The sequence below is a fragment of the Camellia sinensis genome, chromosome 4, assembly GCF_055761805.1.
Source record: "Camellia sinensis isolate YWXY chromosome 4, ASM5576180v1, whole genome shotgun sequence".
Taxonomy (NCBI): Eukaryota; Viridiplantae; Streptophyta; class Magnoliopsida; order Ericales; family Theaceae; genus Camellia; species Camellia sinensis.
Genome location: NC_138964.1, coordinates 168,961,177 through 169,033,265, shown reverse-complemented (window position 1 = coordinate 169,033,265; position 72,089 = coordinate 168,961,177). Strand labels below are relative to the sequence as shown.

Here is a 72,089-nt window from a genome sequence, read left to right as displayed (position 1 = left end):
TTTGGACGGAAAGTTTATTTCTAATCAAACAATCTCAATCTTTCAATCTTTAATCAAATCAATCTTTAGTTTATTTCGAATCAAACAAATCTAATCAATATATTTTGATAAAACCGCTAAAATTGCGATTAAACCAACAAATCAATCAAATCAAAAATGATTTAGCCTAATCAGCTAGGTCATAATTAATTAATAAAAACTTTTAAAATTTAAACTGTACTGAATTTAAATATGTACAACACTACAATATTAAATAGAATGGGAGTATAAGATTCACTTTATATATGTAAAATAACCCATTTTTTTCATTCTTTTCCTGATGTGGGATTATCAAATAAGAATTAACTAATGGAGATTTTCTTAATTGTTTAAAATTAAGAAAATCAAAAAAATTAGTATGAGAAATTGAAACTCTCGCAAGGCTTATCACTAAATGGGATGGGAGTATAAGATTCCCTTTATATGAGTAAAATAACTCTCTCTTTTTTCCCTTGTGGGATTATCAAATAAAAACTAACCAATGGAGATTTTCTTAATTATTTAAAATTAAGAAAATCAAGAAAATTAGTATGAGATATTGGAGCTCTCACAAGTCTTCTCACTAGAAACCCCATTTTTCTTATATAATAGATAGATAGATAGATAGACTAGCATATCACCCATGCTATGCACGGGATAAAATAATATATTATTTATTAAAAATACGATAATTATATTTAATTTTTTTAAATTTTGTCTCTCGTAAATAAAAATTTAAATATAAATTTAAGAGTTTTGTTTCAAATGTCCTTTTACTATAATATATAGTGGAGATAGATTAAAATTGTTATATCGACAATTAATAATTAAAATTATGCCTTGCTATAAAAAAATGACGTAGTTCTAATATTTCACAATTTTATAATAAAAATATATGAATTTTAAAAAAATTATCATATTGGTTTTTGAAAAGGAAATATTTAAAGAAATTTTAAAAACTTAATGAGTAAGAAAGAATCATCGTAACATGTAAAACCACTAAAATCATGGTTAAACCAACAAATCATTCAAACCAAAAATTGTTTAGCTTAATCAATTAGGTCAAAAGACCAATCAGTTTACACAAAAATTAATTAATTAAAACTTTTAAATTTTATTTTATTAAAATTTAAAATCTTACTAAATATGAAAAACAACCTATTAATTTAAATTTAAAATCGACACAATATAAATTTAAAATTATAATAATCTATCTCATCATTTATAAGTTTTAAATACAAATATAAAATTATCATAATTATCTCATAATTTTTGTATTAAGGAGCAGTAAGAGTGACATTGAAACATATTGAATTGAAACATGTACAATATTATAATTATCATAATTAAAAATTTAGCAATTAATTACTTTAAAATTATCATTTTTATTACTTAATTAATTATAATTATTTGATAATTAATTAATTAAAACTTTTATAATTTAAACTATATTGAATTGAAACATGCATAACACTACAATATTAAATGGGATAGAAGTATAAGATTCACTATATATGAGTAAAACAACTTGTTTTTTTTCTTATTTTTCTGATATGGAATTATCAAATAAAAGCTAGCCAATGGAGATTTTCTTAATTGTTTAAAATTAAGAAAATCAAGAAAATTAATATGAGATATTGAAACTCTCACAAGATTCCTCACTAAATAGGATAGGAGTATAAAATTTACTTTGTATGATTAAAACAACTCTTTTTTTTTTTTCCTTTTTTTTCTCGATGTGGCATTATCAAATAAAAGTATAAAATCGCTAAAATCGCGGTTAAACTAACGAATCAATCAAATCAAAAATGATTTAGCCTAATCAGTTAGGTTGTGATTAATTAATTAAAACTTTTAAAATTTAAACTATATTTAATTGAAATATACACAACACTATAATATTAAATGAGATGGGACTATAAGATTCACTTTATATGAGTAAAACAACTAATTTTTTTCCTTATTTTCCCGATGTACAATTATCAAATAAACGCTAGCCAATGGAGATTTTTTAATTGTTTAAAATTAAAAAAATCAAACAAATTAATATGAGATATTGAAACTCTCACAAGGCTCCTCACTAAATGGGGCGTGAGTATAAGATTTACTTTGTATGAGTAAAACAACTTTTTTTTTTTCTTTCTTTTCTTGATGTGGGATTATCAACTAAAAGTATAAAATCGCGGTTAAACCAACGAATCAATCAAATCAAAAATGATTTAGCTTAATCGGTTAGGTCATAATTAATTAATTAAATTTTTAAAAATTTATACTATATTGAATTGAAGCATGTACAACACTATAATATTAATTAGGATGGGACTATAAGATTCACTTTATATGAGTAAAACAACTAATTTTTTTCCCTTATTTTCCCCGATTTGAAATTATCAAATAAACGCTAGCCAATGGAGATTTTTTTAATTGTTTAAAATTAATAAAATCAAGAAAATTAATATGAGATATTGAAACTCTCACAAGACTACTCACTAAATGGGATGAGAGTATAAGATTTATTTTATATAAGTAAAGCAACTCATTTTTTTTTCTTATTTTTCCGATGTGGAATTATCAAATAAAAGTTAGCCAATAGAGATTTTTTTAATTATTTAAAATTAAGAAAATCAAGAAAATTAGAATGAGGATTTGAAACTCCAAAAAGGCTTAATTATTTTAAAATTATCATTTTTATTAATTAATTAATTAATTGTAGTTATCTCATAATTAATTAATTAAAACTTCTAAAATTTAAACTATATTGAATTGAAACATGAATAACATTACAATATTAAATGGGATGGGAGTATAAAATTCACTTTATATAAGTAAAACAACTCATTTTTTTCTTATTTTTTCCAATGTGGAATTATCAAATAAAAGGTAGGCAATGGAGATTTTCTTAATTGTTTAAAATTAAGAAAATTAAGAAAATTAATATGAGATATTGAAATTCTAACAAGGCTTCTCACTAAATGAAATGAAAGTATAAGATTTACTTTACATGAGTAAAACAACACATTTTTTTCCTTCTTTTGTCGATGTGGGATTATCAAATAAAAATATAAAATCGCTAAAATCGCGATTAAACCAACGAATCAATCAAATTAAAAATGATTTAGCCTAATCGGCTAGGTTATAATTAATTAATTAAAAATTTTGAAATTTAAACTATATTGAATTGAAACATGCACAATACTATAATATTAAATAGGGTGGAAATATAAGATTCACTTTATATATGTAAAACAACTCATTTTTTTTCCTTATTTTCCCGATGTAAGATTATCAAATAAAAACTTTAAAATTAAGAAAATCAAAAAAATTAATATGAGATATTGAAACTCTCACAAGGCTCATCACTAAATAGGATGGGAGTATAAGATTTATTTTATATGGGTAAAGCAACTCATTTTTTCCTTTCTTTTCCCAATGTGAGATTATCAAATAAAAGTTAGCCAATAGAAATTTTCTTAATTGTTTAAAATTAAGAAAATCAAAAAAATTAGAATGAGGATTTGGAACTCCTCGATGGCTTCTCACTGAAAAGTCTCGGGATGAGAGTATAAGATTTACTTTATATGAGAAAAACAACTCATTTTTTTAATTTTTTTCCCAATGTGGGATTGTCAAATAAAAGTTAGTCAATAGAAATTTTTTTAATTGTTTAAAATTAATAAAATTAGAATGAGGATTTGGAGCTGTTAGAAGATTTCTCGCTAAAAAATCTCTTTTCCTTATATAATATACTAGCATAATTACCCGTGCTATGCACCGGTATAAATAAATAATCAAAAATTAATTTTTTAAATTAAATAATAATCTATAATATTTAGCAAAAATAATTTAGAATCAATTAAATTTTATTCATTTTTATCACAGTTACATATAAGAGAATTTTTTTTTATTCTTATGTCATTAATTGTGTGCTCTAAGTTCTTAGTAATAAATATATGTTATAATTTAAGTGGTAAAAATTAAAAAATAAATCACAAAAATTATATTTATGATAAAATATAAATACATTTCATCTTATGAGTTTCATAAATTTAATTTATCATGTGATAGTGGTAATTTACATTTGTCAATATAGTACTTTTTTCATGTTTTGTCGAGTCAAAAAATTATAATTTGTCTTATGTTATAAGATTTACGTAAAAATGAATTAGGATTCACTTATGATATTAAATTTGGGCTTAACATTAAATTTACGCCAACTTGTCCTTCACCTGATCATTAAAAATTGTCTTGTTTTGTTCCCAACTTATATGAATCATTTGACCTATCTATTTATTAAATTAGTAAATAAATATTTGTAAATATTTTGTTTATAATAAAAATAAGAAATATGGACTTATTTTATGCATACTTATTAAAAAGTTTGAACTATAGTTTAAAATATATATATATATATATACATATATATATTTATGTTTAAAACAATTAAATGAATAGTTATATATATTTATGTATAAAAAAATTATTTAAGATAAAGCCACCCTAAATTGTAGGTCATATTCTAGTCCTAATAAATTTAAATTATATAATAGTTTATCAGTTCGTGACTGATATGAGCTAATTTGAGGATTCTTGCCACACTCCGAAATTTAGACAATTAAATATTAAATTATGACTAACCCCAATAATATTCCAACATCCAAATCTTTGGGTGAAACAAAAAAAAAAAAAAAACTAAACGCCAACCAAACCATCCATCATAAATTCATAACTGACCAATACCTCAACATCAAGGTAACAATAAATAGTCAAAACAACTTCAATAAAGTACGGTTATAAACCATGCCAAATTATTCAAATACTAAAGTCATTAAAAAAATAATAAATACATAAATTAGTATCAACCCTAAGCTCAAGAAAAACAAAAAAAAAGTCCAAACGACATTCCGCAAAGGAAACTCAGCTGCGCTCAAACAGAACGCACCTGAGTTGCCAAGAGACAAAACGGGTCAGTATATAGGTATACTGGTATGAGTACAAGATCTAACACGCACGTGTCCACCAAACACAGACAAAAATACATTTAATTCTTATTACAGGACAAGACAAGTAGTTCCAACCCCACCGAGACGAATGGGTAGTTTCCCAAGATACGGTGGCATTTAGTTTCTTGTCCGTATACAACGAAATATAAATTTATTATAAAATAAACAAAATAGAAATAGAAATAGAAATATGGTGGGCCAACCCTGCATAAAAAGTTAGTAAGGCCCACCATCCTGCAAAAAAAAATAATGTTAGTATAAATTAATCATAAGTAACTTACTGAATACATATAAAAATGCACCGTTTCCTGCTTAAATTATTTGAATTGACCAAAACTCAAAGAACAAAAGTTGTACAAAATCAAATTTCCTAAAAGACAGCGTGAATGAATTTAACAGAAACTGAACAGGTTAAGAGAAAAACTTGATATAAAAATCTAGACGGAATTCAATAGAAAAATCTGAAGCTGAAAACGAACAAAAACTGCCCTAAGATGATTTTTTTCGAAAAAGTTCAAAACACGAAAAGTGTGCAGAATAATGTTTTACTTCAGTTTTCGCAAAACCAATAAAAATGAGCTCGTTTCGCAGGTTAAAACAGCCTCTAAAATCTGCCTTGCTAAAATGAATCAAACTGACAATAATAAAGATCATCCGATTATAAGTTCTAATCGATTTTTTTAATAAAAAGCTAAAACAAAAAAGTTGTCTAGAATCACGTATACATGCCTCTGCTCAAATTTCATAATTTATCAAGATCGTTTACTATTTTTTTATCATGTACATATCAGTACTATTCATACTATACTAATAAATTCATAATTAAATTTTTTATACCTTAACTCCACCACTTCGGCTCTCCCCTTCCGGCCTACACATATATCTCATATGCCTCCCGTATACCTAACACCGCTCCGAAGCCAAATTTGCACGGGGATATCGTCCCGAGTTTGACTCACACTCCCCGGATGGTTAGCATATACGTACGCGCTCAAATCAAAACACTCGTCTACTCATGAGAACGAGGCAACAATATATATATACACAACATCTCACACATGAGAATAAACATAACAATACCGAGCCTAAGGCATTCAAATAAATCTCATAATCCTCACTTTTTTTTGTGCACTCTTTCTCACCATCACTCAAATCAAACAACAATCCATGAAGTCATGGTGGAGTATAAAGAATTTATCTATGGACTCCTAATTAATTTTAAATTTTATAAAACCATGAATGTGATTACAACAATAAATAAAATCCATATAAAAACCCTAAATTTGACATACCCAACTAATTAAAATAATCAAAATCAATCAATCAACTAAAAACCCTAAACCTTACATACACAACTAAACAAAATAATTAAAATCAATCAATCATCTTTATATAAACACAAATTCGAACTAACATCAAATAAATAAAATAAAAATAAAAACAATGAATTAAACATAAATCAAGGAAAGTGGGTTTTGTACTCACAATATTATTTTGAAGATCTATGAATTATTTGAAAAACTAATGGAGCCACCAAAACAAAACCTTAACCCTAATTTTTTTTTTTCCTCTCCCCTTTCTCTCCTTTCAGCCGTGTCTCTATTCTCTCTCAATTCGTCTCCCGATTTTGATCTCTCTCTCTCTCTCTTCTTTTTCTTTCTTTTTTTTTTTATCCCGTGGCTGCTTCTCTCTTTTTGATCCTATTTGTTTTGTTATAACCTAATTATATAATACAACATAATTATAATATATATAAATATAAATATAAGATTAAATATATATATATAACACATCTTTTTTTTATATATATATAACAAATATAAATATTTAAATATAATTAAATAACACATTAAATTAATTAATTACCACATTAAATTCATTAAATATCACATTAAATTCTCATGTGACCCACACAATTAATAGAGCCAAAAATAAAATAAGATAATAATAATCATAATAATAAATAAATAACTTAAGAAAATTAGGGTCGCTACAGTTCTAATATTGGATTAAACACTAGAAAGTAGTCAAGAAAATTTAGTTCAAGTCATTTTTTTTGTCAATAATTCTTGATTTAAGCCTAGTACTTAGAAAATCGTCTAGTTCATGTCCAATCCATGAGTTAGCAGACCTACCTATTTATTTAATTTTTAATTTGTAAATATATATTTTTTTAAAAATTTATAACAAAAATAGGAAATATGTACATATTTGTTTGGTATATTTATTAGCAGTTTCAAAATTAATTAAGAAATTATGTACTTATTCTTTAAAGGATAAATTACATTGGTAATCCTTATATTTTAACTCTTATGTTATTCTTGTTCTTGCAATTTCAATTTGCTCAATTTTGACCATAAATTTATAATTTTGGCTCAATTTGGTCCAATTGTTATAATTGCTAGTGTTTTTTTTATTGAAAATACACACATGAGTAGCATTTGTTATACTTTTATAGACAAAATTATAAACTTGTTCACCTCAATAAGTTAATCTCAACCAACTTAATAACTAGTTTCTTTCAAAAATCTTAACTGGCATTATCAATTGGACTAAATTAATACAAAATTTAAAATTAGAGGTAAAAATCAAACTAATTAAAATTACAGAGACCAAATTGACACAAGAGACAAAATGCAGGGACTATTGAAATAATTTACCCTTCTTAAAATATGTTTATCAATATTAAGATATATTTATATCTGAAAAACTATTTAAGACCAGATCAGGTTAGAACCTGAATAAAAAATTAATGGCTTATTAAAAATATTTAATAATTATAAATTCAAATTTGATCAATTTTTCATTTAAATTTTTTCATAGAGTTAGGTTGTTTGACAATTTTAATTTATAGTTCCAATTTTTCCTTGTATTTTTTAAAAAATATTTTAAAATTATATATGATTATAATTTTTTTGAAATTTTCTTTTCAATCTCAAATTATTTATAACTTGAATTTGGTTAAAATTTATTTTTGACTTCTCATCTACAAAAACAAACAATAAGCATAAATTAATTTTTTGAACATTGTAAAAAGGTAAATAAAGAAATATATTATCAATAATAATATTCACAAAACATATTTTTATTTATCATGTGACATCTCACCATTGCATTGATAATAGACATCAACAATAAAATTCATTACAATAATACAATAATAATATATCAACTGATAAGTAACACATGATCACAATAATTTTTGGGGAAATTTTTTTTAAGGTCCCTAATAATAGTAATTTAGAGGATAAAGGAAACAAAAAAAAAGTGATGCATCATGTCCCTGAACAACATGGCGCGCATTTTTAATTATTTCGTAGACCAAAATGCACTTCACACAATCAACACACAGACGAAACTGATTCCGACGACTGAGTTCCATTCCAAGCATCCAACCATCTTCACGGACAAGAGAACATCAGAACTAGGGCTTCAATATCATCTTCACCATCGACATTAGACCTTCGTTATCTTCTGCAAAAATCATTCCATTCCTTCCTCACAAATTTCTTTGACCCCGTTTTCACTGTTCATCGTCATCTCAGTTCATCTTCGTCACGTCGCATCTTCATCTGAGGACATCAGCTCGTCATTAAAGTTTCATCCTAACTCTGGTAAGTTTTTCTAAAATACAACTAGATTTTCTTTGGAAACACACTTAATTGCATTTTATGTTAACCTTCCATAAATTAGGGTTTCAATTTCGTAATAGAAAGCTACATAAATTTGAAAAAAGTTATTTTTGTGTGTTTTATAAACTTCTTCTTGAACATGTTTGTGTCATTTTATCTGTAAATTTCTCTGGCATTTGAATTTCTCTAGTTTTTGCTTCATGTATGTTTCTTCTTTCAATTTTCTCTGGCATGTTTATTTTGAAAAATGCTATTTCTCTGTGTTTTCATCTTATTCTTGAACATGTTTCTGTGATTTTGTCCATATATTTCTCTACTCTGTAAATTTCTCTGTAATATGTATTTTTAATTTGAATGTCTATCTTTCTCTGGAATGTCTATTACTCTCTTGTCTCTGTCTAAGTTTCTCTGGTATTTATAATTTTCTCTGACCACATCACTTTCCTCCCTTGTGTGTTTCTATCATGTTTAATTTTCTCTGGTTGTTTATGTAAATTTCTCTGGCATTTTAATATTATGGACTGGAATGTATGTTTCTTCTTTGAATTTTCTCTGACATGTTTATTTTGAAAAAAAGTTGTTTCTCTATGTTTTGATCTTATTCTTGAACATGTTTCTGTGATTTTGTCTATAAATTTCTCTGCTTTGTAAATTTCTCTAGAATATGTATTTTTCTCTAGAATGTCTAAGTTATAATTTTCTCTGGACACATCACTTTTCTCCCTTGTATGTCTCTATCATGTTTAATTTTCCCTGGTTGTGTATGTAAATTTCTCTAGCATTTTAATATTATGGACTTGAAATTTTCTCTGGAATGGAAATTTTCTCATGAATGTGTAATTTTCTCCGGAATATGTAATTTTCTCTGGTATGTTTATTTTGTTCAATTCTTGGTTTCAATGTGGAATAATTTTCAGTGGCATGTTTACATTACTTTGTTTATTTTATCTTACTAATTATGGAATGGAAATTTTCTTTGGCTTGCCATGTTTACTTTTCTCTGTCATTCATTTTCTGTGCTTGCTAGATATATGGTTCTTTTTTCAATTTTCTCTGGCTATATTTTACTTCTATATGTAATTTTAACAATTGTTGAAAACTTCTCTACCATGTTTATGATGCTTTGTTGATTTTCTCTACCAATGGAAATTTTCTGTAGCTAGATGTATTCCACAGGAAAACAATTAGTACTCTGACATTTAATTTTTAGTGTCTGATTTTGTTTGACAGTTATAATTTTCCCTGGCCACCTTAGTTTTCTCCCTTATGTGTAATTTTCTCTAACATGTCTAATTTTCTCTGGCATGTTCAATTTTCTCTAGGATTTAATGCTGACATCTTTATGTTTTCATCATTGTCTAGAAAATGGCAAAACGTAAAAGCAGCAAAACCCCAGAAACACCAAGCAAGAAACAAAAACTCTCTCAGTCTTCTTATCATCTAAGATCAAAAACCAACAGCAAAACACCGGAAACACCAAGCAAAAAACAAAAACTCTCTCAATCTTCTTATGATCTAAGATCAAAAACCAGCAGCAAAACACCACAAACTCCTTGTAAAAACACACAAGTCCAAGGTGATGAAGCAACTAGCATCAAGATGAGTACCTCAACTTTAACATACTCAAGCTCAAGGGGGAAAAAACTTGTTAAACTCCAAAGAAATAGAGCTCACTACAGCATTCAATACCGATCCAACCTCTCATCTGTTGTCTCCTTTTTTCAAACACTTAAATTCAATTCAAACCAACTTGTAGAGCTTCAAAAGACCCCATTCTGGTATTTGATCCAAGCTCTAACCACTGGAAGAATGGATCCAAGGAAATCTAGGAAATCTGATGACGATGTAGCTGTAATAATCCAATGTTACAATGAAAAAACAAAAGCATTCACAGTTGGTAAAAAGAACTTGACCTTTACAACCAATGACATGACCTTGATTTTTGGTTTGCAAGGAGGTAAAGCAGCCATGTCATTAAGATACTCTAAAAAGCCAAAATCTGCATTCCTAAGGAGAAGATTCCAAAAGGACACAAGGCTCACTGGTCCTGTTCTTAAAAATGCCTTGGTCAAAGCAATGAAATGCGAGCAACCAACTGACTTTAAAGATGTAGCAATCATTGTTACATTGTACTTGTGTCTCACCCTATTTTTTGCAACAAGTGAGAATTCAATATGGTGGGTTTTTATAAAGTATATGGAACATCTTGAATCAATGAAACAGTATGATTGGCTAGAAGCAATCACATCAACATTGATTGATTCTATCATAGCATTGCACAAAATTTCAGAAAAAGTTACGGGGTGTGTCATTGCGTTGCTGGTAAGTATAATGTCCATTCAAATTTACAGTTATCATACTTACAAATTTGTGTGTTTAGCAAAATTTAATTACTTTAACTTTCATCACAGTATTGGCTATGTGAATATGCAAATATCATTGACTCGAAAGACAGTAACAAAACTGACTTCCCAAGATGTGCCAAGTGGAACCTGCAAACCTTGACGAAACAACTGCAGAAGACACCTGTCCACTCTCTTGCACCTCGACAGGTTAGATTTCTATAGCTACTGAAATCTCAGTGAAATTCCAAAATTTCTCTGACCATTGGTTTGTTTCCCTCCTTGTGCCTTGATTGATTGAGATCAATTTTCTCTGAACTATCAATTTAGGTTTCTTCTTTGGTTACCATTGGTTTATTTCTGCCATTGTAATCAATTTTCTCTGCAATCCAAATTTCTCTGACCACAATTATAACAAATTAACTTATATGCCCTGATTGATTTTCTCTAATATCTGAATTATGTTGGTTGTTTCATAATTTTCTCTGGCCCATAAAATTGTTTCTCCTTGTGTGTAATTTTCTCTGGCCCATAACTTATGTGCCTTGCATCTTTGATTAACACTGTTTATTTCTACCCTTCTAATGAACTTTCTCTGGAATCCAAATTTCTCTGACATAATTATAGTAAAACATTAACTTATATGCCTTGATTGATTTTCTCTGATATCTAAATTATGCTGCTTGTTTCATAATTTTCTTTACCTCATAAAATTAACTCATTGTCTGTAATTTTCTCTGGCCCATACAATTTTCTCTGAAGTTTGTTTCCCATTAGTATCATTTAGATGAATTTTATTTTCCTTATTTGAATTTTTTCTCTCAGTGAATTTTGTAACATTTCTCTATTAAAAGAGCCTCCTGTTACAGATACATAACAAGGAGCTAGTCAAAAACCTATCAGAGGAGTTCTGTTTTGGTAAAAAGACGAAGAAAGAATCAAAAAAGGCAATTGTCAAATTCAAGGAGACATTACAAGATTCATCTAAAGAATTAGGGAATGAAGAAACAGAACGCAACATAGAAGAACATGAAGCCAGCAATGGACAAAAAGATCAAGCAAGCAGTGGAGAAGCAGAAGCCAGAGAAGAAAGTGAAGAAATAGAAGCAGAAGACAAAGAAGAAAATGAACAGTAAGAAGAAGATAGTGAAGAAGAAGATGAAGGCACTCAATCTAAATAGCAAGAAGAAAACAATGAGGAAAGTGATGAAGAAGAACATAATGAGCCGATGGACCAACATCGTGATAGCATTTGTGGCTCAACAATGCATCAGCCTCAAGAATCTAAGGAATCAAAGGATGCCCAAATTGCTGATCTACGTCAAAGACTAAAAGCACTTTCTAAATTTAAAATAGAAGAAGAGAGAAATTGGATTGAATTACTTGCAGAAAAGGATATTGCAATAAGAACCTTGACGTCACTTAACTCAGAATTGCAAGAAAGAGACAGCACAATCCAAATGAAACTAAGGATGTTGGAGGTTAAAAAAGAAGATGATACAAAAACAATTCAACTGTTGAGGTATTCAATTTCGGAGCTTGAAAATGAAAATGCTAAATTGCATGAACAAGTTCAAGAACTATCCGTCCAACTAGCAACACAACCATACCGAACACCAACACAAGTTCAACCACAAGGTCAATGAAAATCTTGAGCCACAAAAACTTATGTCCTTGTGTCAACATAACTCAGAGAAATTTTTATTTATTATAATTTTCTCTGTCAATGGTAATTTTCTCTGGAAGTTAAATTTCTCTGAACACATTAGTTTATGCTGCTTATTTATATTGATTTCTACTGCTTATTTGATTTTCTCTGTCTATTTTCTTATTCGATTTTTGGGGCTTGTTTGAATTTCACTGTGTATAGTTGGAATGCAAGTGGAACAACAACTAACAACCCAACAAGAATAAACGGCACACAAAGAACAACTAAAACAAAAGAGAAAAGTCTATGGTAACTAGAAAATATTGAATCAAATAAATTTACATATTGAATTATCATCTGTTACTTCAGAGAAATTTCACTTTTACTGATATTTTCACTGTCTACAGTCAAAAAATATCCTACCTCAATGATAAAAAATTTAAAGGCAAAAGAAAGGAAAGAAAAGTAGCACGATCCAGAATTTCAATATCCCAAAGTTGCGAAAGTGACTAGAGGTTCGAAGCAAGCTGCAAAGCAAACCGAGCAAACCACGAAAGACAAAGAAGTACTTGATGCTGATGCGTACGTTTTACCTCAACCAATAAACATCAGAAAATCTTGGGTTTTTCCACAAACTCTACCGGTTTCAAGATTGATAAAAAAATCATGTAAAAGACATCTTGCAGCACATATCAAATGTGTTTGGACTTGAGTAAGTACAACAAATAAAATAGAAGATAACAAACAACAATTTACTAACTTATATTGCATTAACAACTATTAAATCCCTTCTTTGTCATCTTGTAGGGTTTTAATTTAGACAAGTGAGTTGAATCTCATTACCTTCAAAGACATTGGAAACCTAATAAAGCAAAAAGAAATTGCCAACAATGTAAGTCTTTCATCAAAATTTCTCTACAATGTTCCATCAGCCTTTATAAACCAATATTACAATTATAAATGATATTTTTCAGGTCATTGATGGTTATAGAGGGATCCTTTTTGCTGACCAAAAAAGAGAAAGACAACAACCAACTTTATTTTTTTTTACATCCATGAGCTTAGTATGTTACTACTCTTTTATTTGATTTTCTCTGGAATTTACTTACTACTTTTTCTTGTTAAAATACTTCTTGAAGCCAGTTGTGTCACTAGTCTAATTTTCTCTGCCTAGTTGTGTGCATTTAAAATTTCTCTGTGTGTATATTTCTTAAATTCCTGTCATTTCAACTTTCTCATAACATAACCATTTTTTGATTTTCTCTAACCACACAATTCCATCAAGATGACGGAAAATCAAACTTTCCGAGTCTCGTTATTTGACAAGCATATTGAAACAGCATGGAGGAACTACAGGTTCCTCCATTTCCCAATAAATACTGGGGGTAATGAGAAGTCAACACATGGAAATCACTGGACCTTGCTTGTCCTGGACAAACAAGACAATTTATGGAGGTTCTACAACTCACTAAGGCCAAGGAGGGATGATGTAGAAGACAAATATGTCAAAGATGCAAAACAATTGGTAACGAGTGCAAATTTCTCTGATCCATCATAATGTTTATGTGATGATAATTTTCATAGAATCCCATTGATTTGTCTGCAAATTTCTCTGTTACTTAAAAATTATTTTTTTTGCAGCAAGATTATGTGGAGAATTTTTTGAAAACTTGCCTTGAAAGAGAGGCACAATCACAACCCTCTTTCAAATTGATAAACTCACAAAACACAAATTACGACTTTGCGTATGTCAACAATGCTCCACAACAAGACAATGATTCGTAAGTTTCATACAACATCTATAAATAAGTTAATCTGATTTGAATGTTTCTTAAAACTAACTATACCTATAATTTATATGCAGTCTGGATTGTGGCCTCTTTGTATGCTATATAATGAGACAATATAGCAAGCATGAACCTATCAGCTCAAAATTGTCCACACAAGACATAAGGTTAATGAGGGCAGTAATCATAGAGAAATTTGTGACCGAAGTTGGCCGCTCATGGACAGAACCAATTCAAATACCTCCAGAAGAAGAACCGAATGTGTAATACTGAAACTAGTGCAAGGAAGACAATGTACACAATATAATTAGGATTAACCATTCAATTTGTTTTTTCATACATTGAAGGAATGATGATGCTTGACATATATGTATATATCATTTTTTGACTAATGTAAATCTCATACCTATCAATGGTTAAATGTATATTTTTTTATTATTGTGATTGTCAACACAATCTACACAGAGAAAATTGTCTGCAAAAATTTCTCTGGTGTGATGTTACCAGAAATTCACAGAGAAATTTAACTCGTATCGTCCTAAGGAGATGCTTATATGATTATATAATCTGTAATACTTTGTGTTGATACAAAACAATCATCAAATTCAAAAAACACAAAGCGCACAGTACTTTTCTCTACTATTGGCAAATTTCACTGGATGAATTTGAAGTTTCAAAACACAATGCCCAGATAATTTTCTTTACTAGTGGAAAATTTCTCTGGATGAAATTGACTGGTATTATAAACAGACTGCCCATAGTATGTTTCAACAAACACAATGCATGCTGTAATTTTCAATGCTATTGGAAAATTTCTCTGGATGAATTGGACCTCACAAGACACAATGCAAATTTCAACAAACACAATGCCCATATTAAATTTCTCTTCTATTGTCAAACTTTTATAGATGAATTTGACTGGTATGAAGTTACCAGAAATTCACAGAGAAATTTAACTCATACCGTGCCAAAGAGGGTGCCTATATGATCATGCAATCTGTAATGCACTGTGCTAGTACAAAACAATTATCAAATTCAAAAAACACAATGCACACAGTACTTTTCTCTACTATTGGCAATTTCTCTGGATGAATTTGAAGCTTCAAAACACAATGCACAGAGAATTTTCTCTGCCATAGGAAAATTTCTCTGGATGAATTTGACTGGTATTACAAACCCACTGCCTATAGTTTGTATCAACAAACACAATGTACACTTTCACTGCTATTAGAAAATTTCTTTAGATGAATTTGATTGGTATTATTATATACAGTGTCTAAAAAATACATTTCACAAAACAAAATATACAAAAGTAATCATCAAATGTATTATTCAATCAATAAAATGTATTATCCTCAACTATTTAACAAAGGTTCCTTGCATGTCCTCTTATTATGGCGACCAATACTCTCACAACGACTACACTTAATCACCATTTTAAACTCTCCAGTAGAAGCAATTTTGTTCTTCTTTGGCCTCCCAGCTGGTCTCTTACTCAATGGAGGTAAAATCATAGCATCATCAATGCTACACACAGGTTTTTCAACAGTTGGAACTAGGCCAATCGAAAACGAGTATGCTTAACGATACATATCAGCATGAAAAAATGGTTTAACAAATGAATTCAAATTCTTTCCACTCCTAAAAATTACAGCAACAGCATGTTGACATGGATACCCATTTATTTTCCATTTTCGACATGAACAAGTTCTCAACCCAAGATCAGCCATAACCGAAGGAAAACAATGCACTTCAAACACATTATCAGATGATAAACTTATATTCCATGTCCTCCCATCCAAGAAAGACTTCTTCAATACACTATCCATACGAGGACAGAGAACTTTATTCCATTTACTAGAGAGTAGCCTCCTATCAGACCTCATATTCATGATTTGCAACCGTATCATGTCCACCAAATTTGTTATTGGCAAGTGCTGAGCTTCTCGTATCCATGAATTGAATGACCCAGTAACATTTGAATACATCTTACCATAATGTTTCCCCTCAAAATATGCATCACTCCAATTTTCATATGGTAAACTTCTCAAGAAAACACTCACAACGTCTCCTCCCTCACTTTTTAATTCATTTAACTTGAAATGAAATAATGCCTTTGTTGGCGCATATGCACATTCTGAAAACTTGGACACAATTGTCTCCCTAACCAAATTTGTGTTTCCACATGATAACTTATCCCTTAAATTTCTCTCAAGACAAAATCCATGAAAGTAGTTAGGGAAAAACCTAGCAATTCCTTCCACAATACCGCAATGTCGATCTAATATGAAACTTATCACCCTCTTTGATCCCAATGCTTCATATAAATGTTCAAGCAACCAACACCAATTGTCTTTATTCTCGGCATCAACAACAACAAAAGCTATAGGAAAAAAACCTACAAAACAAATAGGAACAAGCATATTAGATATACACATGCAGAGAAATTAGAACAATAAACAACCAGAGAAATTTGACACTGCCAACATCCAAAGAAAATTCACACAATGGCAACCTCCAGACAAAATTCACTTAGTTCCCAACTCTAGAGAAAATTGACACATTGGCAACATCCAAAGAAAATTGACTTAGTGACCAACTACAGAGAAATTCACACAATGACCAAAATCTAGAGAAAATTCTCACAGTGACCACAACCAGAGAAAATCCACACAGTGGCCAAAACTAGAGAAAAATCAAAGTGTCAAAGAAAAATCACATTCACTCAATTCCTACATGTATAGAAAATTCACATATTTAGATAAAATTAGATATATTTACAATTACCTTTATTCCCATCTTTCCCCGTCCCAGCAAGCATAACTCATTTGCATCGTCCTTTCAAAAATGTTCCACCAAGAAAAACCAATGACCGACAATGTTTAAAACTAAAAATGCATGCATAAAAAGCCACAAACACTCTTTTGAAACACTTGTTATCTTCAAAATCTAACTCAAAATGACTACCTGGATTGTTCTTCAATGTCTCATCAAAATACCACCATAATTGATCGAATGACAAACAAGAATCCCCATATGTACTACATTTTGCTTTTTCAACCCCCAACCAACCACAGTTATAACTGATTAAGACCTCATACTTGTCTTTCATTTCTTTGACAACATCCACTGGACGAGTTAAAGGTTTCGCACTTACCTCTTCAAGTATCAGCCCATAAACTAAGCTAGAAGTCATCCTAGCATGTTTACTAGTACGAACCGCCACACCACACGTATGTTCATTGTTCAAAGTTCTTGTGTAAAAGAACCTATTTGTTTTTTCAACTGAAGCATGTACATGTCACATACATCCCCTTGATTCCTTATATGCACATTCTGCCGTAACCTTCAGCTTGTCATTTTTAACATACGTAAACTGAAAACCAACCTTAATAGCATACTTGCATAAAAAAGTACGGAACTCAACCACACCACTCTCAAACTTTTGTCCAACACTCGTAATATTATTTCGCCAACCAGCTGACAATAAACATCTTTTCTTGGTGAGAACAAAACTTAGAAAGTGAATTCCTTTCAATATCCACCAGCCTATCACATTCACCATCCACAACATCTACCCAATTAGACCCCACTTCATCCTTTTCATCTGAAGTACTACACCTAATAACTGAAACATCAACTATATCAACACCACGTGCACAAACAACTCTCAACATATTCAGAAAATCAATATTATTTCGAACCATATAATTCGGATGGCCCACAATAGAAAATGAAATACACACAGTCTCAGGTTTCAAATTCTCCTATGTTTTACACAAAATGCCAACCAATTCCTCAAAATTCAATTCGCATGAAACATTAGTGACAATAGTATCATTCCCATATTTGCACAGCAACAATACTGCACTGTCCATCGAAACTGAAAGAAAAAACAAGAAAATAATTTGTTCAACATAAAAACGCTTCACAAGAACAACATAAAAGTCCAAAGAAATTTCTAAAAATTATAATTTTCTCTGGATTATAATAACAAGCTTATAATTTTCTCTGGACTCAAATAAAAGTCCAGAGACATTTACAAATTTATATTCACCTTCAAGATAACAAAAATAAAATCACAGAAACTTAATGAATCTAGAGAGAATCACAGAGAAATTTACTACTAACTATTAAACACAATCATAGAAAAAAATCACACAGAATATATGTTAAGAAATTATAGGCTTCTCTATGATTTTCACTGAACTACAAGCTAACAATTTTCTATGCATCATTCTGCAATATTGCACTGATAGAAAAATCTAGAGAAATTTACAAACTTATATACACCTTCAAGATAACAAAAAACACTGTATTGTCCATCTAAATTGAAAGAAAAAACACAAAAAATAACTTTTGCTTAGAGAAACAAAAACTTATATTCACTTTCTACAAACATATAATTTTCTCTAAACTACAAACTGAAAGTGAGTAACAAACTTATAATAATTTTCTCAGATTCTATCTACATTACAAACTTCTAATAATATGTCCATATGAACTTATAATTTTCTCTGTAACTTTCATTGGATTATAATAATAAACTTATAATTTTCTCTAGACTATACCAACAAAAGTGCAGAGAATGAAATTTCTCTGGTTTGAAAAAATATAGAACAAAACTTATCGTTGATCAACATGTTGTTGAAAAACAGAGCACGAAAAATGAACTCTAAACATCAAAATCAACTACACAGTCAACACTCTTTGAAATTGATCAAAAAATAGAGAATGAAAAATTAATTCCAAAAATAAAAATCAACTCTATCAAGCTGGCCTCTCTCAAAACAAAAATTCAAAATAAAAATCAAAATCCATGTGGAATCTCCATCGAAAACATACCTGATTCAACTCCACTGAAAAACGTACGCGATCAACACACTGTAACACCTACACGATCGTAGCAATCTTTCTCGTCAACTCCACTGAAATCTCCAACAAAATCTCCACCGCGAAGACACTTTCCAAAATCTACACCGTGAAATCAACAATATAATATTCAAACAAATTTCTCGTCAACTCCACCGTAATCTCCGACGAAATCTCCACCGCGAAGTCAGTTTCCAAAATCTCTACTGTGAAGTCAACAATATAATATTCAAACAAATTTATGTTATAAAAGAAGGGTATTTTAGGTACTTCATAACCTAAAATAAACTTGAAGGACCTTAGCCATCAAAACATATTATTTTGGACCTCTCCTCCTATCAAAAGTAGAGGAGGAACCTTAGACCAATTTTCCCTTTCCTTATATATACAGATAGATAGGTAGATAGATGGAACCAAATCAAATAAATATAACTTTTTAAAATAAAAAGATAATTAGTTTATAAGAACCAATGACAAGAAAATGGATTTGAACTTTTTTTTTCAAATTCTTTTACCAAACTAAAGCTTTGGCATGTCCCCGTGCTGAACAACGTCTAACTAAAATATATGAATACATTACATCTTTTTAAAATGTGTATTGTATATATCTTTAGTTATGTTAATTTTTTTTAGTTATAATTATTTTTTTCTGTAGTTATAATTTATAATTTTTTTAATTATATCTCATATTATGTTAATTATGATATATTTTTAATTATGATTTAAAAAAATAAAATTAGGGGAATTTTTTTTTTTTTTTACCAGGGGCATATATGCTTTCACATATATATCTATACTATATATATAACCAAATGTAGTTGTATTGGCAAAAGTCTCCAAATATTTATTATTAAATTCTCATAATTTTAAAACTCTCTTTTTCCTACGTGGCAACCCTCTTTGATTGTTTTTCATGTTTTCCATTTTCCTCCATTGTTTATTTGTTTGATTAATTAAAATGAAAATTAATTTCATGGTTTATGGGTAAAGATTTGAATTTCAAAATTCCTCCATATAGATAAACATATAAAAATTAATAAATAATTTATGAAAATTAATTTCATGGTCTACAGATAAAGATAAAAACTAAATAACTAATTTAAAAAAATTAATTTCACAACTTATAGATAATTTAAAATTTCTTTCCAAAAATGAACTTATAAAAATTGATAAATAACTTATAAAAATTAATTTTATGACCTACAAATAAAGGTTAAAAAATTGATTTAAAAAAAATGAAATTACTCCTTTTTTTTGCCCTTCATTTTGTAGTAGTGGTATTGGAAAAAATCTCCAAATATTCATTATTAAATTCTCATAATTTTAAAACTCTCTCTTTCTTACGTGGCAACCCTCTTTGATTGTCTTTCATGTTTTCTATTTTCCTTCATTTTCTATTTGTTTGATTAATTAAAATGAAAACTAATTTTATGGTTTATGGATAAAGATTTGAATTTCAAAATTCCCCCATATAGATAAACATATAAAAATTGATAAATAATTTATGAAAATTAATTTCATGGTCTACAGATAAAGATAAAAATTAAATAACTAATTTAAAAAAATTAATTTCACAACTTATAGATAATTTAAAATTTCAACCAAATGTAGTTGTATTGGCAAAAGTCTCCAAATATTCATTATTAAATTCTCATAACTTTAAAACTCTCTATTTCTTACGTGGCAACTCTCTTTGATTGTCTTTTATGTTTTCTATTTTCCTCCATTTTCTATTTGTTTGATTAATTAAAATGAAAATTAATTTCATGGTTTATGGATAAAGATTTGAATTTCAAAGTTCCTCCATATAGATAAACATATAAAAATTAATAAATAATTTATAAAAATTAATTTCATGGTCTACAGATAAAGATAAAAATTAAATAACTAATTTAAAAAAATTAATTTCACAACTTATTGATAATTTAAAATTTCTTTCCAAAAATGAACTTATAAAAATTGATAAATAACTTATAAAAATTAATTTTATGACCTACAGATAAAGGTTAAAAAATTGATTTAAAAAAAAAATGAAATTACTCCTTTTTTTTGCCTTCATTTTGTAGTAGTCGTATTGGAAAAAGTCTCCAAATATTCATTATTAAATTCTCATAATTTTAAAACTCTCTCTTTCCTACGTGGCAACCCTCTTTGATTGTCTTTCATATTTTCTATTTTCCTCTATTTTCTATTTGCTTGATTAATTAAAATGAAAATTAATTTCATGATTTATGGATAAAGATTTGAATTTTAAAATTCCTTCATATAGTTAAACATATAAAAACTGATAAATAATTTATGAAAATTAATTTCATGGTCTACAGATAAAGATAAAAATTAAATACCTAATTTAAAAAAATTAATTTCGCAACTTATAGATAATTTAAAATTTCTTCCCGTAAATGAACTTATAAAAATTGATAAATAATTTATAAAAATTAATTTCATGACCTACAGATAAAGGTTAAAAAATTGATTTAAAAAAATGAAAGATAAACATATAAAATTTCATAAATAATTTATGAAAAATTATTTCATGACCTAGAGATAAAGAAAATAATTAAAACAATTATTTAAAAAAATTAATTTCATGACTTATAGATAAATAAACATATAAAAATTGATAAATAATTCATAAAAATTAATTTCGTGGTCTATAGATAAAGATAAAGATTAAATAATTGATTTACAAAAAATTAAAATAATAAAATTTAAATAAATATATGATTTGTTAATCTGTATCTATCAAAGACATATCTATTTAAATCTTTGTTTTGATTTACTTATATTTTTTTCTCCTTCAATCACATATTATCCTTTTTTATTTTGAATCTATACTAAATGTAGCGGAGTATGAGAATTTTCCAAAGTCTTAATACTATAAATTCTTATGGATTCTCTCTCCTATGTGTCACTTCTCAAGTCTCCCCTCCTACTTTTCCTAATTTTTAATCATTTATCAATTATCTAAATCTCAAAAGCCAAAAGGATTATATATATTTAAATAAAATGATAAATATTTAGATATGAACAACAAAAAGGTAGAGATAAAAATATAAAAAATAAAATAAAATAAAAAGATAACTATTCAAATTTCAACCACACAATCATATAAAGAGTCAAATAAAAGATAAAAAAAATAACTAAATAACAAATATTACGAGTCAATTAATTTTAAAAATAAAAATTTAACTATTTATATATGAACAATTAAAAAATATTTAAATAAAAAAATATTACGAGTCAAATATTTTTAAAATAAAAAGGTAATTATTTATATATGAATAACAAAAAAAAAATAGAGATAAAGAAATATACAAAAATAAAAATATAACTATTTAGATTTGAATTGCAAAATGAAAATTCAAATAAAAGATAACAAAATATTTAAATAAAAAAATATTAAGATTGGGATAAAAAAGAAGATAATTTTTTTAACGATCTATATTTATCTTTTTTTAGAGTGTTATAGAATTTTCATATATTTCAACTTAATCTTTTTAAAGTTTATCTTCAAGTTGAGCTTAATATTTATCTTTTAAAACCATCAATTAATTATCCATACAAATTTTAAATATGATAGAATTCCATATATATATATATATATATATGTATATATATTGTTTAAGCATAATCTTTTCAATATAAAAACAAGTTCCTGCAAAAGAAACAATGAACAGAAGATTGAAAGGAAAACAATCAACATTGAGCCATTTCTGATACCTTTCGGTGCCTAAAAATCCTAAATATTTGCTTTACATTTGAATTGTGTACTTGCATGAGTTTTTGCATTTGTGAGAAAGTGAGTTTATATAAATGGATATTATTATTTTATTTTTAAATTTTTTTCTTACAATCTGTATTTTTCCTTATTTCTTTCTTTTTGTTAATAATATGTCATTTAATTGAGATTTTTTTTGTTTATATATTTATAAAAGTGCTATTACTATCAATTTGTAACTCTCTCACTTATTGATTATTTGTGTTTAATTTTTTTTGGTGCAGATGTTAGATTGAAAATGAAGAACACATCAAAATTTATTGGATATGGGTTTGTACTTTAAATGTATTCATCAGTTGATTTTTCATTATTGATTATCCTGTTAAAATAACTTATGATTAAATTTATTTTTAGAAACTCATTTCCTTTGAAAACTAAACCACAAATTTTTTCATTTATTTTTTATTTTTATTTAGATTCAGAGTTTGAACAAATGGAAAATATCTCATATTTAAAATGTTAATTTTTTTTGAATAATTTAAATATTTATATTCTTTGTGTTTGTCAATTCAAGTTTAATGTGTTTCCAAACCTTTTTTTATTTTTAATCATTCCAAACCATATGTGTTTAATGAATCAATATAACCAAAAAAACAAATAGCATGTAAAAAAATTTTAACCACTAACTGAATATAATGGGAATTAAAATTAATTTTATTTTAATTTATTATTTTATATGAGATGATTAATGTAATATCTATTATTGATTAAACAAAATTAGTGTTACTTTTATTTAATATATTAGTTATTGTGATTAATTATAATATGTCTTTGTTACTTTATTTTTGGTTGTCTGAAATAATTCTTAGATAAATTAGCTATTATATATGCTATGATTTTCTTAGTGTATGATAGTTTTTAAATTTTTTTAATAATGTGAAATATTTAATATTTTTAATGATATGATATAAAATTTATATACACAAACTAAATAAAAATATTAAGAAATATAATTAAATAACAATTTTTTTTTTTTTTTTTTTTTTAAGTGATTATCACGTGCATCACACACGGACTACTAGTATATATTTGGGGTAAGCATTTATTTTTTCGCCCGTGGCGTTAAGCACTGCACCAGTCATTTTCTCTCTTCTCTCTCTCTCTCTCTCTCCCTCTCTCTCGACAAAACTCGCTTTGGAGAAGAAGCACTTGGCTTGCGACGTCGGATTGTACGTTCCTTGGTGACTTGATCGTTGGTGCCTTTTCAGCCAGGTAACGCTGTGTGTTGTTGTCTTGATTCTTAAATTCATCTTCAATCTTTTCTGTGTGTGTGTGTTGTTGTCTTGATTCTTAAATTCATCTTCAATCTTTTCTATCTCTTCTCTTCTTGTACTAACCCCCAACTCGAAATTGCCAGCATACGCTCAATTATTATTCCTCAAGTTTCGTTCTGAGGTTGTTCTCACACTCACACACATATCTATGTGAATCAGTGTTTTTTTTTCAATTTCTTTCTTCAATTTATTTATTTTTTTCTTTGTCCAATTGCCCCCTTCACCAAATGAAAGATTTTATAATGTTAAGGGTTTCTTGTTTGGACGGACGGACTGCATAAGGGGATTGCACTGTTAGCGTGAAATATATAGCCGTCGATTATATGACCCGAAATTATGTGTATTTGACTATTAGTCCCACTTTTATTTTTGCCAAAAGAAGAAAAATATCTCAAAATATTTTAAAGAAATGGAACATAACATAATAACAAATTAGTTTGAGTTATATGTACTTAGTAGTAGAATTGATAATATTACTATGATTTGATCTAATGGTGGGATAATAATTAACTTATTATATGTACATTTCTTGGGTGTCTCCATTTACACACCACCTTTCATCTCAAGGCACGCCACTACTCACAGCACACTTTTAGTAATTTGATAAATGAAAATTTTGCTCAATAGACACCACAATCTTCCATCTTTACCCTTTTTCACTCACACACCTCACCCACAATCTTCAATCTTCCATATTCTACACCTCCACTTCAAAAACACACACAACGTCCCCCTTCATTCTCTGTTTCATTATCATCCCAGAGGTTTGGGAACCAATCTAAACTGGTCTCCATTCGTGCTGAAGACAACGTCACTCCATTCTTCTCTAGTTCATGACCCCATCCATTCTCTTCAGATCCAACATTACTGCATTCCATGGATGCACAATTTTGAAAAAATCAAAAAAAAAATTGTTATAAGTGTTCAGATGTATAGAGTCGAGCTAAATTCAAAAGTTCGACGGTTGAAAACCGAACAAATGCTATAAGTTCGGAACTTATTAACCGAACATGTGGACTATGCTCGACACTAGAAAATCGAACAATTAGAACTTGTTCGGTTGTAGATAGTCGAACATGAGTACATTGTTCAAATCTGGGTATCTGAACGAATACAAACGGTTTATCACTCGACAAGTACACAAAAATCAATAAAAAAAATGAAAAACTAATCTTTTCCGTGCTCCATTGTTCCAAACCAATATTGTCAAATGCATCCATCATTTAATCCAATCAAAATCTTCAATAATACGTATATTTTTTATTGTTTCTATAAGGGTTTTTGGTTTTTGTTTCAGGATTTTTGGCTTCTTGAGAGAGAAGATTACATAAGTAACGTTTCAGAAGAGAGGTGTGTATTGTATTCATTATTGTCCTTTATGGTAATTTTACGTAAGGTGTGTATCATAACTCTTTGTCCTTTGTAGTCATTTTACATTAGATTCATATAGTAATAAAAAATAAACTAATTAATGGCGTGCCTTGAGATGAAAGATGATGTGTGAATAGAGGCACCCACATTTCTTGTTTATTATAGGATTCTTGTTGTCGGCCCTACTTGATTGGGACAGAAGGCTTAGTTTGGTTTGGTTTGATTTATTTCTTATTTATTATATATATATATATGTAAGCAATAAAATTCGGATTGTGAGAGCCGTTGTCCAAGCTGTGACTGAGTTTGATTTGGGTTGGCAAATTTTAATAGAGACCTTGACCAAATTTGAAATTATATTGCCCAAGTCTTAAAATTTTGCGGATTGGACTTGAGTTGCTCTGGTTGGGCCCACTCGAATTACAATCCTAATAAATACATGGTGGAGTTCAGAGTCAGCAACATTTTGTTTGATTGCAACTGTTGATTTAATACCTTGAATTGAGTGGTGTATGCACATTCCAGTGGAAATAAGTTGCTTATTTTCAATGTTGAGGCGATTTTTATGGTACAACTAAAGCTTCCCCCTTGTTTCTTTAACAGTATGTTGTTATACAAACGTGCACACACACACACACACACACACTTGTAAATCCCTTGTAGGAATTACTATGCAGAAATACATGATGCAGTTAAGAGTGTTAGACATTTTGTTTGGCTGCTACTTATTATCTTTTGTGCTGGCTGAATGTTTTACTTTACTATATCAGGTATTTGAGCTGCGAGGTAGTCGGATTTTATTTGATCTGCATATTGCTGGTGATACAAGGGTTGTATCGTTTTGAGTTTATTATCTTCTTATGCTACAAGCGGCATTTTATTATTTATATAGCTTCTATAGTGATGGCTGTTACTGGTTCTTTGCAAGTGTCCCATGAATTGGAAATATGCAAGAACCTTGAGTGCAATAAACTGGTATGCAAGTATTTCTCCTATTTTTTCTTTTTATTTTTACCTTTTTCTGAATTTTTCTTGTGTTCTTATCAGTCATGTGAATATTTATATCTTTGCAGAGTGTGATGCGAAGTAAAAAATTAAATTTATTGAAAGCCAATTTTTCATCAGTTGCTTTGGTATGGTTCTTTGTGCTTTGAAATTTAGAATTTGTACTCTCTAATTGATGCTTCTGTAATTCTCTTTTGTTGCAACTTAAACCTATTGGAGATTTTACTTATTGGATGTATGATTTTATTGGCGACAGAAAAAGAAGAAAAAAATCCACCCATTTTTGTTCATTATTGTAGAAACTTCATTTATTGGTTAAGCTTTTCTGTCATTCTTATTTCACTGTCAATTATGTCTTTTCATTGCAAGTAAAAAGAGGTTAGGCAGTGAGATAGGGCTGCATACTCTCACTTCTCACCTTTTCTACCTCTCGAGTATTTCTTTTTCTTGCATTTCTAGCATGGTCAGAGCTCAAGAGGTCGTCCTGGTTTTGAGTCTTGTAATCTGTGTTTGCTCTCCTAATGATGCAAACCATATGACACTCCAGGAAAAGCAAATTCAAAGATGCAAGGAATCATGGAACTTGCTCGCATTCAAGACTAAAACCACATGGAAACATGCATAATATGATTTTGAGTCGTTTTAAGTCCGATTTGTGTTTTATTTGAGTTTTCTGTTTTGGTTCAGTTTTATAAAGTTTTCAAGATTAGGGGTATTATCGTAATTTGAAGAATTTATAGATGTGGCTTGGCGGGTTGCCCATGGGTCATCTTGTGGGTCAAGTTATTTAATTACTTTTATTTATAGGTCTTAAATAAATTTTAGAAGTCAAAAGTATTTTACTAGTTTCCTTTTTTAATTGTAGTTGGTTTAGGAAGTCTGCTAGTTCTATATAAAGTCATGTAATACTTCTTATTTAATAGAGATGATATTTTATAGAATTTTCAAAACTTTGAAGCTTCTTTAGGTTTGTGTGATGTAACCCTAACCCAAGGTGTGATGCCTAAGGCCTCTAGGAATGGAGTGATTCCTAGAACTATCTCCTTCTTTCCCTTTTTTTCTTTCTTAAATTTCAGCATTTTCACAGCCCCAGACCAGCCCTTAACAACGCTGTCCTGCATTAGCATTACCTAGTCTCCCAGTTATCAGGCACTATTCAGTTGGGTCTGTTGGCCTCTTCACATGGGAGATGGGGTTGCATGTGAGAGGGTTGTGTGATAACTTAATTAACATTGCTTGGTCCATTTCCTAACACCTTAAGCCTTTATGACAATTGGTGACTTAATATGGTACTGAACTTGAAGGAATTAATTTACTTAAATTTCACCATAGCAAACATTTTCATACGAAAGATTTAGGCTGAATGAGGTATTTATTGGGAATTGAGGTAGCAAGGTCAAATGTTGGAATTTCACCATCACATCATAAATATGCAATTGATCTTCTTTGAGGAAAAAGTATGATGGGGATTAGATCAACTGATACTCCTATGGATGCCAACGTAAAACTTGATAGAGATGAAGGCAAGGTGTTTGATGATCCAGGAAAATGCAGAAGATGGTAGGAAAACTGATAAACTTGACTGTGATATGACCAGATATGACATTTGCTATCATTTGCAGTCTGTTCATGCAAAGTCCAAAACAGCAGCATTGGAATGTTGTCTAATTTTGAGGTACCTTAAAGGTGGCTCCAGGGAGAGGTTTGGTGCTCAGACCATCCTATTCTATTGATGTTGTATGTTATTGTCAGCCTGATTGGGATTGAGATCACTTGGATACATGGTCTATAGTTGGCTGCTGTACAGTTGGTGGCGGTAATTTTGTTACATGGAAGAGTAAGAGGCAAAATGTTGTAGTAAGGTCAAGTGCTTAGGCAGAGTATAGAGCAATTGCTCATACATGTTAGATGATGTAGGTAAAATCACTTTTAAAAGAGATGGGTTTTAAAACTAATGGGTCTATGTGGTTGTTTTGTGATGGCCAAGATGCTCTGTATATTGCAAATAATCCACTGTTTCAGGAGAGAACATATCCGTCAGGGGATTGCCATCCAAGATCTGGCCATGAGGAAGAAAATTAGAGGTGAGGAAGTGAGATACGGCTGCATGCTCTCACCTTTTCTTTCTCTCATGCATTTATCTCTCGCCTCATTTCTCTGCTAGCAAATCTAACATTGTGTACCTGCCAGGGTTGTAAATATCAACTGTTACGTATCGGGATTTTGGACTTTCAATACGGTTATTTATCAATATATTGGCCAATACTGTTCGATATTAACCAATGTATGAATTGATCATAAGCTATTTTTATTTAAAGTCTTACCAGAGGCATTGCTACCTTTAATACTTTACATGAGTTCAGCGCTTAATGTACAGTTGGAGGATGAATGTGTAACATAACCTCTATTAATTGATGTTCTTGCAGCTTGTCAATACCATTACTTAATTTCTAAGTATTACATTTTGTAGGCTCCATTTTCTTACTGTTCTGTATGGCAGGTCATGGCATCTTGAGTTCTCTAGTAACAATTAAAATGCCTGCTTGCCCTTCCCCAACAAAATAGAAAAAAAATGTAATTATTTTTTTGGGAAACAGAATCTTTGCGCATTCTATTTTGTCACAAAAACTTTTAGTAGTTACTTCACATTCTTTAAATGGTTGCAAGGTGGCAACTGGAATTCTTCAAATGATGTTGTTTCAACATTTCTTAATCTCTATAATGAAAAATAACCTCAGCATTAATTTTTGGTTTGTACTTTCAGCGACAGGATCCAAGGAGAATACATCTTTCAGGCAGTCTACGCAAGCCAATATGTTCGATCCAATTTAAACATAATATGTTTAAGTGCTATTCTTTGCTGAATCCAGGCAAAGTCTCTGAAATTTCTTGTATGAAGAATGCTGCTATTGCATTCACAAGGTCATTTTTCTTCTTCTGATTAACTCACATGCATATGCTTGTGCTCATCCTTATTAATGCATAATGTTCATATTTCTTCTTGGATATGTACATATGTATTCATGTTCATGCACAATTTATACATCAGTTTATTTATTTTCGCCTTTTATCCCTGTTGCTTTGTGTGAACTACAATTGTTTTGGAAGAGAGCGTCCACTTATGGTCAGAGTTTCAAAAGCAAGGTGTTAGAAACCAATTTTGCCTTACTTTCAGTGACTAAAATGACTTTCTTCCATTAGAAAATCATAGTGGAGAAATTATTAACCACTAACTAATATAAAGATTTTTTTATTATTATAAGAGATGCACTTATTTCTAGCAGTTTAATTAATGCTCTTGTCCTTGTAAACTGATGTGAATATTAACTTGATGTCTTTGCATAATGCCACATTTGTACCAATTAAAAGCAATGCCATCTGTGTGCTTTGGGAATGAATTCAATGACTTCAAGAAAGACGATGATGTTAAAATTGATATATTATTGATTGATTGTATTGATATATTACAATGATTCCTATATATAGAAGAGAGGATGTGGGAAGAGAATAGGTGAGTGTGTAGTAGGTATGGAGTAGGTGAGGAGTAGGTGGAGAGTAGGTGAAGTAGGTGAGTGTGTAGTAGGTGGTAGTGGTAGGTGTGTAGTAGGTGAATTTTAACAGCCCCCCGCTGTTAGCATATTATATTAAGTGATATTATATTAGCCGAAAGGTAGCCGAAAGATACACTAGGGTCTGTCTGTAATCATTTTATGCACTCAGGGATAGCACTCAGGGGGATCATCTTGTAATTGCATTTCTTGTAAACCCTAATCTTAATCTATAAATAGGGGGTGATATTCTATCATTCCCCAAGCTGGTTACCCAAGTTTCATGGTATCAGAGCTACACCTCTAGGGTTAGGGTTCAAAACGTACCTAGTTGGATCATCTACTGGGTTGATCTCCTTCAGCCGTCCTCTGCTTCATCTTCGTCCCTCCGCTCGTCTGCTTCGTCTTCATCTTCGTCTGCTCGTCTGCTTCGTCTCTGCTTCGTCTGCTCGTCTGCTCGTCTGCTTCGTCTGCTCGTCTGCTCGTCGTCCTCATCTCCCTCGCCTTCCGCCATCGCCCTCGTCGTCCTCATCTCCCTCGCCTTCGTCACTCTGGTATCTCACACCCTTGATATATATAAATATATGTATATATATGCTGATATATATTAATATAACCTGATCATATATATTTATATATATAAATACATGTTTATATAAATAAATCAATATATATATATATATATATAACCCAAAAAAAAAACAAAAAAAAAAAACAAAAAAAAAAAACAAAAAAACAAAAACAAAAACAAAAAAAAAAAAACAAAAAAAAAAACAAAAAAAAAAAAAAAAAACAAAGAAAAAAAAAAACAAAGAAAAAAAAAAACAAAAAAAAAAAAAAAGAAGAAGAATGGTTTCTTAATTTTTTTTTTTTTTTTTTTGTTTTGTCTTTATAGTAGTCATTGTGCCTGTTATCTCACTACCACCTTCCGGGTTTGTGATTATCACTAGTTTTGTTGCGGGTTCGGTAGTATTGTATCCATGACAGATTCCACCAGTGTGTCTCCTTCTTCTCAAACACCAAAGAGTGAGAGTCCCATTCTACCTACTACCATGACTGAGAACCCCAACCCTAGTCTGAAAATCACCACCTCTCTATTTAATGGTCAAAACTACCTAGCATGGTCTCAAAGTTTGACTTTGTTTTTGAAAAGCAGAGGAAAGATGGGGTATATTGATGGCAGGATACAGGCACCTAGTACCACTGACTCAGGATATGACCAATGGGAGATTACCAACTCTTTGATTATGAGTTGGCTTATCCATTCGATGGTTCCAGAACTTGGTGAGGGCTACTTGTCTATGGAAACCGCCCAGGACATTTGGGAGGCTGTGGCTGTTACCTATTCCCGCAAAGGAAATTTTTCACAGGCATTTGAGTTGCGCCGCTCTATTGAGAGCTCACTTCAGGGGGAGCAAACTGTTCTTCAATACTTCACTTTCCTTACCAACGGCTGGAAACGCCTTGACCACCTGGAAGACTATAAGCCCGTTTGCCCTACTGATTCTATTGGGTACAAAAAGTTCATCGCCCGGGAACGGGTCTTTAAATTTTTGGCCGGCTTAAATGTGGAATATGATCCAGTTAGGGGTCGAGTTTTGAGTATGGATACTCTTCCTTCACTTCAGGAGGCATTTGCCTATGTACAAAATGAGGAGAGTCGCCGGTCTGCCATGATGTCCACTGTCTCTACTGACCGTTCCGCATTACTGTCTACTCCTCGAGATGGCCTCAGCCTGCCTCTTTCGTCTGCTAATAAGGAGTCTGTATTCTGTGATTATTGCAAGAAGCCGCGGCATACTCGTGAGACGTGTTGGAAGCTTCATGGGACTCCATCCGGGGGTCGAGGTGATCGGTCTGGTTCTCGAGGAGGTCGGTCAGGCCAATCTAGAGGACGTGGTTCATATTCCCGGGCTCATCAGTCAAGTACCGTTGATACCCTTGAGTCTAAATCTACTTCTGTTACCCCAACTTCTGATACTGAACTAGAGGATGCTTTGCGCCAATTGTTGGACCGCCGATCTTCTACTACTCTCAGTACCGCTTCCTCGTCCTTTGCCCGCTCAGGTAACTTAGCATCTTCTCCTTGTGCTTTCCTGTGTCATACATCATTGCCTTGGATTATTGATTCTGGTGCCTCAGATCATATGTCTGGCTCCTCTGATCTTTTCTCTGTCTATAAGCCCTCTTCAGGTCAGGACAAAGTTAGGATTGCCGATGGTACTGTTTCTTCCATTTCTGGAAAAGGTTTAGTCCAAGTCACTCCTACCATACATCTATCTTCTGTTCTCCATGTTCCCAAGTTTTCTGTTAATCTGTTATCTTTAAGTCGTCTTACCCAAGATTTGAATTGTAGCGTGACGTTTTTTCATGATCATTGTCTTTTTCAGGACCTTGTCACGGGGAGGACGATTGGCAGTGGTAGTGCAGAAAATGGTCTCTACTTCCTCGATCAACCGGACAAACTTGCTTATTCTTCCACCACGTCTTCTACTACCCCCGCTGATTTATGGCTGTGGCATCGGCGTCTTGGGCATCCCTCCTTTCATTTACTTAAGCATTTATTTCCTTCTAGTTTTGCAAAACATCATGTGTCTGAATTTCTTTGTGAGTCTTGTCAACTTGGAAAACAACATAGAGCTTCTTTTGCTCCCAGTTTGAATAAAAGCTCCGTTCCTTTTTCATTAATACATTCTGATGTTTGGGGTCCCTCTCGTGTTCTGTCTGTGAAAGGTCATCGCTGGTTTGTTACATTTATTGATGATTTTTCTCGTGCTACTTGGGTGTATCTCATGAAAGATAAGAGTGAGGTTTTCTCTGTGTTTCGCACTTTTCATAAGATGATTTGTACTCAGTTTGGGGCCACTATCAAAATATTTCGTTCTGATAATGGCGGGGAATACATAGATTCTGGGTTAGGACAATATTTCTCTACTCATGGCATTATCCATCAGACCTCTTGCACCAATACCCCTCAACAAAATGGGGTGGCCGAACGCAAGAATCGGCACCTTCTTGACATGGCTCGGTGTATGTGTTTTTTTATGAATGTCCCTCGGCCCTATTGGGGTGACGCTGTTCTCACCGCTGCCCATCTTATTAATCGTCTCCCTACCCAGGTCTTGGACAAACAGGCTCCGCTTCATGTCCTCCTTGGTTCTTCGTCCTTGTTTTCTATTCCTCCCAAAATATTTGGTTGTGTCTGTTTTGTCCATAATCACTCTCCCTCTCGTGGTAAGTTGGACCCTCGCTCCCTCAAGTGTGTTTTCCTTGGTTACTCTCCTACTCAAAAGGGGTATAAATGTTACCATCCTTCTTCTCGTAAGTGGTTTGTGTCCATGGATGTCACTTTCTTTGAATCCCAGTCCTATTTCTTGTCCTCTCCGGTGTCACCGTCCTCATTTCCGGGGGAGCCTTGGTGTGAAGTGAGTCCTGTGCCTCCTATGGAAGAACCAGTTGTTCTTGCACCACCCGCTACTACTGTGCTTCCTATGGAGGAACCAGTTGTTCTTGCACCACCCTCTTCTACTGGGACTCTAGAACCCACTGTCACCAAGAATACGGATGGGCATGTTTATGTCCGGGACATAGACAGAAAACAAGTTAACTGGATACACGGGACCGTTTCTGCTACCCCACTGCCATCTCCTGCTTCTGATGAGAGTCGAGGTAACTTTGAATCTCTCGAGTCCATTGATCTTGATATTCCTATTGCCAAGAGGAAGGGTGTGAGATCTTGTACTCAACATCCTATCTCACAGTTTGTATCATACTCTCATTTGTCATCCTCATACAGAGCGTTTGTGTCCAATATTTCCTCTGTTAGCATTCCTAACCATTTTCAGGATGCTCTTGCTACCTCTGAATGGAAACTAGCCATGATTGAGGAAATGAAAGCACTTAGGAAGAATGGCACTTGGGAATTGACTGAGTTACCTCCGGGCAAACGACCAGTGGGATGTAAATGGGTATATACTGTGAAACACAAAGCAGATGGGTCTATTGAGCGTTACAAGGCAAGACTTGTGGCAAGAGGGTTTACTCAGACATATGGCATTGATTATCAGGAGACCTTCGCACCCGTGGCTAAAATGAATTCAGTCAGAATACTTCTCTCTCTAGCAGCTAATCTGGATTGGCCGCTTTATCAGTTTGATGTCAAGAATGCTTTTCTTCATGGTGACCTCGAAGAAGAAGTATATATGGACATCCCTCCGGGTTTTAAGGATCATCAAACAGAAGGCAAAGTATGCAAACTTCGAAAGTCATTATATGGTCTCAAACAGTCTCCAAGGGCTTGGTTTGAGAGATTTACTCAGGCTATGTTTAAATATGGCTTCAAACAAAGTCAGGCAGATCACACATTGTTTGTGAAACATTCCTCACACGGTAAGACTACAGCACTTATTGTTTATGTAGATGACATAGTTCTTACAGGCAATGATAGTGGGGAAATACCTCTGTTGAAGAAATATTTAGCTAAAGAGTTTGAAATCAAAGACTTGGGCAGCTTGAAGTATTTTCTGGGAATTGAAGTTGCTCGCTCTAAGGATGGGATATTTATCTCACAGAGAAAATATGTGCTTGACCTGTTGAAGGAAACTGGGATGCTTGGCTGCAAGGCATGTGCCACCCCCCTGGAACCCAATCAGAAATTAGGGGATGATGAAGGAGGAGAAGTTGTGGATAGGGGGAGCTATCAACGACTAGTGGGTAAGCTCATTTACCTATCTCACTCCCGTCCTGATATTGCTATTGCTGTCAGTATAGTTAGTCAGTTTATGCATGCTCCTCATCAGATTCACCTTGAGGCTGTCATGAGAATCTTGAGGTATTTGAAGTCTGCTCCTGGTAAGGGTCTGTATTTTTCAAAGTATGATCATCTTCGTGTAGAAGCCTATACAGATGCTGACTGGGCTGGATCAGTATCTGATAGGAGATCAACTTCAGGGTATTGCACATTTGTTGGCGGCAACCTAGTTACTTGGAGGAGTAAGAAACAGAATGTGGTTGCCAGGTCCAGCGCAGAAGCTGAGTTTAGAGCTATGGCACAAGGTGTGTGTGAACTTTTATGGATCAAATTATTGTTGCGTGATCTAGGTATTGATCAAACGGACTCCATGTGGTTATACTGTGATAATAAGGCCGCCATCAACATCGCTCACAATCCAGTTCAACATGACAGGACAAAACATGTTGAGATTGATCGCCACTTCATTAAGGAGAAACTCACTAGTGGTATCATTTGTACTCCCTTTGTCCAGTCTGGTGAACAACTTGCTGACATTCTCACCAAGGGGATTGGCACTAAACCATTTCATGACATATTAGTCAAGCTGGGCATGAGAGATATCTTCGCACTAGCTTGAGGGGGAGTGTTAGCATATTATATTAAGTGATATTATATTAGCCGAAAGGTAGCCGAAAGATACACTAGGGTCTGTCTGTAATCATTTTATGCACTCAGGGATAGCACTCAGGGGGATCATCTTGTAATTGCATTTCTTGTAAACCCTAATCTTAATCTATAAATAGGGGGTGATATTCTATCATTCCCCAAGCTGGTTACCCAAGCTTCACCTGCAAACTCAAGGGGGATAGGAACTAACCAACTTGAGTTTGGAGAGAGTAACAAAACAAGAAAATACATAAAAATAAAAGAGGATAGGAGACACTGTATGGTCGTGTCAGACCATTGGTGAAGACACTGGATGGTGGTGTCATAACGTTGTAGAGGACACTGTATGGGGGTGTCATAACGTTGTAGAGGACACTGTATGGTGGTGTCAGACCGATGTAAAAGATAGTTTATAGGGTCATGTCGGACCGTTGTAGCAGACAATGTGGTGACAGTTGTTGTGACAGTTTACAGAGTCTTGCTGGACCCTTGTAGAAACTAACCGGAATCAATGTCGGGACAGTTTACAGAGTCTTGTCGGACCCATGAAGGAGCTAACCGGAATCAATGTCGGGACAGTTTACAGAGTCTTGTCGGACCCCTAAAAAGTCGCACCCTCAAAAGGTGTGCCCAATGCATCAAAAGGCGTGCCATCAAAAGACGTGCCATCAAAAGGCGCGCCCATGTTGTCGGCGAGCGCCGAGCGGCACATGATGCGCGTGTCTGCCTCTGCGTCAGGGTCTTTATAAACTGAGGCGGAGGCTGTGCTTGGAAGCATAACAAATTAGTTGAAACCTCTTCGTTCTCTGAGAGAGAAACTCTGTAATACTCTGTAACCAACCCGTCTCTGAAACACTCAGCAACCATAACATGGCCTCGTCTTCCCGTTCAGCTACCCAGAATATGGCCTCTGTGTCCCGTGGTCTGCTCACTCTCTTTCCCGACCTCAACGAGTCAACAAGAGAGATAACTGGTGCGGTGGCCAGTGAACCTCAACCAAGCGCCTCTGGGTTTGCTCCGTTGAACTTTCCGATGCGGTCGGTGGAGCAAAAAATGGCGGTGCAAACTGATATTGAGGCCAATCAGTATACTTTAAAGTCATGTGTGGAGACCATGACGGCGGTCACAAACCTGTCGCACCGGCTGCAGAGTAGGACAAATGAGGTGCAGCAATTAAACGCCCAACTGGCTCTGCTCCAACGCATGTATAAGGATGCGCGAGCAGAGATAAGTGTGCTAAAGGCGGAAAATAAGGAGCTGAAGCGGAAGGCCACCGTTATGTTCCGATTTAGAGGGCCGCCATATGCTGCAGTGGAGGAGCAGGGGGGAGTGAACGTGCTCGGTGGATTAGGAAGCACGGAGACCGAACTGGCACGAGACACCCAAGATAAAAGTAAGAAGAAGAGACCTGCAGTAGAGTAGAGAAGGGAAAAGAAAAAATCCCACTGTGGGTGTGGTTGTGTTTTTGTTTGGTTTTTTTTTTTTTTGGTGTAAAATGGTGATCGGGGTGAGCCCCGACATGAATAAAATAAGTTTGGTGTGCAGTCCGTCTTCGTACTGTGGGTGTGGTTGTGTTTTTGTTTGGTTTTTTTTTTTTTGGTGTAAAATGGTGATCGGGGTGAGCCCCGACATGAATAAAATAAGTTTGGTGTGCAGTCCGTCTTCGTCTTCTTTTTTTTCTTTTTTTTTCTTTTTTTTTAACGAAAAAAGAAGATAAAATAAAATAAAGAAAAGGAAAGTGGGGGTGCAAAAGGTGAAGGAGAAATGATGGGTGAAAAATGTTTGGGGTCAAAAGTGGTGGTGAAAGGCACAAAAAAAAAATTGATTAAAAAATAAATAAAGAAGGGGGTTCAAAAGTGGACACTGCCAGTGGAAAACATAAGGGTATTGATTAGGTGATATAATAATGCGAAAAAGATGTTGTGGTGGTGGGAGAGATATATTAAAAAATTGATTAATATTCCTCTCTACTCAAGGCTGCTCCTCTGCAACTCACGTGTTGCACACTCATCTCCACGTGCTTCCTTCTCCTTCCACGCTTGCCAACATCACAAACCACATATAATAATCACCTAGTATGACTGAGCAGAAATCCTCGCAGCAGAGATCACAGGGTAGCATCCTCTGTTGACCACTGAGAGTGAAAAAGCTGGTTGAGAAGTTGAGTGAAGGAAGCCATCCTGGTTTCTCTTCACCCTCAGGTTCAATCGGTTTCATTTTGTACACTGCCATGGCAGAGACTCTGAAGAAGGAAGGGGACGTCATGCCAAATGAACGTGAAGCACAGCATCGTTATGCTCACCGTAGCATCAACGCCGGAGTTAGATACACAACACCATGGCCAAAGCTTGATGAACAGGCCATGGAAGCTCTCTAACTCGAGAGAGAGAGTTTTGTAACTGTTTAGAGAAGTAGTGAAGGAAGAAGATGGGGAGACAACCATGCTGTGAGAAAGTAGGGTTGAGAGAGAGAGAGATCAGGTTGAGGGAGAGAGCCGTGGGCCTTGGTGATCGATGACGCAAGTGGCGAAGCCGGACTTGGCGAAGAGGACGGAGGTGAGCTGAATGAGCCAGCTCGACCTGCCGGTGAAGCCGTGGACGACGGCGACTATTCCGATGATTCAGTTATGGGATTTGTGGCAGCGGATGGAAGGTATGTGTAGAGGTCCGGCGGGCGGCCAAGGCGAGACTGCCGCCCGCCGGTGAAGCGAAATTACTAGGTTCTCAACCTTGCTCTGATACCATGTTAAAATTGATATATTATTGATTGATTGTATTGATATATTACAATGATTCCTATATATAGAAGAGAGGATGTGGGAAGAGAATAGGTGAGTGTGTAGTAGGTATGGAGTAGGTGAGGAGTAGGTGGAGAGTAGGTGAAGTAGGTGAGTGTGTAGTAGGTGGTAGTGGTAGGTGTGTAGTAGGTGAATTTTAACAGATGATCATCTGGCATAACTTTGAAAAATTTTGGTAGCATTTGGTAGAGTTTTAGAATTATGATTTGAGAATAAAGTTGTATTTTAAGTTTGTGAGTTTTGGAATTATGATTTGAAAAGAGAAAATTTGTTTGGTTATGAGTTTTGAAAAGAGTTTTGAATTGAGTTTTGAATTTTTGATGTGACATATGAAATGAGAAAAGTTGTTTGGTTATGAGTTTTGAAAAGAGTTTTCAAATTCAAAAACTTATTTCTTATAACCAAACACACAACTTAAAACTCTATTGAAAATTCTATTCAAAACGCAAAACCAAACTCTTTTTAACATTCAACTAAAAAAAAATAAAATTGCCATTTTGGTCTAAAAAAATAATTTCTATATTTAAAAAATATTAAAAACAAATATATATATATATATATATATTTCCAAATAACAGGTGGCGATTGGTGATTGGCAATTGCAAAAAAAATAAAATAAAATTTACAGTGTTCCGGTCAACCGGTTGGACGACTGGCCGGACATCCGAAAACGTCCGGGAGGATAACCGGGTAGACCCAAAATTCAAAAATCCTCTGCTTTTCAGAATGGAGAAGACGAGAGAGAGAGTAGCCAAATGTGAAAGAGAAATATGTTATAAAATATGTGGTAGAATCACATTTCCAAAACTCCATCCAAACAATGCATGTAAACGGATGGGTGAAATTATGATTACAAAGCTGCACCAAACACAGCCTTAGATTTTGGAGTTTTCCTGAAAAGTCTGTTGTTTTGTACTGTCTTAGCATGCCTGCTAACAACAATATAGTTTCTTGTGGAGTTTCACTATTTAGAAACTGTGGTCCAAGGATTACATTAGAATTTTTCATGGAGATAGATATCTATGTTGTAGTGTCAAGAGGGGGTGGCAACTGATTTCATCTGTTTGCATTTATATTTGGTCTCCTATCATTGTTAACTAAAGCTTTAATTTGTATTAGTTTTTATATAGATTTTTCTTTTGTATGTGGACTTTACAAGGGAGTATGATGCCCAGAGTTAATTGGCATCACTTCTAGCACTTGGTTTTCATTCTCTATATACCATGTTCCATTGAACTTACATTTAAAAATGTTCTTATATCATGCAGATCATATAATGCTTTCCAAGGTAGTCCTATTGTACTTAAGTTGGTTTCAGCAGTAGGTATTATTGTTGTTGCTATATGGGGTCTTGGGCCACTCATGCGTCAAGGCAGAAGCGTATTCTTCCATGTATGAGCTTACTTTTTGATATATTTCTTTCTTTCTAATTCTGTTCCTTTTTGTATTTTCCTTTTATAATGTCAAATGTCATAATATTCTGCAGAAGAATGATAGTAGTTGGAAAAAGAGTGGCACGTATTATGTTATGACCTCTTATCTTCAACCTTTGTTGCTGTGGACCGGAGCAACACTGATCTGCAGGTGCCACAAATGTGATATTATTGAATAGCGAGATTGGTTGCATTTTTCTGTTCAAAGCAAATAGCACTTGTCAATCATTGTTGTGATTTGCAATATACTGATAATAGTTAATTCTCTTGCAGAGTGTTGGATCCCATGGTCCTACCTTCAGAAGCTAGCAAAATTGTTAAGCAACGGCTCTTGAATTTTATAAGATCATTGTCAACTGTGCTGGCTCTTGCTTATTGTTTATCAAGGTGAGTGGTACTGAATCTACTGATATGTCTTATCACCCCTGTTAGATAGTCGAGTGTTTTTTTATGTTATTTTATATAAAGGGTACTTTTGTCGTATTGTCGTATTATTGTTTTAATATAAATGTGTTTAGGTGGAGGGTTTTTTAGCACCCATGCCTATTTGCTGTATTCTCTTATCTTTTCTTGCTCTCTTCTAACCCTTATCCTAATTTTAGACACTCTACACTTTAGCTACAAGTTCTGCTTGGGACAGTGGTATCTTCCACAATCTTGGTTCAGACAAAATGCATGATCACTGGAGTATGATTTTGGTGACCAAAACCACCAGGCTGCTGATGGGTTCTTCAACACAGTCCACTTATGAACAAGAAGAAATATTTCAGTGAGAACACAAATTAGAAGATCAAGATAAATTTAGGTCAGAAGATAGTATTAGGCTTGTCTCAATCCCTCGAGGAAGTAGTGGAAAGGCTTTTGTAATAGTGGACCAAAAATATCATCAATACTTATTAGCTGCTGTTTAAAGACTAGGGGTAACTGACTGGTTTCTCTGTTTCCATAACAAAAGTGCAATCTCAGTGCTTTCTTAAAATCTAATCAAGAACTATTATGTCGTACAATGAAAGAAAATTAAATGAAGTAACTAATCTGGCCTCCAATGGTCACATGAGACTTTAAAAATAAAACATTCACTCAAATGGTCTTATGACTTGCAAAATAGAAGTATGAGGATTAAAACCTTTATACCACTATCTAGAATTTAAAACAACTGACCAGTAAATACCAAAACAGCAAATAAAATCCAGATTTAAGACTCAAACCCACCATTCAAAACATATGGAAACCTATAATTAGGCTCAACAGCTAACCGCCCCAATGCGAATTCTCACCTTGATCATACAATAAGGCCTTGTCAACATGCTCTTCATCATTACTAAAATGGTTGTTACTTTAGAATATCTAATTTGATCTATTCAGTTCACATTATTGGGTCAATTTCCTCATCATCAGGTCTATTTTTATATATATTTCTACTATTGTATTTGAATGTTACGCTATGTGACCAAGTAAATAGTTCTCTTTTAATTTGATCATGTTACTTTTTCTTATGAAAAGTTACTAGTTTTTAATCATTTGACTAAGTGACTCCTTAATGTTGTTCAAATAAAACTGTTTTTGAAGTTATAGTACTTATTGTTTGGTGCTTCAATGATAACTGAATATCTGTATCTATGCAGTGTAATCCAGCAAGCACAAAAATTCTTCATGGAGACAAATGACACTACTGATCCAAGAAATGTATGTAGCAATTCTTTAATATTCTGAAACTTGATCTTATCACCTATTTTATGCATGTATATTGTTGTGTACTGTGTGGTGGCTATTCAACAAAATTCCCCTTGACATTGAGTAGATGAATCTCATCAGTTTGGGCTTCTCTCCAACTTCATTTCTTAAAAACAATCACCCACTGTTACTTAGTGCAGGCGACAACTGGAATCAGGGTGAATGACAGCCTTTAATAGATTCGGTATTTGCGAGGAGCTTGCCCCATCCTAACTACTAGTTTACTACACATGATTATCTTTTGACTTGATCTCGCTGTTTTTGAACATTTACTTCTAGTGAAGACCATGGGGATCAAACCCCCCCCCCCCCCCCCCCCGCGCCACAAGCGTTGAAGGAATGGGCAATGTGGATTAATTAATTGTCTTTATAATTCTAATTATCTCAAAGATACTGCTAGCTACCATACTTAGTATACAAATAAAGATTTATTGTTTCTTGGCAGATGGGCTTTCAATTTGCTGGCAAAGCTGTATACACTGCAGTATGGGTTGCTGCTGTTTCATTGTTCATGGAGTTGCTAGGATTTTCTACCCAGAAATGGCTCACTGCTGGAGGTCTTGGGACTGTATTGCTGACACTTGCTGGTCGTGAGGTGTAGTTGAATTTTCATGCTCTATGTAATCTTGTAGTTTTTGTGATTGTCCTTGCAATGCCTGCATGCTTAAGAGCTAGCAGTCAAATTTGTTTCAAACATAATTTTTTTTTTTTTTAAAAAAAAAAAGCTTATTGCATAGATTGATATTTGATGTTTAATGTACTCAGATATTCACAAATTTCCTCTCTAGTGCAATGATTCATGCAACCCGGCCTTTTGTTGTGAATGAATGGATTCAAACAAAGATTGAAGGCTATGAAGTTTCTGGCACTGTTGAGGTTTGTATTCAAGTATTCAGCACACCTCAGAGCAAGAAACTTTAGGAACAGGACAAAGAGAAAAATAATGTACATGATTTTTCTCATATTTTGAGGATTTTATTTGTTTTCGATATATGACAAATGAAATTCTCTTACATCTGCAAAAATATGATAATCATTTGTTTTGTAAAATTGAAAATTTGAGTATATACTGGGAGGTTTCCCTTATGCGGACACTGGTCTTTTATTTTGTGTGATTTGATTTCGTTTTTCTTTTCTGTGCATGCAGCATGTGGGGTGGTGGTCACCAACAATTGTAAGAGGTGAAGATCGTGAAGCAGTTCACATTCCAAACCACAAGTTCACTGTTAATGTTGTGAGAAATCTCACTCAAAAAACTCATTGGCGTATTAAAACCCATCTGGCTGTTAGTCACTTGGATGTGAACAAGATTAATGTAAGGCTTATTCTGGATCACCATTTCTCAATAAATTATGGTTCTATTCATGCAGCTAGAGAGCTGCTATAGGACCTTTCCCATGATACATGGTTTGGTGTTGCAGAACATTGTTGCTGATATGCGCAAAGTGTTGGCAAAGAATCCTCATGTAGAACACAAGAAGTTGCATAGAAGAGTATTTCTGGACAATATTAATCCTGAAAATCAGGCCCTTTTGGTTAGTCTCAATTCTTTGGCATTCATATCTTCTTCTGATGAACTGATAGTTATATCATCGTAGGCCATCATTTTCTTGTCACTGTTATGTCTTTTCTGAATGATCATATTATTACAGATTGTTTTCTTCTGGTAAGTATGAATTCTATAGTTGAAAATAGCAGAGATTTGGCTTCATGTTCTTGCTGGCACTGAATTTTCAATGTTCATAATGACTCGTGAAGAGTTTTGAAGTCATGCGGCAACCTTTAGTTGGTGATATAAATCAAGGGAAGGATGACAAATTTTAAAACAGACAGTAATTTCAGATATTAAAAATGAGCTATCAGTTTCAACTTCAAATACAAAGGAGAGAATTATGTTATCCGGAGTTGATAAAATCCGTAGTAGCAGCAAGTTAGGGATTATCTCTAGATTCTATACCATGATGCTTCACCTTGATTGAAAATGAACTATAAGCGCAAGATAGCTTTTGGATTGCAGACCACTGAGATTACTAAATCAGCTCTAATGAACATTTACTTTACTTGAATTTTTGTAATCAGCATTTTTTGGCCAGTTAGCAGGTTCAGGATTGATTGTAAAACTTTTATTAGAGGGAAAATTACATTGAGCTCCCTGGCAATTGGAATAAATACAGCTGGTCTGATTAGTATTACAAAATTACGCTGTGTTTCCCTAAGTTTATAATTGCATAACAGCTACACTCGTACTGGTGGAGAGCTCTGGGAACATAAAATGGGTGATATCAGCATTTTTTTTGTTTTTTTTTTTGGGCATCAAAGTGCCTTATTAAAAAGTATTAGGGTTAATTACACCAAGGCCCGTTCAACTATTAGTGAATATCAATTTCCTCCCTTTGTCTATGAATCCATACATTTTGACCTCCTCAACTATAAAAATGTATCGCTGTCACCCCTTCCAAGCCACCTCCAAAAGGGGTGTGTTTGTACAGTTTTCATAGTTGAAGGGGTCAAAATGTACGGGTTCATAGATGAAGTGGGTAAACTGATATTCTCTAATAGTTGAGGAGGTCTTGGTGTAATTAACCCAAAGTATTATTACCAAAACATGTGTTTAATTTTCCCCTCCAATTATATATTATCATGTTGCATTTAAATGCTATACCATTATCTCTTACATTGATTCTACAAACAAATATTGTATTGTTCACTTTCAGAGATTAATGTTAAACATAATCTTTCATAGCCAATCCCTTGTCGGCTCCCCCTTTTGTCATGCATCCACAATTTTTGTTCCCACCCCTGCCCCAGCCCTACCAGAAAAGGATCTAACCCTCATTCACTTGCTCAGTCACCCCACCACCACCATTTTGTTCAACCCCCCACCAAGGATCAGACGGATTGATCTGTTAGATCGGATTGATGAACAACAGCCCTAATGGATGGCACATCCCAATGGATTTCTGTAGTGACAGTATCATAAGGCTTCGTTCTTGATAGGCTTCGCTCTTGATATTTTAAATTACCAAAAACTATATAATAAAATGTCTTTTGTGGAGCCATTTCTGGATAATCTAAATAAAATGTATGATTTTACTCAACAAAACAAAAGCAAATAAACTAGATGGATGGGTCCATAATTTTTTAAAACTGTAATGGTTTTCTAGTAGCTGCCACTTGACCATCAGCTATGCATGAACTTGATATTTATCTTATGTCTTTCAGATCTTGATCTCTTGCTTCGTGAAGACCTCACATTTTGAAGAATACCTGTGTGTCAAGGTAAGAGGACTTTTCTTTTGCACTTCCATTTAATTAGGATAGTAATATGTGGGATTTGTAGATCGTGCGATTACAACACCAATAACACAAAAAAATGCTACCCAATTCATGAGAGCAATAGTAATATATGATTTTAAGAGCAGTGTGTGTAGGCTTATTGGAAGGTTTTGTTGTGGGATCAGTGTCGGGGGTTACTATTGGTTTATCTCATCTATTGTATGCGGATGATGCTTTGATATTCTGTGGTGCTGAAGTGGAGCGTGTGGGATACTTGAGATGTGTGTTGCTATGCTTTGAGGCGGTGTCAAGCCTCCAGGTTAACTTGTGGAAGTCGGAGCTTATTTCGGTTGGGGAGGTACAACACTGGCTAGTTTTAGCGGCAATCTTGGGTTGCAAGGTGGCGGGATTGCCAGTGTCTTATTTGGGTCTGCCGTTAGGGGGGCTATGTTTAAGGCAAAGAGGGTGTGGGATGGAGTGGTGGAGCAGTATCCCAACCTATTTCTGTCGGTACATGCTATTCTAGTGTCGGTAGCACAGCGGTTGGAAAAGCTTCAAAGAGACTTCTTGTGGGATAGTGGTGAAGACGAATTCAGGTATCATTTGGTTGATTGGGGAAGGATTTGTCAATCGAAGCAAGCATGGGGCCTGGGGGTTAGGCGATCGGTGACTTTCAACAGAGCCTTGTTAGGGAAGTGATCGTGGCATTTTGCTGTGGAGCAGGATAGATTATGGCGAAGGGTGATCGCTTCTAAGCATGGGTTGGGTAGGGGGGATTGGGTTACTAGGGATTGGGTTACTGGGGATGTGACTAGCTTCCATGGGTGTGGGCTGTGGAAAGGGATTTGGCTGGAAAGGGTGGAGTTTTGGAGGTGGGTAGGATTTTGGGTGGAGAATGATGTGAGGGTGAGGTTTTGGAAGGATGGATGGTGTGGGGAGGTTTCTTTGGAGATCCGTTTCCCTTTGATCTTCGCCATTGTGGTTGATCACGAGGCTACGGTGGGTAAGGGGGATTGGGTTACTGGGGATGTGACTAGCTCCCATGGGTGTGGGTTGTGGAAAGGGATTTGGCTAGGAAGGGTGGAGTTTTGGAGGTGGGTAGGATTTCGGGTGGAGAATGAAGTGAGGGTGAGATTTTGGATGGATGGATGGATGGTGTGGGGAGGTTTCTTTGGAGATCCGTTTCCCTTTGATCTTCGCCATTGTGGTTGATTACGAGGCTACGGTGGCATCTTATTTGGAGGGTGGGGGTGTGATGGTTTGGGATATTCAGTTGCGACGGCAGGTGCAAGATTGGGAAGTGGCTCAGTTGGTGGAGTTGTGGGGTTTCTTGTATGGCTTGGGTCTTGCTAGGGTGGGGTCCGATGTTATGGTATGGAATGGGGTGGGGGCCAGGGGATAGTTCACAGTTTCTTCATTCTATTGGGGTTTGGTGGAGGAGTGTGTAGGGTGTTTCCTTGGAAGAGTGTTTGGGTCCCGGGTGTCCTGTCTAAGGTGGTTTTCTTTATGTGGACAGCTGCTTTGGGGTGGAATCTCACATTGGATAATTTGATAAGGCGTGGGCATGTGTTAGTGAATCGATGTTGTATGTGTTGTGCTGATGAGTGGATTATTTGTTCCTACATTGTCCAGTGGCCTCGCGGCTGTGGGGTTTTATTTACTCACTCTTTGGGGTTGTTTGGGTTCAACCAAAAGGGGTGTTGGATAAGCTTTGGGCTTGGTGGGGTGCTTGGATTGGACATCGACGTCGGCGGGTGTGGTTATTGGCACCGTTTTGCTTGATGTGGCTTGTATGGTTGGAGCGAAATAGTCGAACGTTTCAAGAGGTTTATTATGGTGTCCTTTGGTTAGAGAATCGGCTTCTTGTAGTTATGTATAGTTGGTTGGAGAGAACAATTAAGCCAGATTTTTTTTTTTTTTTTAAAGATGTTCTAGATGATATGACTTGGGTAGTGCTTGGGTCAGGTTTCCCTAATTGGGAATACCATTTGTATTGGTTGCATCATCTTTATGCCTTTTTATAATAAATTGCTTTATTTATCAAAAAAAATATATGTATGATTTTAAGATCAGGTCATTAAATTTTCTAAACCTTGTTGGAAGTTTGATATTTATACTGGCATTTGCATTTGAAGTATTCTAATTTAAGCATACATGCATGCAAAGATTTGTCAGCCATGAATATTAGGTCCAATTCATCACCTGTTCCTGTAATTTTAAAGTTATTGGCATATTCTCTTGGGGAAGTTGGCGACTTGAAAGTTATTAGTGGATTCAGATTTTTTGTGTGGGGTAAGATACTCATTTTCAGTTATGGGATAGATGGGAATTTCCTCTAGAGAAATTCACGAAATGTGAGTTTAGGGGTGTGAGTGGGGTGAGTTGTTGGATTTCTGGATGTCTTTGTTAGGAAGCTTGAGCCATTCTGTTCTCAGATCTTTTATCCCAGTTTTCTAGACTCGCTGTATTAATCCTGTTTGGTTCTTGGTTGTAGATTTCAAAAGTTCCTTTCTTTGCCGTCATCTTTTTCGTTAACCAAGTAAAACAGTTCTTATTCCAATCAACTATTCCTGTGGTCATTTATGGGAGATGCCATCTCATTTGAATTCTATAATGTACAATACACGGGAGTATGCCCTTGGTGACTTTTTATTTTTTGTTTGGAAAAAAAAAAACAGGAAGCTATACTGCTGGATCTTCTGAGAGTCATCAGCCATCACCGTGCTCGACTTGCCACTCCCATTCGTACAATTCAGAAAATATATAGCGACCCTGATTTGGAAAACATACCATTTTCGGATTCAATCTTCACTCGTGGTGGAGCAGCAGCTTCTAACCGTCCTTTGCTACTGATTGAACCCCATTACAAAATCAATGGAGAAGACAGAACAAAAACCCAAACTCGGTCAATGCGCGCAAATGGAGAGCAGCAAGACAGCAAGCCAGCAGTGCGGCCCACATCCGATGGCAAGACAGATGCTAAAGGTGGAGGAGCTACACTATTGTCTGACTCTAAAGCCAAAGAGACTCATCCATCTTCTGACTCTAGGGCGAGGGAGGTGCAAACATCTGGTATGAAGGCTGGAGAAATGCAAAATTCTGACACCAAAGGCGACAATGCCGCAGTGGCATCTACATCTACATCTACATCTACACCTACACCTGATCGTAAGGTAGGTGATAAAGTGATGGCAAAATCAACATCAACATCTGCCTCTAAGACTGATTCCAAGTTTGCAGAAGTGTCAAGTTCCAACTCGAAAGCTGTAGGCTCAACTTCCACCCAGAACATCTCTAATAATAAGCAGCCTAAGAAGACAGGTTTGGGAAACACTCGACAGAGCAGTGCAGCTTCTTTGTCGCATACTGGTGGTCAGAAACTAGGCGATTATCCATCCAGCTCGCAATCATCAAAACAAGAAAGTGAGAGACTAACGCAAGCCCCACCAATATCAAGACCTCCATTGGAAGAGAACATAGTTCTTGGTGTTGCTTTGGAGGGCTCAAAGAGAACCCTTCCTATTGAAGAAGGGATGGCTCCGTCTCCATCTCCATCTCCATCTTCCTCTCCCTCTCCCTCTCCCTCTCCCACTCAGGCAGAGGTAAAGGAATTGGCTACATGCCAAAACGGGAATGGATCTGTGGTTGTTGATCAACAACTGGATAAGAAAGATGGTCAGCTTCCAAATACTCCTAGTACAATGTCCGGGGATCAGCAGGGTTAATCCCACTCCATGCTCTTGATTCTTCTTGTGCAGTTTTATTAAATTTTGTTGTTGGAAAACCCTATGAAGCACAGGGCAAACCCTATTACATTATTAGGCTGCTAGATTAACGGCACATATATATATATATATTCAGTAGGTTACTCATAATTATTTTCTGCATCAACTGTAAGTGCTGTTGGTTTTTCCATTGGGACTACTGCAGTACATCAAAAGTGCCTTCCTGTAGTGTTGTCTTGGTCTTGTGGGAAATTGATTTCACTGGGGAAGTAACACCTGACATTTTTATTTTATTTTTTAAAATTTTCACCATTATAGAAAAGAATTATACAGACAGAATTTGTTTCATTTTGATATTTCTTTTAATTTTGTTCTAGCCATCTTTAAATTGGATCTGGCTACCTGGCAATAGAATAAGATGTTCCTCCTATATGAATATGAAATGCAATAAAGGAATCTGCAACATTTGTGATTATTAGAAATCATATTATTTCAGTTTACGTTTCTTTTTTCCCTTTTTTCTTTCCCTTTTTTTATTTTTATTTTTTTTCCAGCTAATTTTTAGACAATCTTTTGTGATTGATGTCAAAATAGAAATGACAAAGTCAAGTTTTGGCCCATTTCAAATATTATAATTTGATAATCTTTGCTCAGATGGTGTATATGTCAATTTTTCTATAATGAGAGGTAAAAAGATTTTTCTTTTGGTTAAATTTTGGCTATAGTCAAATTGACAAAACATTCAGAGGCTACACAAAAGTTGGGAGTTTATGAAAATCTGAGAATTAAAAAAGTGAACAGTCACCACTAGCTAAAGTGGTTTGGTGTCTTATCAAGGAGCCTGAATCACTGATCAGTGGAATTTTGTTTGCTAAAAATTGAAATATTGGAGTTTCAATACTATGTGTCTATAGAAGTGAACAAGCTATTCAATTAAAAATTATGATTAATTACTTAATTTGGTCAATGAATCGAATTAACATAGTAAATATCAATCATACCAGAGCACTAGATATTATGTAGAAAAAAATCCCAACAGACAAAAATCACAGTTCCAACACTCAAGGAAAATATTCAGTAATCCACCTTTGAGCTGAAAATAAAAATTTTGAATTTTATTTATTACTGTCTAAATGAAATACTTAAAAAAGACAAATCTTATGGAAAAACAACAAATTCCCAATACAAGGTGGAAGAAAAGTATCTGCTAAAATGCAATGCAGGTTTCATATGAAGTCAATCAGTTTTGCGGAGGTTCGGTATTTGCTCAAGGACTGCTACCTCTTTCTTGCATTGAAAAAAACACAGAAGGCAATGAATGAAGGTTCTTTGAGTTCTTCTCTCTGTTCTTCTGGGGGATGTGTGAGCCAAAAAATTCATTCAGCAGCAGCACTGGCGGCACTCAGATCCACAGTCAGATCAAGAGTCTGAAGCACGACACCATCAAATAAACATAAACTGGTTATTAGAGTCACTCAAACTGGAAATTTAGTACTTCAGCCAGTAGTTTAGAATTGAGCCACTAATGGAATTGTGGAAAAGAAAGATATGGATTACTCTATTCTACTATCGATGGTTAATATGATATGGAGTTGTACTTGTGCATAACCAAAATCAAAACAATAATACACAAGGAGAACAGATACTGATTTATAAATATTCTATTTTATTTATTTATTTATTTTGAACAACCTAAAAATTCTACTTAGGCAACAACAAAACAGTAGGTGCATATATGAGTTCAGATTTCAATTCTATTGTTGCAACAAGAAGACAGTAGATGCACAAATGCGTTGCAGCAATGAAGGATCATCAAAACAGTTTATAGCTCTTCAGAAAAAGCAAGCAGAATGTGCATAATTCACAAAGATCATTCTGTTCAAACAGAAGATTGCATTTCGCTTGAATAAAACACAGAATCAGCATGCAGATGTAAAATAAAAGGAGTGAAAGCAATTTTTTTTTTTATTTATTTAAAATTCCCCATTGTAGATATCATGGACCTCCATGTTGTGTGATAATACAACAATGGCATCAGTGTAAATTCTCCAAGATGTTAGTTTGACTAATCGGCGCAAGCATCTTCAGATATTATCACATGTCATTAGGCAAGTTCCAGAAATTTAACATATTGAAACTATACTACTACACCCCTGTTCCCCCAAAAAATAAAATAAATAAATAACATATTAGTATTCTTGATGGAAAAATCAAAATGGAAAACACTCACAACTGTGATGTGCATAAGTTTCTTGGAGAAGAAAAGAATTTACAGTATTCAGTTAAACTGTAAAAGTGTTTATATATTGTAATCAAACTGAAATGTTACCTTTCCAGTTATCTGGCTGTACATGGCGATCACATCTTGTACTGTTGACTCAAAGTGAGTCGTTGCATCATAACTCTGTACAAAATTCAAGATTTGTCAAATGACTGCTGCAATCTCAAAAAGAAAAAGGAAGACAAACGGTATCCCAATTCTCATGTTCACTTCTGAGTGAAGACCAACCAACCTAGTGCTATAGACAATGGGTTGAGAGTTCTTGAAGCTTTGACACATGTCACCCACCAAATGATGGTGTTTTTGACATAAATAAAAACAAGAGATTTCTACCTCTCTAAGATTAGGAAAAAAGCAATAAAAACTGCTAATTTTCTAAAAAGAAAACCTGGACTATGAGAACAGGCTCATCAGCTCCTCATTCTATGAGACCACTTTATCCAATTTCTTACTCTTCCATTAGTTAAATTTAGGTGTTCATGGTCATAAATAGAAAGTGTTAAAATCCACCTACTCTCCACCTACTTCACCCACTTAAACCTACTCCACTAAACCTAACCCACTACACCACTACCACCTCACCTACTCCACTAAACCTAACCCACTACACCACTACCACCTCCACTTCACCTACTCCTTACCTACTACACACTCACCCTCTTCTATATATAGGAATCATGAATCATTGTAATAGACATCAATATAAATCAATCAATAATACAATTCTCTATTTCTCTTTATACATTAAATTTCTACATGGTATCAGAGCAAGGTTAAGCACTTAGTATTTTTCGTTTCACCGGCGGGCGGCAACCTCGCCTTGGCCGCCCGCCGGACCTCAACCTATTCCGCTTATTTTCTACACATACCTTCCCATCACTTCCTAAATCCTCTCTCTTGAGGCCAATGTGAATTCCTCTTCTTCATAATCTGCACTAACTGTGGCATCTTTTCCTGGGGCAAACTCTGCAACCCAACACTCAATCTATGCTTCTCCTCCATGCTCATTTGCCTCTTGTTAGGATCCTTCGCCTTCGGCTTTGGTTTGGGCTTCGCCACAGCCTTGAGCTTCACTGCAGCTTTCAGCTTCACGGCAGCCTTCGGTTTCACAGCAGCTTTTGGCTTCGCAGCTGGCTTGGCCTTTGCCGCTGGCTTGGGCTTCACAGTGGCTTTAGCTTTTGGCGCAGCAGCTTTTGTCTTAGCCGGAGCCTTCTTTTCCTTTTTCGCTTTTACAGCCTTCGGCTTTGCAGCAGCCTTCGGCTTTGCTTCCCTCTGGTGGCTCCCCAGGTTCCACCTGAGCTGCATGATTCATTTATAGCTGCAATTGATAAGGGAAGTATTAGAACAATGCCCAATAGAAGTATGCCAGTTGCTCCTTACCCTACTCCTGGAGCACTATTAATAGGTGATGCTTTCAACATGCGTCATCCTTTAACTGGTGGAGGAATGACTGGAGCCCTGTATAAGGTGTTTTGTGCATCTCCTGATCAAGCAAGGAAGGAAATGCGTGAAGCATGTTTTGATTATTTGAGCCTTGGAGGTGTGTGTTCAACAGGACCAGTGGCTTTACTCTCTGGTCTAAATCCTAGCCCATTGAGCTTGATACTCCATTTCTTTGCTATAGCCATATATGGTGTTGGCCATCTCTTGCTACCATTTCCTTCCCCTAAGCGCCTGTGGATAGCAGCTAGATTATTTTTGGGTGCATCGGCTATCATTTTTCCCCTCTTTCTCTCACATGGGCTTGTCCCCTCTCTCTCCTCCGTTTGATTTCAAAATCCATTATTTTTATTTATTTTCTCCAAACCACTTTCCTTATTTCCCCCATCTTTCATTTTGATTTCAAATATATTTTTATTATTTCTTTCTTTATTTTTCTTTCACATTATTTTTTAATCTTTTTCAAATTCCATTCATACCATATAGCTTTGCACACCAAACCATCTTTTATTCATCTCAGGGATCAACCCCGATCACAATTTTAACAAAAAAAAAAAAAAAAAAAAACACAAACCACAACACCACAACACCACAAGATTTGTTTTCTTTTCTGCAGACGGCCACCCACCGACCTCACTTTTTCGCCTATTCCGCCGGTCTTTTCTTCTTGCCTCCGTCCTGGGCGGCCCTTGACGGTGTTGCCTCCGTGTTTCCCACTCCACTGGGCACGATCACTCCACCCTGCTCCTCCACTACAGCATATGGCGGACCTCCAAATCGGAACATAACGGTGGCCTTCCGCTTCAGCTCCTTATTTTCCGCCTTTAGCACACTTATCTCTGCTCGCGCATCCTGATACATGCGTTGGAGCAGAGCCAGTTGGGCGTTTAACTGCTGCACCTCATTTGTCCTACTCTGCAGCCGGTGCGACAAGTTTGTGACCGCAGTCATAGTTTCAACACAGGACTTCAATGTATACTGATTAGCTTCAATATCCGTTTGCACTGCCATCTTTTGCTCCACCGACCGCATCGGATAGTTCAACGGAGCAAAACCAGAGGTGTTTGGTTGAGGTTCACAGGCCACCGCACCAGTTATCTCTCTTGTTGACTCGTTGAGGTCGGGAAAGAGAGTGAGCAGACCACGGGAAGAAGAGGCTATGTTCTGGGTAGCTGAACGGGAAGAAGAAGCCATGTTTTTGGGTTGCTGAGTGTTTCAGAGAAGGGTTGGTTACAGAATGTTACAGAGAACGAAGAGGTTTCAACTGGTTTGTTATGCTTCCAAGCCTCAGACTTCGCTTTGGTTTATAAAGACAGAGACGACGAGGCCGACACGCGCTCTGTCAATCACGTGCATCGCCGCGTGTCAGGCGCCCCTTTTGATGGCTCGACGCTTTCTGTCGGGCACGTCTTTTGATGAAGTGGGCGCGCCTTTTGATGGCACGCCTTTTTATGGATTGGGCACGCCTTTTGATGGCACGCCTTTTGAAAGATTGGGCACACCTTTTGAGGGTGCGACTTTTTAAGGGTCCGACAAGACTCTGTAAACTGTCCCGACATTGATTCCGGTTAGCTCCTTCATGGGTCCGACAAGACTCTGTAAACTGTCCCGACATTGATTCCGGTTAGTTTCTACAAGGGTCCAGCAAGACTCTGTAAACTGTCACAACATTGTCTGCTACAACGGTCCGACATGACCCCATAAACTGTCTTCTACATCGGTCTGACACCGCCATCCAGTGTCCTCTACACCGTTATGACACCACCATACAGTGTCCTCTACAACGTTATGACACCCCCATACAGTGTCCTCTACAACGTTATGACACCACCATCCAGTGTCTTCACCAATGGTCTGACACGACCATACAGTGTCTCCTATCCTCTTTTATTTTTATGTATTTTCTTGTTTTGTTACTCTCTCCAAACTCAAGTTGGTTAGTTCCTATCCCCCTTGAGTTTGCGGGGGGCTGTTAAAATCCACCTACTCTCCACCTACTTCACCCACTTAAACCTACTCCACTAAACCTAACCCACTACACCACTACCACCTCCACTTCACCTACTCCTTACCTACTACACACTCACCCTCTTCTATATATAGGAATCATGAATCATTGTAATAGACATCAATATAAATCAATCAATAATACAATTCTCTATTTCTCTTTATACATTAAATTTCTACAGAAAGCTAGGGCAAGAAAGTTGAATATGACTAAATTGCTTCTGATTGAGGCTTTTGATTGTCGGGAAAAATGATAAATTCAAATTCAAATTTGCAGGATGAAAATATATATATATATATATATATGAGAAGTGCAAAATGTTGTGTGTATACTTACAGTGGATATGAAACAGTTGTCAACAGCATGCTGGTTAGTGGGTTCGTATCTGTCATAAGTATCAAAAAATATTTCGTCTACAGGACCAAGAAGCTCTATGCCAGGCTTCAGTTCCACTTCAGGATTATCAGTCTCTGCTTCCGTTGTAACAAAAGCAATGAATTTACCTTTTGGAGCTACATTGTGAGAATACGAGCAGCAGAACAGGTACCTGCAACAGATTGACAAAGAAGAAGCGCATTAAAAGAACTCTGTACAATTCATAACATTTGGAACTCGAAAGCATTTAGGCTTTGTTTGGTTTAAGTTTCAAATCATAATTTCGCCCTTATATTTGAATGCTATGTTTGATTTAAGTTTTCAAAAATTGATTCCAAGGCCACATTTGAATACACATTCCAATGCATGTTTGGCATAGTAGAGTTTTTGAATTTTGAATTTGCAGATTGGGTCTACCTGGTCGTCCTCCCGGACATCCTAACAGACGTCCGGCCGGTTAACCAAAATAGTATTTTTTTTTTTTTTTTTTGCAATTGCAACCTGTTATTTGAAAACAAAAAATTTATATTTGTTTTTGATATTTTTTAAATATAGAAATTGTTTTATTTAGACCGTTTTTAAACAAAACAATTAAAAAAAAAATTCCAACTAATTATACAATCAAAAGTAATTTTAAAGCACTAGCTGAATATTTTTTTTAACAAAAATAATATATATTTTTTAATATTTTAAATAAAAAGATATTTTTGGATTTTTTTTAATTTTTAAATAAAAAATTATTTTTTTGAATTAAATTTTAAAAAGAGTTTGGTTATGAGCTTTGAATAGAATTTTCAATAGAGTTTTGAGTTGTGTGTTTGGTTATGAATTACAAGTTTTTGAATTAAGTTTTGAAAACTCTTTTCAAAACTCATGATCAAACAACTTTTCTCGTTTCAAAAATTCAAAATTCAATTCAAAACTCTTTTCAACATTCATAACCAAACAAATTTTCTCTTTTCAAATCATGATTCAACCACTCACAAACTCAAAATACAACTCCATTCTCAAATCATGATTCTAAAACTAAACCAAACACTACCTTAGCTTTTCTTCTGTTTTAGCATGTATGAAAACTGTTTCAACTTTTGTCATGCAAAAAAGACTTCTTTTGGAATATAAACCTTCATTGTCTATATTTTCTCCTATATTTTCCTCTTACAGTTTAGTAAATCATATACAAAAGAAATGAAACCTTTTTGTACAACTACCAATAGTTACTCAATAGTGTTTGAAACAGAAACTTCTTTCAAATATTTGATCTCAAATACAGAATATTGAGCTACTCAAGAATGACAACAACAAAATCACTTCTAAAAGTTACTATTCGTCAAAAGTTTGGGCACCGTCTGGATGGAAAATCGGCAATGGCACAGCATTCAGACAGAACAAAAGAAAAGAAATATAAGAAAAAGTCTTTCGAAAGTGCTGCCAGAGCTTTGGCCTTTTTTTTGTGAATTGTTCCTCTCTTTCTAACTCTTGCTTCCATTAGGCATTTCCAGAGTCATACAAAATGTGATTTGTTTAATTTATTTATTTTTTATTTTAAATGAAAAAAAATCAAGGTTATCCCAATCAGCACAGAATGATGACATTCAAATGTGGGGATATGCATATTTTAATACGTATTACAAGGCAAATGCTATGCCTGTGATATACATTTGCATTACCCACACACAAATTAAAATCAATAAAAGAGTTTTGGCATACATACATATCTGATTTTCTCCCAACTTGTTTCTGAGGCAGAATAACCTGGACCGAGTGAGCATCATGGGTGCTTTGAATAGGATGACTCATTATACATATAGCACGAGCTACTTTCCCAACCTTCTTTACCTGTTGTCACAATAATCAGCAGGTGCAGGTGTTAATTCAGACCATTCAACTCAAGTCCAGCATGATCAAGCTACTGATCGAAGGTTCCTTGGAAATAAATTACCTTGTTAGGCAAATATGAAGGATCACATACTACTTTTTTGCATTTTGCAGTCTCTCCTTCCGAAGTCACTCCAAAGGCCTTTCCATCTTCATCAAATTCTACCTGTCAATTGCAGCATCAGATATAATGGCTCAATATTGGTGAAAAATGGTCAGCAAATCATTTCTAATCTTGTTTAGAAAAGTGTGGAATATTAACTTGAAAAAAAAATAAAAATAAAAAAGGTATTGCTAAAAAGATTAAATGGCAGGATGTTTAAATTTTTATTATATCTTGGGAATTAAGTGAACAATCCACTTTTTCCTCCCTAATTGGCAGAATCATTCACTTTGTGCTGCTTTTCATACTTTGCCTTGGACAACATCATATACTAACATTGGATCCACCGTACAATCATGAGAATAAAGAGACAAGGCTACCCATATGGATTATAGGATATCAGAGAGTTGCCCAGGCAAAAAATAATATACATATCATAGAATCATTAACAAGTTACCTTGCATTCTGGTTTGTTGAGCATGTAAGTCCCACCATAGACAGCGCTCAAACGAGCAAATGCCTGCCAATAATGCCACAGAAAGTTACGAATATATGATTATAGCCCCAATAGATTCTTGCCATTTTCATGACTACACACCTGAGGTAGTTCTCCCAGTCCATATAGTGGATAAATATAAGGAGATCCTCCCTGAAAGCGAGCTAAAGACTCTGCATAGAGCTTTCAAAGCAAAAGCTAAAGCAAATTAGCTGATCAATTACACTTACCACTGTAAACAGAGTATATGAAAAGGAAATCTCACTGGAAAAACTATCCGTTTAGGGAAAATGTATGAATTTAAAAAATGCATTTATGTGATTTTCTGTTAGCCAGAGAAGTCAGAATCGTTCTCGTAAAATCAATGGTTGTTGATAAAGTCTATTGAAAGAATATCTAATAGTAAGACACAAGGTTCAAGTCATTGCCAGAAGGTATGCATGTCTCTATGCACTTCAAATTATGTCTGCTCAAGGATAAAATATATCCACAATTAACAACACAACAATGTTACTGTTACGGAATTCCAGCATGTTGCTGCCATTTCCACCCACCCTTCCTCCCCTTTTTTGAAAAATCACTTAATTTCACAAATAAAAATATAAAAACTGAAGGAAAAAAAGATGATAGTGTGATTGAATTTAAGAACAGATATGTATGGGTTATGTTGCTATATGTCCCAGGAGATACAAACAGGAACCTACAAACTAATCCCAACGCACATTATCCTTTTAGGGAAAATGATTCTAATCTAGTTCAGAGTTAAGGCTTTATGGCTCTAAATCCATGAATATCATTCAATAGTTTTTCACATCAGTGGAGAAAGTCAAGTCTCCAAGGAGTGGCCCTGCTGCTGCTATCCATACAACTCAGAATCTGGCTGTGGAGTGGAGCTAAGGGACTACATCGCCTGCTAGTCCATGCCATTGTCTTGAAATAGATATTAGATGATACCAAGATTTCACCTTCCGTACCATTTACTCAAGGTCTTTATATATTACGCTATTTTTTGTGCACTTAAAAGATAGATGAGTATCTATGTTTCCGAAGTGCTTTCCATCCCCATATTTGCGCTGGACAGGTGAAGGACCCCTATTCAGGGATGGGATAGTGATGGCTAAGAATGCTGAGGACGCTGTCTAACAGTTATCACCCTGGTGGTGAAAAAGAAAAAAGAAAAAAAGAAGAAGAAGAAGGAATTGAACATGCTTAAGTCCCCACTAAGGCATAACCACAGTATCCTTCAGTTGAGGCATCATTTACTACCAATACATTTTATACCATTGATTTCATGAAGCCATTATGAAATGAAACATGGTATATAGCAGTGTTGAAGGGGTCAAACACAACTTTGGTGTAGCAACTAGCAACGGTAGAAATCATTCCAAGATCTTCAAAGCAGAGACATTGAAAGAAAATAATAACAAACAATAAAAGCAGGAAACCAAGTGTTTCACCTTAACTCTCTTCACAAAATCCATAGCAGGCTGGTCTAAGTAACTATCATCTTTATGGAGTGCCAATGCATGCCCAATAAAGTCAACTGTATTGTCATCTAGCCCATACTTCCTATATCAGAAAACTATATAAGTAAAATAAGTCAAACTACACTGCCCTCATTATCAGAAAGTAAAAAGCAGAACAACAACAATAATAGTAGTAGTAACTCCACACAGCTATAGCTCATCTTGCTCCAGATAAAAATACTTGGATCACAGATTTGGAATTTAAATAGAATCTTAACCGGTCTGAAGAATGTGTCTGCTCCCTTTGCTTAGCAAAATTGAGCAAAAGGAGAAAATTCCTCAAAAGCATTTACTTGTCATCAAACTGGCTTTAGGGTAGCCTTCAGATTAAAGTGAAAATTGTTGGAGATAATATTATATTGTCTCCAACAAAAATAGTTATAAAATTTTCACACTCAGTTTTCTGAGTAAAAAGAAGAAACAGAAAGAAACTTTGATATCTAAGAACTGCTTGGGGTTAGAGCTACAATAGTAAGATTACGTTCTGTGCAACCACGTTAATTCAGCTGATTGCTGGTTTAAATTTATACTAGAACAAATAAGTTTAAGACTAATCTGCAAATGTGTGCATGCACGTGGTAGCCCTATTTGCACTCCACTTTTAGCATCCTATAATCCAATTCTAAAATGCCTTCCTTCTCCTATACTCAGAGATGTGGAGTGCAAGAAGCTAAATAAATGATAATGTCCTAAATCTGATGTTTGTGCATGTATGAGTCTTGATAGGTCATAATGGCTCACAAAGATCAAGCTGAAGATGATGCAGATGCTGTTCCTGCTTCAGTGAGTAGTAGACCACCCAATCCCACTTGAAGAATGGCATATACTAGAGTTAGTTAGGCAACAAATTGAGTTAGTTGTATTTTGTTAGAAACAGCATAGTTAAAGTAGAGCTGAGTATTCTTCTATAAAAACATGTAATCACACTGAGTTGTAACTGTGCAATATATTGTATTTTTCTTAAGGGTAGATTAGTGTTTTGATTTCATTAGAGTTTTAGGGTTTTGATTTTATTTTTATCTTTGTATTATTATTAGAAGGAAAAAAAAAAAAAAAAAAAAAGAGAAGAGCTTACATGCTATCAGAGTAAGGTGCCGCCAGAATCATGAACTAGAGGCTGCTGGAATCGCAACATCAGTTCACTGCCGGAATAGCGACTCATGTTCATTGTTGGAAACAGCCAGAATTGCGACCGCAGTCAGGCAAATCGCGATTTCATGGACTCAGATACAAGTATCAAATGCAGGTGTGTATTAAAAGTCAGAACTTCATAAACCTAAATTTTAGAATGCTATATCCAAAAGTTGGATATGGGTACGAAGACACGTCAAAGACACATATATATTGCATATAATATAATATTTTATATAAGATGTTGTAAATTGTGTAGAAATAAACTTGAAATTAAATAGGATTTAGAAAAATTCTCTCACCTATCCATGTGAGAGGCTAGAAATGTTTCTTTACTAACAAATGTGAGTTTTTTCTTTTCAACATAGTAAAAAATTAGAGGATCCAAATGTCTAAATTGGGTACAGGTGTTGGACAACATTCCACATCCACCCTTCAACCCTCGTCATATCTGGTGGACACGGTTACTTTGGGGAAAAATAAAAGAGTCCATGTAACACAAGTGTTAGTCTGTGTAGATGATAAAAATGAATTCTCAATGGAGCCAAACAGGGAATGGCAATCGAGGAACAGTATCCTTGTTGGGCATTTGATCAACTTTGCTCTTGAGTAAAGTTATTTTTCTTTTCTTTTTCAAGAAGTTAGATTGAATAACAGAATCTTAGGTAATACTGGACTGCCCAGTAATATTCTTCAAATTATCACTAGGTCTTTGTACAACTGTCCTTTGCCAGCTTAGGTACCAGACATTAGCCGCTACTGAAAAGAATGTTGTGTGTGTACCATTTCTTGCAAGATTTAGAGTATTTTCTATCATATATTCTATAAAGCTTGGTTCTCCACAAATAAGACGGTTAAACCAATTGGTCAAACAGATGACCACATGAAAGAACCTTTCTCCTGTTTGATGACCACAAATGATATGGTTGAACCAATTGGTCAACTTGGTTTTATAAGCAGCTTTTGACGAGTTTATTGCCATCTGATGTGTATATAGACACCCCAACCATAATTCTTACATCAGAAGCTTTTTTTCAGATTTTTTAACTCAATTTTGCAGTGAACTTGAGGGTCATCACTCATCAATGGTACTACCATATTTTCTATCCAGATATGGAGAACAGTTTAATTAGTAAGCCAAATTTAAATATAATAACTTAAGAGATCATTGGTTGTGTTGAAAGCTTGTGTTCAATTTTCATTGAGTTTTGAGTCTATGCTGAAGTGAGCGTAGCATTGGATTTTCCATTTCGGAGCAAGAATTCAAAGTTACTTATACAAACTAACAAAATTTATCCTTATCATCGATCTCAAATTTATTCTTATTATGATATTTACATTTGTTGCTATCTAAAAAAAAGGGGCGCAGATATGACACAGATATGCCGACAATTTTCAAAAAATGAAAGATACAACACATGGGGGACACATGCAATAAATATATAGTATATATATATATATTTCATTTATGTTATACATATTGAATATTTCATTCAAAAAAATAAAACATACTACAAATTCCTAAATTTCAAAGGAGAGGGTAATAGGTATAATCTACATTTTTTTTCTTTTATCATTGGATCCCAATGTATAAATGCAGGGCACGTCACGTCCATTGTGCTTCTAGGGCTATAATTTTGATTCTTGGAAAGCCCCTCAAACTTTATAAACCTCAACTTGCTTTCCTGAAACAGAGTATTTTTTGACTCCGATACTTGGCCATCAAAATAGTAGTTCCTAATACTAGTGTTACACCAAGGTTGATGTTCTATATTACTGAGCATGAAATGAAAGGAGATACCTGGCCCTCAAAATTCCTTACGCTAATCTTACACTTAGATTTTGAGTCTTGCACTGGCCCTTATCTACTAGTTTATAAACAGACCCCACAGGTTTCTCACCCATACCACGTCACTGAGCATAATTAAAGGAGATTAGCTTCAACATATGTATATAAACATCTTTTTCTTTAAACAAGTTATAAGATTTGAACCAACATCATCCGCTCCATGGCAATCTCAAAAAGTTCAGAAAATATAACAAAGATAATTTCTCACAAAATACGAACCCTGTAACTATTGTGGGTACTTGTACCACACCCGGTACGTGGCGAGCCCAACAGGTGTGATGTCATCACCATCACACCCTAATGTGCTAGACCTCCGAGGCACCACAACCGGTTGGAGTTGTATGCCTAGCCTAAGCGGGGGCATACCACTAAGTGCGAAGCTCAATAGCGCAGTTGCCACTCTAGCCATAAGAGCTCCAACGCAAACGAATTAAAGTATGAAGAGCTCAATATGGTTCACGTAGCAGAGCCAAGCTCACTTGCTCGGCAGACCATGGTTCACTTGGAGCCCTCACTCACCATGGTCCTTCATACCTCATCCTAATAGGGAACACATTCTCCCTACTCACTCTTGCTCAATGGCAGTATTGTTGGCCCCTAGCTCACCTATGTTCACTTGGCTGCCTAGGTTGGGGACTTGGCTCACCTATGTGTTGTGATGTTTTGAGTCATTTTAAAGCATTTTGAATATATATAGCATTTTGAAATTTCTGTCTTCTTTAATTGCCCTGTCACTGTTGAAACATTTAGGACTCGTGTTTTGTTACCTATCAGTTTCCTTGTGGTTGTTCGTGTGTATATTCTAGTGTGTTCCGAGATATTTTTTGGCATCTTGGGGTGTTAGAGTGAATCCGAGAATGGTGGGAATATTTTAAGAGTGTTTTGTCTCACTTTTAAGTTTAGACCGCTCAAGTGGTAACGTCGACCATCCAGTATTTTGTTCTGCAGTCTGAACTTCTGGGAGCTCGTATTTTTCGCTTGAGTGAAGGTCTTGTCGCTTGAGCGGTCTTTTGCAGAGAGGAGAGAGATTATGGGAGTTCGGATTGTTTACTCGAGCGCAAGTTTGGTCGCTTTCGCTCGAGCGGTCTGTTCGCAGTTTACTCCTAAAAATGTGTCCAATCACTTAAAAGTTGGACCCTTACACACTTTTTCTCACTTTTCACTTCACTCTCTCTCTCTCTCTCTCTCTCTCTCTCTACAATTACTCTCACTCTCATTTCTCTCATCTCTCTCTAAGAAACCCTCCAACCACCTCATTACTTCTTTGATCCCTCCATATTCATTGAGATTTTAACCCTAGTGCTTTCTTTAATTTTGGGAGAGCTCATGAAAAGCAACATTTTGTACGGTGGAGATCAAGTTTTGACGCCTTTGGTTTTGAAGCTTTTCTCTTATCTTTATTCCTAGTCATGAGGTAGGGAGTTCCTTTGAACTATATATATGATTTTAGCATGTCTTGTCCATTTCACTATAATTTCAAGTTTGGGTTTTGAGTTTTAAAATGTTGAATCTAGGAAATGTTTGAGAAAATATTTCTATCTTATGATTTTGGTCCAAGATAGATCATGTTGTGAACTATGAACCATTTGGGCATGTTTGCAAGAAGATATTTTGAAAATGAAGGAAAAACCCTTCTTTTGATCAAACCGTAGGTTTTGGAGCAAATTGGGGAAAAGTGAAATTTGTGAAACATCTATGAAATTGTTGCTAAATCCTTTGAGAAATTGAGGAAACTTCCTGATGTTGTTGTGTTGTTGAGAAATTAACATAACATGTTGTGCATTTGTCTAGAATATGAAAGTGGAAATGAATGTTGATTGTGAATATGAAAGAATGTCAAATGTCACATGGATATAGAATTTATACAAATTTTTGGAGTATGAACACATATAGATATTGAATATGTTATCTTTGTTCTTTGAGCAAACATTGGGAATTGTGGAGAAATTGTGCATATCAGAACTAAATCATTGCATTTCAATTCATTCATATACATAATTTTCGAAATATGACTTCACTATGGTTATGTCTTGAAAATGGTTATGTTGTTTGAGAAAAACAATTGTTACTATTGTATTGTTTTGAGGTAAATACGGTGGGAAATCCGATTAGGGGGTGTAGTTCGAGTGTAAGACCAGAAACATGCGCGTGTGGGTGCCTAAGCCCTCCGGTTAAGAGCCGGTAAAGTAGGATTTGATAGTGTTTGATACGCCTACTTGCAGACACTAGCCCTGAGGATTTACCTGAGACGTATTTACCACCTCATTTTAAAGTTTGGGTTTATTGAGATGATTAAGTGATTCTTTTAAAGATCATGGCAATATATATACATGTATATATATATTTTTTGTAGCAAGACTTATAATGTTGTGGCATGGTATAACATTGCATACACATATATATGACAGACTGCTTAAACATATATACTTCGTGAAATTACTCGTATTGGGCTTTGGGCTCACCCCTAGTGGATTTGTGCGATAAAGGATGTTGTGATCCCACCTAGCTGAGGGCATGGAAAGTCTTTTTGGGAGCAAAAGCTCTTTTCTTTTGTAATTATTTTGTCAAGCCAAGGGCTTTAATTATATGGGCTAGTTAACCCCCATTGTGTAACCAGACCTGAGCCTTGGAACTCGTAGCCCTGGAGGCATTTCCTCGTTCTATTGTTAATTCTTGTGGTTGTATGGTCGCACATCTACAGATTCAACTTAAAGAGGGTTTGAATGTGTAATGCATGTGGATCTCTTTTGTAAAATCTCTTACCAGAAATAAATATGAATTTAGAGATCTGATTTACCATATTGGAATTGTCATTGGATGGAGTATTCGGTTGTTTGATTTATGTCTTTTATTCAGGGGCATTACATGTGCTCTCTTATTCTACTTAATCACTTGGCTGCCTAGGTTGGGAGCAGGGCCTAGGCATCCTTGTTCAAGATCATTAGAGGATTATGGATTAGAGGCTAAGACCATGGGTTTGTCAAGGTTACTTGGCTACCTACCTGCAATGACAACTCCACCTTGACCAGACTTAGGGATGGGACATTGACCTTACAACCATGTCGGTTGCATGCCACTCCCAAGATATCATAGGATGCAGCAATAGGGCTAATATCACCAACTTGTCCAGCTAAGGAGAACTTGCCACCTGTCCTCAAGTAACTTGGGCTCCACTACTCCTGGAATCTATATAAGGGATGCAGCCACATCACACGAACATTGTTGTATCAACACAACCATCTAAGTGTTCGAGGTCTCTCACTGCCACCCACTTTGTCTCTAAGGCTGCCTTGATCTTCTCTTCCACCACCTCTGTTGGTCTCAAGCCATTGAAGTGCCCGCCATCTTCCAAGAGGTCCACAACCGACCACTTCTAACATCTCTTACCCACAACTACATATCAATTATATATATAAGATAGACAAAGAAAAATAAAAAAGGAAAAGGAGAAATAATAAGGATTAGATAGTACGAAATGATATCTTTTGCAGTAACTTTGTTCAGGTCGAGTCCTTCATGGGATTTTGGATCATTCTCTTCATAGTCTTGCACATAAATGAAGAACTTTCGAGCACGCCGCTTCTCAAACAATCCCATCAGTGGGGATTTAAGTGCTTCCACATCAGTAGCTGGTACTTTGTGAATCTGAAAAGGATCAAACTCATTGTTAATCATAAAATGAAGTTGGAGTTTTCATATCATTTATGAAAAATTAGATTCTGACCTTCCCTTTGTTGTACACAAAACTGCCATCTACAGCTTTAAAATTCAGATATTTCGTGACGTCGGTGTGGATGAGAACACGAACAAGGCCACCATTAGCCATCATGAACTGTCAAAACAAAGAAATTATGACATTTATTGGGATAACAAGTACAGAAAAATAATGTTGAGGAATACAGTCCTAAAATAATTTCTTATCCACAAGCAGTAGTTATTAAGAGTCAAGATACATGGGAACTCTCTTTACATATCAAGTCTAAACTAGAAATAAGCATCATCAGCCTTTGATGACTCAAAGTTTAGTAGCATTAAAAGAAATGATATACAACTGTCAAAGAAAATCGACTCATTCTCCATCCAATACGCTACGATCTTCTGATGACCCAAAGTTTAGTAGCATTAAAAGGAATGATATAGAACTGTCAAAGAAAATCGATTCATTCTCCATCCAATACACTACAATCTTCAAATCATTCATTACGAAAAACATTGACAGGTTTGCTACTACAAATGTTACACTACATATGTACTTATTTATCAAAACTTTTCAATCTGAAAGTCCTTTTTTTTTTACTAGGAAGAATATAAATGATCAACCGTCGATGGACATCAAATCTCCATGATAACACTTAGTGCCTTAACTCTGTGTTCCTCGCCTACTTTCGTGTGCGCCTCACCCACCTGAGTGCCCACTCACCTGCCTCCACATTTGCCTCACCTAGCAATTGCAAGCCTTGATTGGATGGATACCCTGACGCCATCATGTCTGCCTAGGTCGGGAGAAGGCTGTAGGGACCCATTTGTGGTTCATGGCAAGGGATGGGGGGTTCAAGTGTTCCCATTATCCACCAGGGACTTGTGGCTCGGCAGCTAAAACTATACCATATAAGGAGGTCATTCCCTCCACTGAGATATACCACATACCAGTTTGGTGTATCTCCTTTAAGAGGTCATTCTCCCTACGCGAGGCTTTACCCTCACTGCTACTCTCTCTCTCTCTCTCCAGTATGGTTGCCTCAAGTCTCTTACTCTCCAACCTTGGTGATCCTATGCCATCTTTGTGCCCAGCATAATTCCCAGTAGGCCTATGGTATGCTCACACCATCAACAACAGCACACAATCTCAATTGGAACAACAATTTTTTTACACTGCATTCCCTTTCCATTCAACAACTAGTCTAGTTACAAATTTCAGAAACCCATTTAATGTTTGAGAATTCCAACTAAAGAAAAGGTTGAAAATGTCAAGTTTAAATCCTGCCATGTTATTCCAACACTGGAAAGGTCCGCTGTAGATTGAAACAGATCTAGTGTAAATCAAGCAAGAGGAAAAGTAAGATGTAAAGTTGGATTTGTGAAACATGGACCTCAATAGATAATGCATCAGGTTAGCAACTTAGTAGTTGGGAACTTTGGTCGGTTGAGACTCAGTTCAGCTCTGCACAGGAAGTCAAGTTGTATATTTGGACCTATGCTCAAAGTATGCACTTTTTTTTTTTTTTTTGAGTTTATATAGCCTTGAAGTTTAATGAGTGAAGCTAGTTTGGTTTGTTGTACAACATAAGTAAATTTGAGAATGACAAGAGACGTGTATAATAACTAAAGGATTATTTCATTACCTCGAAGAGGCTACATATGAATATTGAACAGAAGTCTGCATACCTTGGGGATCATATCGACGTTGTAATCTCTGCTTGAGCCCAAATGTTCTGGAGGTGTGTCACTGCCCCTGAATCGCTTCCAGAGCTAGAAGCCACAAGTAGAAATGAAACAAACCAATAAATAAATAAATAAAGCCATAAGCAGAAATGAGTTAATGATGTATGAACATAGAAGAGTTGTAGATAGATGATCAACAGAGCAATTTAAGCATGTAATGATAATTGTACCTGGTTGAGATTTAGTGAGGTGGACTCTCCTCCATAGTAATCATTTCTATCCATATGCAGAACCTGTTCCAAATAGGCACCAAAAAATGCTAATAATTCAGCATTCTAACAAGATTATAAAATCCCCAAAGAGTTATCCAAAAGATATATGAATCTGGGAAAAAGAGTGAAAATAAAAAGATAATGATAAAGCACAAAGCATCTCCTGCAAGAAAGCTGATGATTACATTATTATTTTGCTGAAATTTGTATAGAGAACAAAGAAAGACTGCTGGAGTGTTTAGAGCTTTACTCTTACTCTTATGCTCTGTTTGGTTCACTGGAATGGAAAGGTCATATTCCTTGGCCTCCTTATGCAATGATTATTCCTTACAATGGGAATGATGATTCCAGTTGTAATACATAATATATTTTCCATCATATTTTTTTAGTAACCCAAACGTGAGAATGGATATTATGATGGAATGATCATTCCATTCCAGTGAACCAAACACTATATTAGAGAAAAGGCTTAGGAAAAGGACTATATGTCTACATTCACCAGTAATGGAACACCGGAACAAGATTCAGAAGGCTTAGGAAAAGGCTTTTTGGGTACTATTGCTAGAGACATTGGAATGAATCATGCTTTCATCTGGCTTGGAACTTAAGATGTTCATAGGTAAAGGGAGCCTGCCACCCATTGTGTAACTCAAGTTCCAATTGGACTCAAAAACAAAAAAACAAAAAACAAAGAAACACTACAATTGCATATTGCTCTGGAAGAACATACTCAAACAACATGTTTTAATTGGCAATAATTAAGTAATAGAGCACAAAGTATGAGCATGTGACAAGTGGAAAAAAAAAAAAAAAAATCCTTTTATTTAAGAAATATCTTTGTTTGAAATTAAACTGAAGTCCAAAGCTTATCTCCAAGATGTAACATTCCAGTCCCACCACATCTCCACACTTGATAGGTTGTTTTATGACTTAAACTTGCTCTAATTAAAGTCAATCAATATCTCTATATATCTAAGAAATAATAAACACTGATGTCTGCCCATATTATCACAAAGAAAATATCTGAAAATGTCACCGTTTCATTCAAGAAAGAGGTATTACATGCATGACGAAGAAAGGAAATGATTGTGATGTCTCAATTTGGTGAGAAAATAAACGAATGATTTTGCTTTCTTACTGTCACGTTCAAATGGGAAAAAAAGCAAAGGATGTGAAATAGGAATATGGATAAGATTTCATTTTCATCCTATGTATTATAATCTGGTATTTTAAAAAATATACAGCCAATTAATTCGGTTTCTGACCAAATCTCAGCATTTTTATTTTTATTTTTATTTTTTGGTATGAAAAATGAAAGGGGCATAAAAAAAATTCCCTTTTCTCCATTTCTCAGCCTGTCTTATCTAATTTGGAAAGGGTGATTCTATTTGGCCGTTCAGATATCACCGTCCGAACAAAATACAAATATTCAGATATCAACTATTGAACGAGGTTTTTGTTCGAACAATTCTTTTTTTTTTTGTTCAGGACTTGACATTCGAACATTTTATTTTTGTTCGGAAGTTGATATTCAAATGACACAAATGGTGTGTACTGAGATAAAATATGATGTGCGAATAGAAGTACCCAATTTGTAATCCAAAACATGAGAAAGAGTTATTTTTCTCATAATTTTTTTTTATATCATTTCTCATAAAATAACTCAATCCAATCCAAAGGGCCTATAAGATCAAGAAACACATGAGAAAGCAGTGTTGTTGTGTATAGACGCATGAATAGAGTAAGAGACAATGAAGAAAGGGCTTACTTTGTGTCCATCAACAGAGAGGAGACCACTGAGAATGCATTCCTTGAGACCTGTCCCAAGCACTACAACATCGTATTCTTCATCCATGGCTGTGATAGCAGAGAGCTATCGTTGTCCCAAAATAGAGAGAGACTCACTGATCACTCAATATTGGTAATTATGTGTGTGTGAGAGAGAGAGAGAGAGTGTTTGTGTGTTTGCCAGTGTAGAGAGAGAGAGAGAGATCGTATACAGAGGCGGGAAATCGGGACAAACAACCAACCAACCAACGAACAGGTCTCAACCGGATATTGACGGATTTACCGGAAAACCCCTCTACGACCGCGCCAAATTTGAGTTTTTTTATCCTAATTACGAGATTGATGCATTAGAGATTGTAGGGAAAGAACATGTGATATGTGAAGCATTAATTTATAAAGACACAACAATAGACCAGCATTTTAAAAAGAAAGACCTTCACAGGAAATACTCTTTCGATTTATCAAAGGCAGATGACATTTTTGATCATTTGCTTGCGACAAACTTCTTGAAGTTACCAAAAGTAGTCAAAATTCCGTCACCAGAGGAACTTAATGGAAAAGTGTATTGTAAATGGCATAATTCTTGGTCTCACTCAACTAAAAATTGTATTGTTTTCCGAGACAAAATCTAAGAGCAAATTCGAACTAAGAAATAAAAGGCTATCGGGATTGACTCTAATCCATTCTCAGAAATTGGAGAAGTGGCAACCAATGTTATTGTGCCACACTTCCAGAGCTCATCCTTGAAGGAATTGGAAGAGGTCAATGTGCAAATGCATGTTGCCAGCCAGACTACTATCAAGAAAGATGCTAGAAGTTTACCAGCAGTTGGACAAGGCTTTGCAGACCAGAGGGAAGATTCTGATGAAGAGGCACTGGATGATGATTCTTTAGAGGCAGCTATCATCCAAAGAATGTGTCCCAGGTGCAGGTTGAGCTACAAGTGGTTGAAAGGGCTTCCGATTGATGAGAATCAATATTACAAGGATATGCAGAGGCGTCCTAAACTAACCAGTGCCTATAACAAGAGGTCATATCCAACTGTTACTAGGTAACAACCATTCATGGCTGAGCCAACAGCCACTAGAGTGCACTCCAAGGGCAAGAAACCTTTACATGAATTCAGACCACCCAACTATTACAAAATGGAGGGCAATCATCCTGAGAGGAGACTTGAAGTGGGCTCAAGTCATAGGATCAAAGCCAGAGATTGGCCTCCTAGACCAGCTTCACACAAAAAGGAAAGTGGCCACCTTCATAGAAGGCCTGAATTAGGCCCAAAATAGAGGGTCAGAGGCAAGTAGTGGCCTTCATAGCTAGCTTCGAAATTGGCTTCGAAGGAAGAAAGAGATAGTTCGACAACTGGGCTAGTGGGTTCATGGGTACCTAGAGTTCCAGATTGGTTTGTTATGCAAAACAAACCTAGGGAAATGTCTACCCAAAGAAATGTTGTTGGAAACCAAGGTAGGATGGTTAAACCTTCTTTGGTAGCTCTAAATAATTGGGTATTACTAAAGCATCCAAAAACAAAGGAACCAAATATGGTCCCAGTGATTTCTAGATCCCAAATGAGGAAGATCCAGCGAAGGCACACTCAGTACCAGAAGGATCTGAAAGAAAGAGGAGAAAACTCTTCATTGGTCCAGTCAAAGGGCCAGATAGAGGGAAAGAAAAGTCCAAAGTCAGATCATAGTCCAAACTCGACTCCTCAAGACAAAATGAGTTGCAGCAGAGAGCAGTTGGCCAAAGTTCACTCCGAACTAAAAGCCAAAGAAAGATCCAGTTTAGCAGGATTGGAAAAGGCTTTGATGGAAAATGATAGTGAGGTAGTGGGAGAAGTCAAAGGAAGGAGATGGTTGAGGAGGAAATGTTCGAAGCCTTCATGGCTGAACAGACATTTTTGGTCAAAAAACCAGCAGAAACAAACCATTCAAAGAAAGTTACTAGTACTGAAGTGCTAGAATGTAGCATGGAAGATGCTTCTGAAGTAATTGAGCCAGTTGGCCAGGAAAAGAAGCAGGTACAGCCAGTCGTCCAAATTGGCTCGTTTCCTCCTATGTCAGTGAATATGGTGCATATACTACCACAGGAGTTTCAAGCTGAAGATGAAAACCAAGGTCAGGAGATTGACCCAATTCCAATTTCTAGTGAAGACTCACAAGTAAGTATGGTGCAAGACGAATCCGAAGTGGCCACACCAATGGAAACTGAAGATGAGAGTAAGGAAGAGGTGAGTGTTAACCTCTCATACCCTTTTGAGTATCCCACGACATCCATGACACAGTATGTCAAACCCTTGTATATCAAGGCCTTCTTTGATGGGATATAAATGAACCGGGTATTGGTGGATAATGGGGCAGCAGTAAACCTGCTTTCGAAATCTTCTTTGAAGAAACTAGGAAAGAGGAACCCCAGATTAATCCCAACCAGCACAACCATTGTTGGTTTCGTTGGAGACAAACAGATAGCTCAGGGCATTTTGCCCATCAACTTGAGTGTGGGAACCAGGAACTACATGATGGCATTCTTCGTTATCGACATCAATGCTAAGTATAATGCTCTACTTGGTAGAGATTGGATTCACACCAACAAATGTGTGCCTTCCTCTCTACATCAAACGATCATGATGGCCTTGTGCAGTGGAAAAACAGAGGAAATCAATGCAGACCCTCAACCCTTCATAGCTTGTGCAGATTTTGCAGAGGCTAAATTGTATACTGAAGGAGTGGCACCACTCAGTGTACTGAGAAAACCTAATAGATTAGCCGAAGTGACGGCTGATGAGGAATTAGCATACCTGAAGCACTTAGTCTAGGAAAGTACTGATGAAGAGTTTGTCGTCAAAGATGACAATGATGCTTGGTTGTAGGCAAGAAGATGGAACCTAGGAGGCCAGATCTTTAGCTTTAGTTAAGTTCT

General features: G+C 34.9%; 2 protein-coding genes across 10 annotated transcripts; one reads left to right on the top strand and one right to left on the bottom strand.

Moving 5' to 3' along the window:
* Positions 1-24,102: 24,102 nt before the first annotated feature.
* On the top strand, positions 24,103-48,989 carry LOC114296224 (mechanosensitive ion channel protein 2, chloroplastic). 9 transcript variants are annotated; one of them, XM_082866905.1, is made up of 17 exons: positions 24,134-24,292; positions 25,652-25,704; positions 26,496-26,700; positions 26,799-26,858; positions 28,753-28,814; positions 28,921-29,014; positions 29,495-29,652; positions 39,742-39,865; positions 39,960-40,057; positions 40,180-40,293; positions 41,532-41,592; positions 42,086-42,235; positions 42,406-42,516; positions 42,788-42,955; positions 43,062-43,175; positions 44,863-44,919; positions 47,595-48,989. In XM_082866905.1, exons 7-17 carry the CDS (start codon positions 29,570-29,572, stop codon positions 48,639-48,641), a joined length of 2,127 nt encoding a protein of 708 aa, XP_082723031.1. In that variant the 5' UTR covers positions 24,134-24,292; positions 25,652-25,704; positions 26,496-26,700; positions 26,799-26,858; positions 28,753-28,814; positions 28,921-29,014; positions 29,495-29,569; the 3' UTR covers positions 48,642-48,989. The 9 variants fall into 9 exon arrangements, with proteins under 9 accessions (XP_028096309.2, XP_028096310.2, XP_028096311.2 ...); XM_082866904.1 differs by lacking the exon at positions 28,921-29,014 and having other exon boundaries at positions 24,153-24,292; XM_028240508.2 differs by lacking the exons at positions 28,753-28,814; positions 28,921-29,014 and having other exon boundaries at positions 24,103-24,292.
* A 739-nt stretch (positions 48,990-49,728) lies between these two features.
* LOC114296223 (guanosine nucleotide diphosphate dissociation inhibitor At5g09550) lies at positions 49,729-69,519 on the bottom strand. The gene is made up of 13 exons (XM_028240506.2): positions 69,151-69,519; positions 67,341-67,403; positions 67,114-67,197; positions 65,453-65,560; positions 65,201-65,373; positions 58,680-58,791; positions 57,325-57,405; positions 57,184-57,246; positions 56,688-56,789; positions 56,460-56,584; positions 54,707-54,917; positions 50,971-51,045; positions 49,729-50,068 (listed from the first exon to the last, which is right to left on the bottom strand). The coding sequence occupies exons 1-13, from the start codon at positions 69,235-69,237 to the stop codon at positions 50,018-50,020; spliced, it is 1,335 nt and encodes a 444-aa protein (XP_028096307.1). The 5' UTR covers positions 69,238-69,519; the 3' UTR covers positions 49,729-50,017.
* Between the last annotated feature and the right edge of the window lie 2,570 nt (positions 69,520-72,089).

Excerpts from the sequence above, each read along its gene's own strand:
- LOC114296224 (XM_028240508.2), top strand. The coding sequence starts at position 26,629 with ATGGCTGTTACTGGTTCTTTGCAAGTGTCCCATGAATTGGAAATATGC. Across the intron at positions 40,294-41,531 it reads CTTGCTTATTGTTTATCAAG|TGTAATCCAGCAAGCACAAA; the intron begins GTGAGTGGTACT and ends GTATCTATGCAG. Across the intron at positions 42,956-43,061 it reads TGGATGTGAACAAGATTAAT|AACATTGTTGCTGATATGCG; the intron begins GTAAGGCTTATT and ends TTGGTGTTGCAG.
- LOC114296223 (XM_028240506.2), bottom strand. The coding sequence starts at position 69,237 with ATGGATGAAGAATACGATGTTGTAGTGCTTGGGACAGGTCTCAAGGAA. Across the intron at positions 67,404-69,150 it reads TCTCTGTTGATGGACACAAA|GTTCTGCATATGGATAGAAA; the intron begins GTAAGCCCTTTC and ends TATTTGGAACAG. Across the intron at positions 56,585-56,687 it reads CTTCATATTTGCCTAACAAG|GTAAAGAAGGTTGGGAAAGT; the intron begins GTAATTTATTTC and ends TTGTGACAACAG.